We start from the raw sequence: 72,089 nt of genomic DNA on the forward strand, positions 1-72,089 counted from the left end.
AGAACACAGGCCCGTGTACAAGATAGACGTAGGCCAGGAAACGATTTTTACATACCACACGAAAACGATCGGAGAACGACACAAAAAATAGGTTCTTGATTAGTACCACCTCGCATATTAGTTGCTGGTCAAAATTTATATGGACTTTTGTGTAAAAATGCCGCGACGGTGAACCCGGAGACCCAATCCGTGCTTTATTATTAAAAAAATTAAATTAAACTAGCACAAATACCCGTGCGTTGCAACGGGAGATAAAAAACATCACTTCACTAACCCAATGGCTCAAGACTTCCTCCTCTCCCCATGGCCCATCACCAGACATGACATCATCAAGAAACTCCTTGAAATCCTCCACACTACTACACGAGAAACAAAATAAATATTAGGAGCGCTGTCCAAAGATCCCCCATCTTTGGCTAATATAACAGAGAAAAGAGCGGAGTTTGTGTCGCACACAGTTCCAAGTCCCGACTCCTTGTACTTTGGTGACAGGCGCTAGTGGGTCGAGCTGAAAAATAAGAGTGAATTTTTTTTTCGTAGAAAAATATAGCGTATGACCAAAAAATAATGAAAAGTTTCTATTGTGATTTAGACATAGTTATTTTTGCATGTGTTATTGCAATATTTTGCTCCTGAGTTAAACAATTCTGATACGTCAAATATTAGTATCACAGTATCATATTAGTATCATGTATGCCCCGTGGTGATTGCACATTTACATCACTTCACTTTTTTAACCGTACTTCATGTAGGGTTTTTGATTAATCCGAAAAGTCACTTTGGAGCACGGGCACATTGTAGTCATTTTTAGAAACATATTTTTATCCAAAAAGTATAAAAATGTAGTATATTTGTGTGAATTTTCGTCAAATTTCATGTTTGTATGTGAAAGATCAAAAGGAAGACAATTACATGCAAAAAAAACAAATTGTTTTTGCTGGATTTTTTCTTTTTAATTTATTAAAATTTGGTATGTACTTGGATTTTCATATTTGTCAGGTTTATTATCTTCTTCTACTTTTTTTTGTGGCGACGTTGCTCTAGTCGCGCACATACATTTGTCCCTACTTTTATGGATGTGCAGACACATTTTTCCTAGCAAATATTGGGCGTACAGAAGCACTTTTTTAACTTTAGTGTTTTTTTGAGACAATCCAATCAGCTTTAATTAACAGCCATCCATGAGGTGGCTGCGCAGCTCTTTTTTTTTGAGAACATGGTGGCTGCTCAGCTGGGCCAGGGAGGCTGGGCTTGGGCGCGAGCGCTGTGCTGGGCCTCGAAGGGTCACGCGGCCCACACGAGCGAGCAGCAGAGACTGTCGTGTCGTTCTCCTCGAACGAGGGCAGAGGCTGGATGTGGCCTGCGGTGGCGCTCGAGGAAAACTCCGACGGGGACGGCAAGGGGCCGTGCAGATCTAGCGTAGGAGTGGCGGGGATGGGTTGCCCGCGGCCGGATCTCGCCGGATCCGAGCACAGACGACTCGTGGCGGCGGCTGTGGAGCTCCTGGCGTCCTGGAGAGGAGAAAGAGATGAAGAAGAAGGAAGGGAGAGAGAGAGAGATGAAGAAGAAGGAAGGGAGAGAGAGATGCGCTGCTCATCCGCTGGTCCGGCCAGGGTCCGGTCGCCGGCGGCAAGGCGAGGTGGAGGAGGTCCGACCGGCACGGTCGGGCGGCGGGGTACTGGCGTAGCTCGGGCTCGGATGAATATCCCAAGGCCCGATATGGGTCTCAGCGGGCTGCAGATTCGCCCCGAAGGAGCAGTGCGAAACGTTTTTTTTATTAATTTACTGGACTGCGGGTTCAATTACTCAGAATTGTAAGTGCTTTTTTGCAAAAAAGGCGCGACGGTGAACCCGGAGACCCAATCCGTGCTTTATTATTAGGGAGAGATTAGGGAGAGATTTAACGATGAAGCAATGAATGAATCCAACCCCATCACAGTATGTTCTGTAAACAGGGTCGGCAATCCTATTGACCCCGCATGACCTGTGCGATATGATCAGGTCGTCCTGCGGGCACATTGAGCACGGACGTTTGGTTTGTTTTTCTTGGTTGTGATGGTCTCTTTCCCACGGATATGAACGTGAGTCTCCATACTTTTTTTGGTTTAAATCTTGCACGCCTCAACTTCTCACGTATGTATCTCTCCCAGTCTCTTGCATATCTTTTTTATGCCTCTATCTCTCATGTTTCACTCACTTCTCATGTACCCTTCTTTTTCATGTGTCTCTCTCAAACTCTCAGATCTCTCTCTCTCCTCTAAAAAGCCTGGATGACCAAATAAAAAATTATGAACATTTTCAAAAAAATCATTTGAGCCTTCCTTCTATTTTATTTAATTGCCTTTTCAAATTCCTTTTGAGCCTTTCAAAAACCCCATGCCTTTTTCTACTTCAAGGTAGACCTTCAAACTTTGCCGATATTTCTTCTATCTTTTCCCCAAGTTCCATCAAAAATCTCAATATTTTTGGACACTTATAAAACCTAGTCCTAGAGTTTGAATTTAAACTTTCAATCATGCCCATTTATATTTTATGGATCACGATCATTTTTGTGAGTCCAGGGAAAATAACCCCATGCCCAAACTCTTTTCCTAGAGCTCCTTTTCTTTCTCCAAATCTCTGGGTTCTTTTTCAGAAATAGAAAAAGTGAAAAACTGAAGGAAGAGAGGGAGAGAGAGCGCCAGCCGACCCTTTTGGCCCAAGGCCCAGCCGCACCTCGTCAACCCTAGCCACCAGGGGAGAGGCTCGCTCGATCCCGATCCCCACTCTTCCGAGCCCCCTCGTCCTCCTCTCGATCCCCAGCCACCAGAGACACGCACGAGAGAGAGGTTCGGCCGCCGCCGCCCCTCGCACGCTTGCCTCCCGCCGGAAACTTCGCCACCCGATGCCGTGGCTCCGGCAAGCTCCGCCTCTCCTCCTCCCATTTTCCCTCCTCGCACCGTCCTGCTCGAAGCAGCCATGCTCTGCCGTGGTCCGCGGCGAGCGCCGCTAACCCCGCGCCTTCCCTTCCGCTCCCCTACCCCATTGAGGACGAGGCTGGCGAGTCCTGCCGTCGTCCCAAGGTAATCCTCTGCCGTCCCTCTCCTCGTTCCCTTTCTCTTCTCTGCCATGGCCACCCGCAGGAGCTCGAGCTCGCCCCGCACCTCCTTCCTGTCGTCCTTCTCGTCGTCGCCTGGATCCACGCCTCCCCATACCCTGCAAGTCCCGCCACGCCACCCTCCTCTGCATCAAGACGCGTCGCCGCCTCAAGTGCCTGCCTCGCCTCCTAATGCGTGGATTCGGTCGCCCTCGAACCATTCCCGCCGGAATCCGGCGTGATCTGGCCGGAGAATGAACGCCGCCGTGGCCTGGAACCTCCCCTGCATGCATCTTCGTGGCTGCACGCCGGCGCAGCTGGAACCTCCCCTGCTTGCATCTTCGTCGCTGCACGCCCCATGTTGTTTTTAGTAAAATTGGAACATTTTTCTCAGATTAAAAGAGGACTGCGGGTTAGATAACTAAAACAGCAGGGACTTTTGTGTAAAAACGCCGCGACGGTGAACCCGGAGACCTAATCCGTGCTTTATTATTAAAATTAAAAAATAGGGAGAGATTAGGAAGAGACTAGCAAAAATGCTCGTGCGTTGCAACGGGAGAATGCAAGGTGCGAGAATCAAACTTAGTGACATAGATATTGTAGTGGTGGAATACTTATCATGTTACTTTTTTACCATTAAAACAATATACCATGAATCATATTTGTTCTCCTCCGTATCTCACAAATAATTGGTTCAAACAACTTTAGCAATTATTTAGTTCGAGAAATCAGCCAAAAAATTAATAGTACTTCTGAAATTATGTATAAACAAAACTTGCGCCTTGGTTAACATGTTTGCTACCACAAATTATTTTACAGTGTAAGATTATACAAACAATAATAGATGTCCAGCCATTTCTCAACTAAAACTTCATACACACGTGAATTGTTGCCTAAAACTGCTAGAACAAACATGTTCAACTGATTTGTTTTCGGCACGGGGTCAACTCATAGTCTAACTTATAGACTGACATGTATGATGCTTATAAACAGAAACATGTTTTAGAGCAGATAAAAAAGAATGTACAGGGACTGCAGTTGCATAAATATAATTGATGCTTATATATGAAACATCTAAAATTTTAAGAATCAAACGCGATCTAAGGAAGTGACACACATCTGCAAGTATCTAATACTAAAATCCATATGAAAGATAACCTCTATTGGTTCAAATATTGCAAGTTCCACCCATTTGTTTCAATAGAACGGCCACTCAGTGCAGCACATCCCCTTTGTTATAGATCAATAGAAAGCAAAAATGGATACACATTTATGTGGGCCTACTCCTATCATAGTTTACATAGTAAAAGATTAAGATTACATATGTCTACATAATGAGATTCATTTGCATCATTGTGTTCTTACTTTGAAAAATGGTAGCAACAAATAGAAATAATCCAATGTGTTAGTTTTGGCACAATGGAAATTCAGTTCATATACCTATACTCAACAACAACTATCATGGTCATCCTCATCTTGATTTAGTACCGATCAAGCAACACCAAGTTTAGTAAAACCATAATAGTAAGGAAAGCATCTGAGCAGATCTCAGTATTCCAAAATTAAAATTAATAGACCTACAACATGCATGTTCGTGTATAACCTATCTGCAAGAAATATCTTTTTTGAGGATTACATCAAGACTTAGGCCGACATCAAGGCCGCATCATGTTCCTTCCGGAGCAGATCATGTAGTTGGTTCCGGACACCATCCGCAACCACAAGGTCTCCATGAGCTTTGGCAACAATGGCTAGTTCATGAGCCAGCCCATTGTTTTCCTTATGACTGTCCTGATGTGATGTGCCTAAAAATTCTCAGCGCAGATGTAGTATCAACTATAATTGGGTAGGACAATGATATGCTTATAGAATCAGCCTGTAGCACCTGTCCCCACTGCACAGTCCATCTCCACCACCAGGAAGCCTCGGAATATGTTAAACAATTCCTTCAGTACAACCAGAATAGCGCTGGCTTCGGCCTCGACAGTTCTGCATGCACCCAGCTACCTATCCGCGGGCAATTTTGTATCATCTCTGGTACTCCATGCGGATAGTTGGCGTGATTATAGAATTGTAGGCAGAAAAGGCATCCGCATGTAATTTGAATCTTCACTTAACTTTTCAGGTTTGACCATCCAGGAGATTGTTCACACAAAATTTGACAGCTCAAACTTTTACCCTTACCGATCTACCATCAACCATGGCAAATCCACCACATACTTAGCTTCACATTGAGACAGTTCACCACCTTCATCTCACACAACTTCCGACACTACATATCCACGAACCAATCCAGTTAATGCTTGATGACTTAAAAAATTCAGAGTAAATCAACGGATGCATGAATAAATCGATCAGTGTGTTGTAACGGGAGAAAAAACATCACACACACACACACACACACACACACACACACACACACACAAACACACACAATGCACCAAGCTCTAGGGCCTTCGCCTCCGACATGGCAATAAAGCATACTCTGCAACCATGCACTCGGCCGCACGATGATCTTGTACCCTTCGGCACAACAAATATATAAATATGTTTAGCAATGACATGAAAATCAAATTGTTTCAAAGATAGTGAGGATCGACAGAGGGTCTTGAAGAATTCTGGCAAATAATAGGTTAGAACCTCCACCACACATGTAATTTTATGAAATTGGCAAGGGAAGGTATAGGAATTATAGCCTAATAAAGGTTCCATCTGAATCATGCTATGTATTCCTGTTTGAGATCTTTTATAGAATCAATAAAATATGATGACATTAGGGATCAAAGATCGATCAAGAAACTCAGGGATTAGGGAATCATGCTTAACTTGATAGGAATGAAACTGATGAAATTAGTGAAGGGATTCGTGGTGCGCAGACCAATGGATCTGTGCGTCCTTGATACACACACGTACGTACACGAAGGTTGCTGGGTTGAGACTTGAAAAGAGATTGATTCATCTGTCCGCCGGACATACACGAACACGATTTTGTTGTGTATCTTTAGTGAAGGAAATATGCCCTAGAGGCAATAATAAAGTTATTATTTATTTCCTTATTTCATGATAAATGTTTATTATTCATGCTAGAATTGTATTAACCGGAAACATAATACATGTGTGAATACATAGACAAACATAGTGTCACTAGTATGCCTCTACTTGATTAGGGAGAGATATAATGTCTCCATAGCTCTAGTGAGCTATCACTTTATTGAAGCAATTAGAAAAAAACACTTAAATGAAAAAAGTGATTTCGGGAGACGATGCCGAAGCATACCTATTTATTGGCAAAATTGACAGGAAAATGGTTCTGTTTCTAAATTTGATAGAAAAACATAACATGGTGATGTACAACTGCGGCTAGTGCAACCAATTTTTTATCTTAGGTCATTATGTGTGCCTTTTTTCCACTATATATTGCATTCTAATATGCTCATTATCAAATCTTTGTTTATTGTTTGGGCCGTTACACTTTTTGAATTTTTGAAATAAAGTGTTGCTTGGAGCTGAGGAGTAAAAAAAACATGACTCCTTACTTAGACCCTCACATATGTAACGAATTAAATGGCTATCCCCCATCATTTAAAAAATATGCAATTACACTTTTTTTCATAAAATGCAATGATACATAACAACGGACATGATATCGGCCAAAGGAAAAGTGTGCCTCCTAGGTCCTCACCAATGTTGATTCCTAAGCCCGCAAACTTGAATTGTAATTTTTCACACTTCTGAGATTGCAAAAATCTTGATGGGTATCAAAGCTAATTTATCGACAAATTGGTGCAAAAGGTGTCGGATAACTAGTCACAAACATAGAGCCGGCTCTAGACCAGTGCAATATTGATAATCAACCAGGGGACCTCATTAGTTATCCAGTTTGTATGTATTGAAGATATTCAGATACATAATATTAGAGCCAACAAATACAAAAAGTTATGTGTAACATTTTTTTTAACCTAAAAGCTTTTCGCGTAAATTTTGATTTGTTGGGTTCATGTTGAGCGAGTCAAGGTGTGTTGTGCAAGTCTCTATTATTTTAGGGGTTGGATTATAGACAGTGGATGGAACCAAGAAAAAAAGATGATGCACAAATTTTCACGCATACCTCTTACCAGTGCTAATGTTTGTCAAGTACAAATAAAACATTTTTATGCAAACGTATCAGAAAAACTAGATGCATCCCATGCGAGTTGAGCTAAATGATGCTAATCCAAGACCAAATGCATAGTATGCACATGTTGTCAGTTTATTGTAGAACCGAGGAGCATGAAAGACATATTTGATCATCGGAGAACTAGTAAACAAGCAACACAACAGTTCATAGACAAAACAGTAATATATATTTTCATATTCTAAAATTTTATATTTATTACGAAGATAATTACCCTTGTATTTACTTGCACATAATATAGATATGGATGCATTCTAGAAACCTCATTCACATTTATAGCTTTCTATAATAATATTTAACACATCTGTAATAGACAAAAGGAAACATATGTGTGCAATATCAAATTAATCTATGAAGACCTGCAATCTTATTTCTTTTCTCTAATCTAGAACAATCTAGTTAAATTAAAAAAAAGACATTGTCTCGAAAAAGAGAGCACATCAAGCACTCTATAAGATATACTTCATTTTTTGTGGATTGAAAATTTCATGACCAATGTTAAAAAGATTTAATAGAAATAGTATACCTTAATATAGCAATATAATTACACAGTTGCTAACCACAATGAAAACTATAGTGGCAAAATCATACGTGGAGAATATGTTTTGTAGTTACAAAGAAGTGCAAAAGTTTAGTCTAAATTAATGATACGTTTTCTAACTCAGCCATGTTCCATTAATTTATTTAACTAGCAATGTAAGCATCGTCGAAATCTTTATGGGGGATCGAGTATCAATTAAGGACAGTATAACCGCACCTAATTCCTGCCCTCACAGCGATTTGGGTTTTCGGCCGTTTCATTTCGTGTCTAAGTCAGTCTGTTCCGCAATATGTGTAAATTGGCCCAGCTGTCCTGTGGGCTGCTGCTCCACGGGCCGAAACGGGCGCCTCTGGTGCATTGGGCCTTGGTGAGCCGGCAGCCATTGAAGGAGGGAGGCCTACGAGCGACCGCGCGAGGGTCCATCCACCCTAATCCAATCCCGATCGAAACCGCATCGACTCCACTCCGGTCCCCAATCCCGGTCGAGCAGCCGGTGCTGCCAGGATGCGATCGAGTCCATCTGGTCTTTCCCAGCGACCGGAGGAGAGGAGCAGCCGGTGCGGCTGGTTCGAACCATTGAAGACGGGGTGAGGGATGGGATCGAGTCCCTAGCGAGCGGAGGAGCAGGATCTGGGTCGAGGCAACCAATCCAGCGCGTGACAGAATCACGAATTCACGATGCGTGTGAAGAAAGGTGGGGGCGAGGGAGATAATGGCAGACGCCTCGCCTTCTTGAAACTGCTCTTGAAATTGCTCTTCTCTCTTTGAAGCTCGCAATCATGGCGTATTATTCATTCATGGCTGGTAAAGTCGCAAACCTTTCCTGTGCCCATTGATACTATATAATGCTTCCCTCTCTGGCTGTGTATGCAGATCCTACTCAAGCATCTACATCTTCTTCAGCGACCGACGCCCCGTCTGATCGAAACAAGAGATGGACGGTCGCTCTGCTTGAAAAGAGAGAGACGGTCTCTGAGCGATGCAGCGGAGGGGTGGAGGTTCGTCTTTGCCGACCCTACGGCATGCCTGGTTGCTGGTGCAGGTCGCTCGCCTGATTTAGGAAAGGCGCCGCGGCTGTTCGGTGAAGCGGGCAGATGAAGCTGATGTGCTTTGTTCCTAAAAACAATGCATCATCAGTTCCTGGAAGCACTGATCTGTGCCACTTGCCGGCGCCCGGCGGTGATTAATGGAGTAAGTCACCGTTTCCCTAACATGCAGCTTTCTCAGTACATGCACCTGTATATGTTTCTCTGATGCTCTCGTGTCCCGTTCTTACTCCGGCAGCAGAATCTCAAGCAGCTATGGTTCTTGGCTAGGTGGCCCGTCTATCTTCATTTTATTTTCCATTACGATCCCTTCTTCGACCCAGCAATTCCGTTGTGCTAATTTCTTTCCAATCTCAAATTTGTACAGTTGGTTTTCATCCTGGTTCTTCAGGCAAATTTTGAAGTTTTGCTCTCTTTTTTTGTTTGAGGAAATTCTCACTTCAAAGCTACAAGATTGTGCATTGGTCTAGAAATACATATTTAACTCGGTAATGCGGAGTTCACTACTGTGGTACACTGTAAATGGCAAGCTTTTACATGAAGCACTTTTGGTGATCCTAAGGAATTGATACAGAAATGTATAATATGATATTGAGGTTCATTCTCTTCCTTTCTGCATTTCCTTGAATAATGTGCGTTCAAATAGCTCAACCGGATAGCAAGGTATGTGTTGTTTATCTGATCCCATTATTGAATTCATGCACCAGCCAACCCATCCAAAAGTCCGAACTGATGGAGGGAGACGGGCAATATATTTCAACACTCCCCCTCACGTCTAGGCTATTTTAATCCTTAGACGTGGGATCGATGTAGGCCGCAGAATCGTTTTTATTTAATACTGCGTTGGCAGGGTCTTGAACTCAAGACCTCTTGGCTCTGATACCATATATGGAACTGTTGGAAATAGGCCCTAGAGGCAATAATAAATTAGTTATTATTATATTTGTTTGTTCATGATAATCGTTTATTACCCATGCTATAATTGTATTGATAGGAAACTCAGATACATGTGTGTGTACATAGACAACACCATGTCCCTAGTAAGCCTCTAGTTGACTAGCTCGTTGATCAACAGATGGTTACGGTTTCCTGACCATGGACATTGGATATCATTGATAACGGGATCACATCATTAGAAGAATGATGTGATGGACAAGACCCAATCCTAAGCCTAGCACAAAGATCGTGTAGTTCATATGCTAAAGCTTTTCTAATGTCAAGTATCATTTCCTTAGACCATGAGATTGTGCAACTCCCGGATACCGTAGGAATGCTTTGGGTGTACCAAACGTCACAACGTAACTGGATGGCTATAAAGGTGCACTACAGGTATCTCCGAAAGTGTCTGTTGGGTTGGCACAAATCGAGACTGGGGTTTGTCACTCCGGTTAACGGAGAGGTATCTCTGGGCCCACTCGGTAGGACATCATCATAATGTGCACAATGTGATCAAAGAGTTGATCGCGGGATGATGTGTTACGGAACGAGTAAAGAGACTTGCCAGTAACGAGATTGAACAAGGTATCGGTATACCGACGATCGAATCTCGGGCAAGTACAATACCGCAAGACAAAGGGAATTGTATACGGGATCGATTGAGTCCCTGACATCGTGGTTCATCCGATGAGATCATCGTGGAACATGTGGGAGCCAACATGGGTATCCAGATCCCACTGTTGGTTATTGACCGGAGAACGTCTCAGTCATGTCTGCATGGTTCCCGAACCCGTAGGGTCTACACACTTAAGGTTCGATGACGCTAGGGTTATAAAGGAAGTTTTTATGTGGTTACCGAATGTTGTTCGGAGTCCCGGATGAGATCCCGGACGTCACGAGGAGTTCTGGAATGATCCGGAGGTAAATATTTATATATGGGAAGTCCTGTTTTGGTCACCGAAAAAGTTTCGGGTACTATCCGTAACATACCGGGACCACCGGGAAGGTTCCGGGGGTCCACCAGGTGGGGCCACCGGCCCCAGAGGGCTGCATGGGCCAAGTGTGGGAGGGGACCAGCCCCAGGTGGGCTGGTGCGCCCCCACCAAGGCCCAAGGCGCCTAGGGCTTGGGGAAAACCCTAAAGGGGGGCGCCCCCTTGCCTTGGGGGGAAGGCAACCCCCCTGGCCGCCGCCCCCTCCTCAGATTGGATCTGAGGGGGCCGACCCCCCTCTCCTTTGCCCCTATATATATGTGGGGGGTGGGAGGGCAGCCACACCACAAGTTTTGGTGCAGCCCCCCCCCCTCTCTCAAGTACTTCTCCTCTCCCGCGGTGCTTGGCGAAGCCCTGCAGGATTGCCACGCTCCTCCATCACCACCACGCCGATGTGCTGCTGCTGGACGGAGTCTTCCTCAACCTCTCCCTCTCTCCTTGCTGGATCAAGGCATGGGAGACGTCACCGGGTTGTACATGTGTTGAATGTGGAGGTGCTGTCCGTTCGACACTAGGATCTCCGGTGATTTGGATCACGACGAGTACGACTCCTTCAACCCCGTTCTCTTGAACGCTTCCGCTTAGCGATCTACAAGGGTATGTAGATGCACTCTCCTTCCCCTCGTTGCTGGTTTCTCCATAGATAGATCTTGGTGACACGTAGGAAAATTTTGAATTTCTGCTACGTTCCCCAACATGCGGGAGGAAACTCTTCTATGACAACACTGGAGCTATTGCCCTTGCCAAGGAGCCCAGGTTTCACAAGAAGACCAGGCACATCAAGCGTCGTTTCAACTCCATCCGTGAAAATGTTCAAGATGGAGACATAGATATTTGCAAAGTACATACGGATCTGAATGTCGCAGATCCGTTGACTAAACCTCTTTTGCGAGCAAAACATGATCAACACCAGAACTCTATGGGTGTTTGATTCATCACAATGTAACTAGATTATTGACTCTAGTGCAAGTGGGAGACTGTTGGAAATATGCCCTAGAGGCAATAATAAAAGGATTATTATTATATTTCCTTGTTCATGATAATTGTCTTTATTCATGCTATAATTGTATTATCCGGAAATCGTAATACACGTGTGAATACATAGACCATAATATGTCCCTAGTAAGCCTCTAGTTGACTAGCTCGTTGCTCAACAGATAGTCATGGTTTCCTGACTATGGACATTAGATGTCGTTGATAACGGGATCACATCATTAGGAGAATGATGTGATGGACAAGACCCAATCCTAAGCATATCACAAGATCGTGTAGTTCGTTTTGCTAGAGCTTTTCAAATGTCAAGTATCTTTTCCTTAGACCATGAGATCGTGTAACTCCCGGATACCGTAAGAGTGCTTTGGGTGTACCAAACGTCACAACGTAACTGGGTGACTATAAAGGTGCACTACAGGTATCTCCGAAAGTGTCTGTTGGGTTGACACGGATCGAGACTGGGATTTGTCACTCCGTATTACGGAGAGGTATCACTGGGCCCACTCGGTAGTGCATCATCATAATGAGCTCAAAGTGACCAAGTGTCTGGTCACGAGATCATGCATTATGGTACGAGTAAAGTGACTTGCCGGCAACGAGATTGAACGAGGTATTGGGATACCGACGATCGAATCTCGGGCAAGTAACATACCGTCTGACAAAGGGAATAGTATACGGGGTTACTTGAATCCTCGACATCGTGGTTCATCCGATGAGATCATCGAGGAGTATGTGGGAGCCAACATGGGTATCCAGATCCCACTGTTGGTTATTGACCGGAGAGCCGTCTCGGTCATGTCTGCATGTCTCCCGAACCCATAGGGTCTACACACTTAAGGTTCGGTGACACTAGTATTGTATGAATATGAGTATGCAGCAAACCGAATGTTGTTCGGAGACCCGGATGAGATCCCGGATGTCACGAGGAGTTTCGGAATGGTCCGAAGGTAAAGAATTACATATAGGAAGTGCTGTTTCGGCCATCAGGAAAGTTTCGGGGTCACCCGGTATTGTACCGGGACCACCGGAAGGGTCCCGGGGGTCCACCGGGTGGGGCCACCTATCCCGGAGGGCCCCGTGGGCTGAAGTGGGAGGGGAACCAGCCCCTAGTGGGCTGGTGCGCCCCCCACCCTTGGGCCCCCCCTGCGCCTAGGGTTGGAAACCCTAGGGTGGGGGGCACACCACTTGCCTTGGGGGGCACTCCACCCCCTGGTCGCCGCCCCCCTTGGGAGATTCAATCTCCAGGGCCGGCACCCCTCCTGGGGGCCTATATAAAGGAGGGGGGAGGGAGGGCAGCCGCACCCTGAGTCTTGGCGCCTCCCTCCCCCTGCTACACCTCTTCCTCCTCCCGCAGTTGCTTGGCGAAGCCCTGTCGAAGTCCTGCTGCATCCACCACCACACCGTCGTGCTGCTGGATCTTCATCAACCTCTCCTTTCCCCTTGCTGGATCAAGAAGGAGGAGACGTCATCCGCTCCGTACGTGTGTTGAACGCGGAGGTGCTGTCCATTCGGCACTTGGTCATCGGTGATTTGGATCACAGCGAGTACGACTCCATCATCCCCTTTCTCTTGAAAGGTTCCGCTCACGATCTACAAAGGTATGTAGATGCACTCCTATCACTCGTTGCTTAGATGAACTCATAGATGGATCTTGGTGAAACCGTAGGAAAAATTTCATTTTCTGCAACGTTCCCCAACAATGGCATCATGAGCTAGGTCTATGCGTAGTTCTCTATTGCACGAGTAGAACACAAATCTATTGTGGGCGTAGATCTTGTCAACTTGCTTGCCACTACTAGTCTTTTCTTGCTGCAGTGGTATTGTGGGATGAAGTGGCCCGGACCGACCTTACACGTACGCTTACGTGAGACAGGTTCCACCGACTGACATGCACTAGTTGCATAAGGTGGCTAGCGGGTGTCTGTCTCTCCTACTTTAGTTGGAGCGGATTCGATGAAAAGGGTCCTTATGAAGGGTAAATAGAAGTTGACAAAATCACGTTTTGGTTAATCGTAGGTAAGAAAACGTTCTTGCTAGAACCCAATTGCAGCCACGTAAAAGATGCAACAACAATTAGAGGATGTCTAACTTGTTTTTGCAGCAATTGTCATGTGATGTGATATGGCCAGAAGTTGTGATGAATGATGATTGATATATTGTGATGTATGAGATCATGTTCTTGTAATAGGAATCACGACTTGCATGTCGATGAGTATGACAACCGGCAGGAGCCATAGGAGTTGTCTTAATTATTGTATGACCTGCGTGTCAATGATTTAACGCCATGTAATTACTTTACTTTATTGCTAAACCGTTAGCTATAGTAGTAGAAGTAATAGTTGGCGAGCAACTTCATGGAGGCACGATGATGGAGATCATGGTGTCATGCCGGTGACGAAGATGATCATGGAGCCCCGAAGATGGAGATCGAAGGAGCTATATGATATTGGCCATATCATGTCACTACTTTATATAATTGCATGTGATGTTTATTATGATTTATGCATCTTGTTTACTTAGAACGGAGGTAGTATATAAGATGATCCCTTATAATAATTTCAAGAAAGTGTTCCCCCTAACTATGCACCGTTGCTAAAGTTCGTCGTTTCGAAGCACCACGTGATGATCGGGTGTGATAGATCCTTATGTTCACATACAACGGGTGTAAGACAGTTTTACACATGCAGAACACTTAGGGTTAACTTGACGAGCCTAGCATGTACAGACATGGACTCGGAACACAGAGACCGAAAGGTCGAACATGAGTCGTATGGAAGATATGATCAACATGGAGATGTTCACCGATGATGACTAGTCCGTCTCACATGATGATCGGACATGGCCTAGTCGACTCGGATCGTGTAACACTTAGATGACTAGAGGGATGTCTAATCTGAGTGGGAGTTCATTAAATAATTTGATTAGATGAACTTAATTATCATGAACTTAGTCTAATATCTTTGCAAATTATGTCTTGTAGATCAAATGGCCAACGCTCATGTCAACATGAACTTCAACGGGTTCCTAGAGAAAACCAAGCTGAAAGATGATGGCAGCAACTATTCGAACTCGGTCCGGAACCTGAGGATCATCCTCATAGCAGCCAAGAAAGCATATGTCCTAGAAGAACCGCTAGGTGAAGCACCCATCCCAGAGAACCAAGACGTTATGAACGCTTGGCAGTCACGTGCTGATGATTACTCCCTCGTTCAGTGCGGCATGCTTTACAGCTTAGAACCGGGGCTCCAAAAGCGTTTTGATAAACACGGAGCATATGAGATGTTCGAGGAGCTGAAAATGGTTTTTCAAGCTCATGGCCGGGTCGAGAGATATGAAGTCTCCGACAAGTTCTATAGTTGTAAGATGGAGGAAAACAGTTCTGTCAGTGAGCACATACTCAAAATGTCTGGGTTGCACAACCGCCTGTCCTAGCTGGAGATCAACCTCCCGGACGAGGTGGTCATTGACAGAATCCTTCAGTCGCTCCCACCGAGCTACAAGAGCTTTGTGTTGAACTACAATATGCAGGGGATGGTGAAGACCATTCCTGAAGTATTTTCAATGCTGAAGTCAACAGGGGTTGAAATCAAGAAAGAACATCAAGTGTTGATGGTCAATAAGACCACTAAGTTCAAGAAGGGCAAGGGTAAGAAGAACTTCAAGAAAGACGACAAAGATGTTGCCGCGCCCGGTAAGCCAGTTGCCGGGAAGAAGTCAAAGAATGGACCCAAGCCTGAGACTGAGTGCTTTTATTGCAAGGGGAAGGGTCACTGGAAGCGGAACCGCCCCAAATACTTAGCGGACAAGAAGGCTGGCAACACTAAAGGTATATGTGATATACATGTAATTGATGTGTACCTTACCAGTACTCGTAGTAACTCCTGGGTATTTGATACCGGTGCCGTTGCTCACATTTGTAACTCACAGCAGGAGCTGCGGAATAAGCGGAGACTGGCGAAGGACGAGGTGACGATGAGCGTCGGGAATGGTTCCAAGGTCGATGTGATCGCAGTCGGCACGCTACCTCTACATTTACCCACAGGATTAGTTACGAACCTCAATAATTGTTATTTAGTGCCAAGTTTGAGCATGAACATTGTATCTGGATCTCGTTTAATACGAGATAGCTACTCATTTAAATCTGAGAATAATGGTTGTTCTATTTATATGAGAGATATGTTTTATGGTCATGCCCCGATGGTCAATGGTTTATTCTTAATGAATCTCGAACGTAATATTACACATATTCATAGTGTGAATACCAAAAGATGTAAAGTTGATAACGATAGTCCCACATACTTGTGGCACTGCCGCCTTGGTCACATTGGTGTCAAGCGCATGAAGAAGCTCCATGTTGATGGATTTTTAGAGTCTCTAGATTATGAATCATTTGACACATGCGAACCATGCCTCATGGGCAAAATGACCAAGACTCCGTTCTCTGGAACAATGGAGCGAGCAACCAACTTATTGGAAATCATACATACCGATGTGTGTGGTCCAATGAGCGTTGAGGCTCGCGGAGGATATCGTTATGTTCTCACTCTCACTGATGACTTGAGCAGATATGGGTATATCTACTTGATGAAACACAAGTCTGAGACCTTTGAAAAGTTCAAGGAATTTCAGAATGAGGTAGAGAATCAACGTGACCGAAAGATAAAGTTCCTACGATCAGATCGTGGAGGAGAATATGTAAGTCGTGAATTTGGTACACACTTAAGGAAATGTGGAATCGTTTCACAACTCACGCCGCCTGGAACACCTCAGCGTAACGGTGTGTCCGAACGTCGTAATCGCACTCTATTGGATATGGTGCGATCTATGATGTCTCTTACCGATTTACCGCTATCATTTTGGGGATACGCTCTAGAGACAGCTACATTCACTTTAAATAGGGCACCGTCTAAATCCGTTGAGACGACACCGTATGAATTATGGTTTGGGAAGAAACCTAAGCTGTCATTTCTAAAAGTTTGGGGATGCGATGCTTATGTCAAGAAACTTCAACCTGAAAAGCTCGAACCCAAGTCGGAAAAATGCGTCTTCATAGGATACCCTAAGGAAACCATTAGGTATACCTTCTACTTAAGATCCGAGGGCAAGATCTTTGTTTCCAAGAACGGATCCTTTCTGGAAAAAGAGTTTCTCTCGAAAGAAGTAAGTGGGAGGAAAGTAGAACTCGATGAAGTACTACCTCTTGAACCGGAAAGTAGTGCAGCTCAGGAAAATGTTCCTGTGGTGCCTACACCAACTGGAGAGGAAATTAATGATGATGATCAAGGTACTTCAGATCAAGTTACTACTGAACCTCGTAGGTCCACAAGGACACGTTCCACACCAGAGTGGTATGGCAACCCTGTCCTGGAAATCATGTTGTTAGACAACGGTGAACCTTCGAACTATGAAGAAGCGATGGCGGGCCTAGATTCCAACAAATGGCTTGAAGCCATGCAATCCGAGATAGAATCCATGTATGAAAACAAAGTATGGACTTTGACAGACTTGCTCGATGATCGGCGAGCGATAGAAAACAAATGGATCTTTAAGAAGAAGACGGACGCGGATGGTAATATTACCATCTATAAAGCTCGACTTGTCACTAAGGGTTATCGACAAGTTCAAGGGGTTGACTATGATGAGACATTCTCTCCCGTAGCGAAGCTGAACTTCGTCCGAATCATGTTAGCAATTGCCGCATACTATGATTATGAGATATGGCAGATGGACGTCAAAACGACATTCCTTAATGGACATCTTAAGGAAGAACTGTATATGATGCAGCCGGAGGGTTTTGTCGATCCTAAGAACGCTAAGAAAGTATGCAAGCTCCAGCGATCCATTTATGGGCTGGTGCAAGCATCTCGAAGTTGGAACATTCGCTTTGATGAGATGATCAAAGCGTTTGGGTTTATGCAGACTTATGGAGAAGCCTGCTGTCGGTGTCAAAACCAGCGGATCTCGGGTAGGGGGTCCCGAACTGTGCGTCTAGGCGGATGGTAACAGGAGACGAGGGACACGATGTTTTACCCAGGTTCGGGCCCTCTTGATGGAGGTAAAACCCTACGTCCTGCTTGATTAATATTGATGATGTGTGTTACAAGAGTGGATCTACCACGAGATCAAGGAGGTTAAACCCTAGAAGCTAGCCTATGGTATGATTGTTGTAGTGGTTGTTCGTCCTACGGACTAAAGCCCTCCGGTTTATATAGGCACCGGAGAGGGCTAGGGTTACACAAAGTCGGTTACAATGGTAGGAGATCTACATATCCGTATCGCCAAGCTTGCCTTCCACGCCAAGGAAAATCCCATCCGGACACGGGACGAAGTCTTCAATCTTGTATCTTCATAGTCTTGGAGTCCGACTGACGATGATAGTCCGGCTGACGATGATAGTCCGGCTGTCCAGACACCCCCTAGTCCAGGACTCCCTCAGTAGCCCCTGAACCAGGCTTCAATGACGATGAGTCCGGCGCGCATATTGTTCGGCATTGCAAGGCGGGTTCCTCCTCCGAATAATCCATAGAAGATTGTGAACACCAGGATAGTGTCCGGCTCTGCAAAATAAATTCCGCATTCCACCGTAGAGAGAATAATATGTACACAAGTTCAATCTGCTGACGTATTTTGTGGCATGACGTCACACCACTACCAAGCCTTTACTTGAATCGTTTTTTATTATACCACCTCAGCGCGTTTAGCGAAGCGGTTTCCTTGGCACGTCTTGTCGAAGCAGAGATCATGTTCCCCTCATTCCGGGATCCTCATCAATACGGACGTGGGTAACCCAACCGCGCCCGTTGGCCCGCCCCCTCTATCAGAGGCGAGTCCCGAACGGTCACGGGGACGGCTCTTGGTATTCCCCTTCTTTATAATGGGACCAAGGCTCGTTTCTTTTCTTCAATCCTCAATCGAATCTACTCCTTGCCCCGAGTTCCAACACTCAGAGCCCCAGATTCGAGCGCTTTGGACCTTCAACAATGTCCGGCTCCGACCTACAGGGCCGGTGGATGCCTTCCTCCGTCACGGAAGAAGTCGTGCTAAAGCTGCGAGAGGCCAAGTACCTGTCTTACGAGATTTCACATAGGTTGCCCGTCAAAGGGCAAGTCATCCCCACCCCCGAGCCCAACGAGTATGTCGTGTTTGTATCCCACCTCCGTCGGGGTTTAGGCTTCCCGATGGATCCTTTTGTGAGAGGGCTCATGTTTTACTACGGGTTGGAATTCCACGACTTGGCTCCGGAGTCCATCCTCCATGTCTCTTCATTCATTATTTTTTGCGAAGCCTTCCTCCGCGTTACCCCTCACTTCGGCTTGTGGCTTAAGACCTTCGACGTGGAGCCGAAGATGATCGAGGGGTGTCAAGCAGAGTGTGGCAGGGCGGTTGTAAGCAGAAGGGCCGACGCTCCATGGCCCGAGGGCTCTTTTCAGGAGGAGCTTGGCTTGTGGCAGCAGGAGTGGTTCTACATAACCGTCCCAGGGGCAGCAGGCAGAAGCCGCCGCCCATCTTCCGCTCGGGCCCTCCGCAGCGGCTGGTGTCATGGGTCAGCCAAGGGCTCAACTGGGGGCCGTCAAAGGACGTGCCCCTATTGCAGGGCCGGATTCAAGACCTCCAGGCGAGGGAGATCGATCTGGTCGTGGTGATGCAGGTCATGCTGATTAGGCGTCTCCTACCCTGCAAACGTCGTCCTCTCTGGCTATGGGAGTTTAATCCGGAGGGACCACGAATTCTCCAACACTTCATGGGTGCGACACCCGTGGAGATGTATAAATTGTTCTTCGGATCACGAGTGGCGTGCCCGGAATTGACCGAGGACGCCGGCCTAAGCTGCAATCGCCCGGATACACAAGTAAGTAGCTCCGTGTCCGGACATACCGTTTCTTCTTTTGCCTTTCTATGATTCGCTTTCTGACCAATCACCCTCTACACAGGAGTGGATAGCGCAAGCAAAACTGATACGGTGTCCGGCTCCCCTCCCAGAGACCGCGCCAGATTCCGTGCTGGTCAGGATGCTGGAGGTCGCGCCTTTAGAGGAAGGCGAAGGGGAGAACAGAGGAACTACCGCCTCAACCAAGGAGGCTTTTGAGGAGGGGGTGATCGAGAATCCCTCCTTCCAAGGGGAGAAGAGGACCGCCTCCGAAAACCCGGAGGCCAAAGCCCCCAAGCGGGGGAAGAGATCTTCACCAGAGGGTCGTGCGTCCGGAGAGGCTCCGGCCGCATAGTCTCCCCTAAAGAATCAGCCCTCCAACGAGCCGTAAGTGGAAAAAGGGATTTTTGTAAATAAGGGACATCCTTATTTGTGCTTCTGAGGATAACTTAAGTTTTTACCTTGTAGTTCGGATCTCCGTCCTTCTCAGATGAGCTCGTCTTCGGGGGAACTCCGTCCGGAGATGATGGAGAGCGAGACGCCTCCATCTGCCGCCCCGTCGGATAGGGGGGACGAGCCTGAAGTGTCATCACGGAGGGTATCCCTGAGTCCGGCAGGGCCGAATAATTCGGCACCAACTGGTGCGCGGCCGGGGGAGCTGAAGGATCTGCTTGAGAGGGCGTCCATCTCAGAAGGTCACCGTACACTGATGAGTACGGTGATTGAAAGAATTTCGTCCGCCGAGGGCGGAATGCGTGATACCGTCAGGAGTTTGCTGGCGGGGTTTGAGGTACGTAAAAATGACATACCCTTTGACAGTTTTACACATAAAGTGCGCCCTGTATAGATAGTAGCCCCTGAGACTCGGTAGGGTGTCGAGAACGACAGCGTGCCGAGGATCAAAATCCCAGGTATTGATTTACACCTTTCCTAAGCAGGTGGCGGACAGTTCGGTGGCTAGCCGGACAAATATAGTTGCCGAACTAAAGCGGCAGCTCGACGTTGCGGATGCGGACATCGCGCTAGTCAATAAACGACTTAACGAGTCACAAGGTAGGTTTTTTCTCCGTGGTCACCTAGTAAGGGAGCCGAAGCCCACTCCTTACAACATGTGTGTTCAATGCAGATGGTGCCGCTGCTGTGGAGAGCCTTCGGGCGGAACTTGCTCAAGCCAAGGAGCAAGCCAGAAGGAGTGATGCGGCTGCCTCTAGGGCGGCCGAAGAGCTAAAAGCCGAAAGGGCTGCACACTGCCGAAGCAGGGAGGAAATGGCCGAAATGGCCATGAAGTTGAAAGATGCTACCGACCGCAATGACGTTCTTGAAAAGGAATGCCTAGCGGAGCAAGAAGACCTGGGGAAGGCCACCGCCGAGGCCAAGGATGCCCGTACTGCAATGCGGGCTATAAAGGAGGAGCTGCGCCAGGCCGGAGACATTGTGGCCGGCAAGCCCTTTCTGCTGCGCCGAAGTTTTACAGATCCAAAGTATGCTCAGCTTGGCCCGCTGTGGGGTCCGGAGGATCCTTATATGGACTTAGCGGCGAGTGCGGCAGATGCCGTTGTGCACTTCCGAAGTTAGAAGGATCACAAGACGGAAGAGCTGTTTTGGTCTCAATTGCATAGTCCGGAGCGTTCACTTCCGCTGACCGATCGGCTGGCCGAGTGGGCTGAACTGAATAGGTTGTCCGGACTTGCCATGACGGATATCGTGGCTCATGTCTGGTCGGATGGGCCCAAACCGAAGAGTTATTTTGGCTTATTGCAGCAATTCCTTGGGGCGGTGCCGCATATCAAGGCGATGAAGCGGTCGGCTTGCATAGAAGGTGCGCGGATGGCCCTTGCCCGTGTGAAGACACATTGGACAGAGATGGATGCCACCGCTGTTGCGACCCAGGGTTCGGACGAGAGCCGGTTACCCGCCGAGCACTATTTTGGGGAAGTTCTGCGTGGTGCTCGTGTAATAGAGTCGCAGTGCTCAAAAAATGTCATGTTCAAGTGAACGTTTTTGTTTGTAAAACGATGTTTACGATTTCAGCGCTTTTTGGTACTTGTGCGTTCAAGTATTGAAACATCTCCTGTGCGGCCGTTGATGTATACTTGTGTATAACCTGAAAGATGGCAGTCTTCGGCTTCAGCCCCCACGCACATGGTGCGGGGGTGTTTGCGAAATAGCGCGTTTTCACACTTAATCCAATGTCTTGGTCCTATTAAGGAGGTGATAGCGTAGCAAACGAGGCAACCGGACTATAATGCTTTATCACTTTAACTTAGCCATAGGAGTTCGAAGGTGGGGCTACAATATAGCCCCTAGGGGCACTGCGCTCTCCGAATTTGGGGCGCGTGTGTGGCTGACCGGGAAGCGGTCCTTCGCCAAAGAGATGGAATTCTAAACATTCCTGAGGTCGATCGAGTGGTTGACTAGTCTCTCGCTTCATCATGACAGTCAGTTTTCGGCTTTCTCTACTGAGGCGTTCACCCAGCCGAGCCGGGGCACAATCGCAGTAGTTCTCCTGGTGCCGTGTTAGCAGACGATGCGGAACGTAAGGCAGCAAAACACAGGAGCCGGGCAAACCCAACATTTGACCAAAGACATGATTCGGAGCTGATGCATATAAGGCCTAACTCGAGACGCCGAACACTCCCTGAGGTGTTCGGTCTTTATGATGACGGGCAGATCAATGCCCTAAGCCCCTAGTGTCCAGGTACGCGCAAGATCCTCTGATGCGGCCGATGCCAAAACGTCAGCCTCCTCACTGGTTATGATGAGAAACCAGGGGATGTATATGTAACGCCCCGGATACAACTTTCCATATTCGTAACTCCAACTCTTGCCTTTTCCGGAGATGCGATATGATATTTCCTCCGTGGTTGGGTTTTGTTCTTTTGTTTTTGCATTTTGTTCTTGTCATGCATTTCATCTCATGTCATCATTCGCATTGCATCCATATGTTTTCATAAAACTCGTAACCATTCGCAGTTGCCCTTTCTTTCTTTGCCTGCGTTGGCATTTTGTCAGGCCCTTTTCCTTCTTGACCTCCTCGGACCGCTTTGCCTTTGTTGACCTTCTAGCAGACCATTTGGACCCCTCTCTTCTCTCTTTCTCCGAGACCAACAAAACCCCCTTGACCCCGTGGCCTTTCGTCAGACCCCATTGTCTTTGTTTTCCCCCTCTCATCTAAATGCCTACCCTCTCTACACTTTGCTCAGTCCCCCTCGCGCGCTTCCGAAACTTCCCCGAACCCGAACCGAGCTGTCGTTACCGTTGGATCCGGATCATCTCCAAACATCCCGAAAAATCTCCGTTTTCTTAATTGGACTTCCCTAGTCTATTTTTCCGTCCGTCCGATTACTATCGGAGGGACGAGATAGCCCCTAGTCTAACCCACCCGCTATATATACTAGTCTAAACCGAGACCAAATCCCTAATTTCTAGGGATCCTCCTAGCCGCCGCCAGTTTGCCCCTCCGGGATTGCTTCCCTGCCCAACCAATGCCATCCACCTCCTTCCACCTCGGGATCCCCCCCCGATCCAAAAATCCACCCACTCTCCTTCGATTTCCCTACCGAGCCAACCACCTTCCCCTCTCGATCCATGGTTGCCTCCTCCCTGCCTTCTTCGCCAACAACCAGATCAAGCCCCGTGCTCCCCACCACCTCGTCCTCGCAAGCTGCTCCCGTGTGCGCCTCCACTCGACCCTGTCGCCCTCTGCCTTTGTCCTGCACTGCCAGCAGCAGCAGCGCCCCGCGCTCGTCGCCCTCTGCCAGGAGCGCCCACGCCTGTCTTCATCGCCACCAACAGGAGCAGGAGCTCCCATGGCCGCCGCCGCCGTCCTGCCTGTCCCGCAGGAGCTCCCCGCCGTCGGATCGGGTCGCCTCCGCCCGGTTCCTCTCACGACGTTGCTTCGCGACGCCCTGCCCTCGGCAAGCCCTGCAGCCGCCGCTCCTACATCGCCTGGGGCCGCCGCGCCAAGTACCTCTGACCAGCCTCTTGTCTGAATTTCTCCCCCCGCCATGGCCTTGCAGCTCCCGCTGCCGCTCTGCTCCGTTCGTGGCCGTCTCCGACAGATCCGACGCGGTCCCATGTCTTCGGCCTCATCCCCACCTCCAGGGCGCCGTCGGCAAGCCCTCCAGCGCCGCCGCGGCCTTCCTCCTGCTGCTCGATCCCCTGCCTCGCCCTGTTTCTGTTCTTTAGAAACAAAAGCAGCAGCAGCGAGCGAGGAGCTCGCCCGGTCCAGCCGTGCGTTGATCGTGCTAGTCAGCTGCGTGGGCTGCCAGCCGCGCCAAGGCCCAGCCGCGCCAAGGCCGGCCTGCCTGGCCTCCTCCCCACCGAGCCGGCCCAAGTGGCCTGGTGAGCAGCCCCGGCCTTTTTCCTCTATTGGGCATCCGTCCAGATTCGGACTGTGTACGTTTTTTTCCTTAACTGCGATTTAATCAATTTCCAGGGATTTACAGATTTGCAGAAAAACCCTCCATGTTCATGCATCAATAATTAATTAACCATGCATCGGATTAAAACAAATTATATATGTAAGATGCTTAGAATTTTATCTAGTTTAATATTTTGCCACTTTCATCTCTGTTAAAAATGTTTAAATTGCTTTTTGCATTAATTTCCTTAAATGCCATGCTAAAATGATTTATTTCATAACTAAATAACCGTAGCTCGGTTTTAAATAAACTTTATATGTAAATGGGGTGGAAAAATGCCTAGTTTAACATGGTGCACTTTACTTTCCTGTTTAACAACTCTAAAATATGTTTTAGGGCAGAACAGTACCAAATCTAAAATATGCACATGAGGATTTTCCGGAATTGTTGTTTGTTATTTCCGGCCTCATTTAAACTTGCCTAAATAGTTACTTTACTTATGCTTCAGCTCTTGCCATGTTTAACAACATTTAATATTGTTGAGTAGCTTATAACGAGATCAAACTAAATAATGGATGTGGTGTTTCGTCAATATGCAACTCGTTGCATATTAAGCTCCACTTAATTTGTAGTATTATTTGTTGCACTTTACCATGCCATGCCTTATTAAACCGGACATGCATCATATTTGATTGTGCATCATGCCATGTTTATGCTTGTGCATTTACCATGTTGTTTGTTTCTTTTCGGTGTTGCTTCTTAGTTCCGGTAATGTTGCGATTGTGAGGATTCGTTCGACTGCTCCCGTTCGTCTTCTTCATGGACTCGTTCTTCTTCCTTGCGGGATTTCAGGCAAGATGACCGCTACCCTGGATCTCACTACTATCATTGCTATGTTAGTTGCTTCGTTCTATCACTATGCTGCAATACCTATCTTTTGCTCATCAAGCCTCCCATATTGCCATGAACCTCTAACCTTTGACACCTTTCCTACGCAAACCGTTGCTTGGCTATGTAACCGCTTTGCTCAGCCCCTCTTATAGCATTGTTAGTTGCAGGTGAAGTTGAAGATTTCTCCATGGTGGACAGGATTTTGATTGGGATATCACAATATCTTTTATATTATTAATGCATCTATATACTTGGTAAAGGGTGGAAGACTCGGCCTTTTGCCTGGTGTTTTGTTCCACTCTTGCCGCCCTAGTTTCCGTCACACCGGTGTTATGTTCCCGGATTTTGCGTTCCTTACGCGGTCGGGTGATTTATGGACCCCCTTGATAGTTCGCTTTGAATAAAACTCCTCCAGCAAGGCCCAACCTTGGTTTTACCATTTGCCTCACCACCACCTATACCCTTCCCTTGGGTCGGCCAACCCAAGGGTCATCTTTATTTTAGCCCCCCCCGGGCCAGTGCTTGTCTAAGTGTTGGTCCGAACCGAGCAGCCTGCGGGGCCACCTCGGGGCAACTCGAGGGTTGGTTTTACTCGTAGCTTGACTTATCCGGTGTTGCCCTGAGAATGAGATATGTGCAGCTCCTATCGGGATTGTCGGCACATCGGGCGGCTTTGCTGGTCTTGTTTTACCATTGTCGAAATGTCTTGTAAACCGGGATTCCGAGTCTGATCGGGTCTTCCTGGGGGAAGGAATATCCTTCGTTGATCGTGAGAGCTTATCATGGGCTAAGTCGGGACACCCCTGCAGGGTATAATCTTTCAAAAGCCGTGCCTGCGGTTATAGGCAGATGGGAATTTGTTAATGTCCGGTTGTAGATAACTTGACACCAGATCCAAATTAAAACGCATCAACCGCGTGTGTAGCCATGATGGTCTCTTCTCGGTGGAGTCCGGGAAGTGAACACGGTTTTGGGTTATGTTTGACGTAAGTAGGAGTTCAGGATCACTTCTTGATCATTGCTAGCTTCACGACCGTTCTGAATGTTCTCTTCTCGCTCTTATTTGCGTATGTTAGCCACCATATGTGCTTAGTCGCTGCTGCAACCTCACCACTTTACCCCTTCCTTTCCCATTAAGCTTTGCTAGTCTTGATACCCATGGTAATGGGATTGCTGAGTCCTCGTGGCTCACAGATTACTACAACAACAGTTGTAGGTACAGGTTATTCGATGACCATGACGCGAGAACGATGCTTGCTTACGTTGAGTTCTTCTTCTGCTTCTTCTTCTATCAGGGGATAGGTTCTAGGTCGGCAGCCTGGGCTAGCAGGGTGGATGTCGTTTGAGCTTCTGTTTGTGTTTCATCCATAGTCGGATGTTGCTCTTATGTAAGATGATGTTGTATTCGTGTGGCATTGTATGCCTTTTGTATGTATCCCCATCTATTATGTAATGTTGATGTAATGATATCCACCTTGCAAAAGCGTTTCAATATGCGGGTCTATCCTTGGTGGGACCTTCGAGTTCCTTTTGAATAGGGTCGCATATTGGGCGTGACAAGTTGGTAATCAGAGCCTCGACCGACCATAGGAGCCCCCTTGATTGTTGGCCGTTGTTGAGTCTAGAAGAAAACTATTTTGAGTCTTAGGATTATATATATCGGAGAGTAGGATTCTTTTTACTTCTTAGCCCCCTTCGTCGCTCTGGTGAGGTCTCCTGACGTAGATGTTTTGTCTTTCCTCTCCTCAAATTTCAATAAAAAAAATTTAGGATCACGCGGGTATCTTGGGATCGTTCCGATATTCTAATGACGATAACATTGTTCTTGGTGCCTCCTGACATTTAGGGGTTGTGGCAGTGTCCCGGGGAGTTGAGCTCCAAGGTGTTGTCGTCATAATTTTATCGTTGCAGTTCTGGAATACCTGAGTTTTGCCGACATAAAAAATCTCTTTTATGCAGTTGTTGGTGAGATAACCTCGACGCCACCCAGTACTGGGGAGTTCGGGAGTATTGCCATAGCTCGTATAACGGATGCTTTTCGAAGGTTGAGGTACACGATTTCCGGAGTTTTCTTGGTTATGTGTTGACGGATGGATGCAGCTGGATGTAGGGATTGTTAGTTTGGGTGAGATATAATGCTTCCCCTGTATCCCCAACACCAGATTGCATAACCAGAAAGTTTCGGGAGTTTTATAGGTGGGAATTCAAGTAGCTCCTAGAATATCTTTCTGACATATGCATGATATGGGATTGGGTAAATCTCTATCATATGTATTTGTTCCGGCTTATTCTGCAAGCCAAATCCTTTGTTTTGTTTTATTTGTGGTATTCGAGTTGCTTCGAAGTCAAGTGTTGATTCCATACCTTTCAAGCGGTGTTCTCATATTTCTATGGGAGTGTTAATCCTTTTGATCATCGAGATTGTCATGTTAACTCTTTTCCAACCGGTGTGCTTCTCTTCAAATGGATCCGATCATTTCAATATTTGCGAGATCAATTCTAAGTTTTCTGAACGGTGTTTGTTCCATCTTCCCCAAGTTGCCTTTGTTTCCCCGCCCTCCCACCCTTTTCTTCAAGGACTCAGATTTCTTAATCATGTATCCTTTTATTTGAGATAAGTCTCTTCATTCTTTTCTTTCGATGTTCTTATCCGGTGATTTACCATGAAGATGCTCAACAGTTTCAAGTTCATCATCCTTCATTGTTGTTTCTTCTCCGGTGGATCCAATTCAAGCTTTCAGTGTTGATCACATTCCTTTCCTCGTGTCAAATGCTTTCTCATGCCGGTGCACCTCTCAATCACTCACCTCTTGCTATTCATTTGTTCCAGAGTGTTGAAGATATCTCAGAAGATTTGTATTTCCATTCTTAATCCGTTCAAGCTATTTGGAGATTATTATCTCATTCAAGCCATTTAATTCAACCGGTGCAACCTCTGTTTAAAATTGTTCAACGGTGTTTTCTTTTGAGTGGGCCCTAACCCACAGGTCTTTTCTCAGGATCTTACCTGACTCTTCTAATTTATCCGGAGCGATTTCCAAGGTATTTCGAAGTTTGACGTAAGAATGAATTTTCATCAGTCATATCCCTTCTCCAAGATCGTTTTCAAAATATTTTCATCGTTGCTTCATCATTTCTATTCTTCTTTGATCCGAAGTGCCTCAACAATTTTTGTGGTTCTCGTCATCATTCTCAACATGTGAAGACCGAAGAAGTGTTTCCTCTAAATCTTGGTCCATTCTCTTGAAGATTGTTGGTTCTAGCTAGATGCCATCCTGTCATAATTGTTTTCGATTGTGAGAATTCTTTTCACCCATCCGAAGCATTTCATGAGTTGTTTCCATTTCTTTCCTCTGAAGGCCATCATGTCATAATTCTTCATTCTCAGCGTGTAGCTACCGTTCTCCAAATCTTACCAGTGAATCATTCAAATATCCTCTAATCAGTTCATGTTCTCTTTGTTCTCATGTATCTAAATCCCTTCAAGTATCTTCATTCGTTTTCAAAAATTTTCCGGTGAATTGTGCCCTTGCTACTACCTTTTCCAATTTTTACGGTGGTTCGTTCAAGATTCCTTTTCCTTTGCTACCGTATCATTTCATTCGTTGTTTCCAATCCCACCGGTGGTTCCATCTATACCTTCTCAAGTTTGCGCTATATCTCTTTTAATCCTTTCTACGAGAATAAGTAGTGTGCCAAATCCATTGCTTGTCGTCAATTGAATTTGATGAAGGATAAGCATACAATAAATCTTATTCTTATTTCCTCTAGGCGATTCAATTCTTTTCTTCCGGAGATTGTTCATGATGAAGTAATTCTTGTTTCTAGTGTTTCATCTTTTCTTTTTTCCGGAGTTCCAAGTTTTCTCGGTTATATCATCGCGAAGCTCCACCTAAATTGTTGCAAGGCTTCACCTTGTGTTTTCAACTTCTCTTCCTGTCTATCACCCTTTTATTACCGGGGTTCTTCATGGAGGCTCTACATGGTGGTTTGTCAAGGATTCCTTTCATTCTTCAATTGTTCTTCAAGATTTCTCTCGAAGTTATGATCCGCCAAGCTATTCTCAAAATTAAACATGGTGCTCAACACATGTTTTGTTTTGAGGAGATCAAGTTTTCTTCTTCTTCTTGCATTTCGAAGTGCAATTCTTTCTACCTTATCTTTTGAGATGGTGTTATGTCATTCTTGACAATTTGAGTTTGTGTTTCATGATTCACATGTTGTCAAGAATGAGGTATTTTAAATCCATTAATCCCTCCATTGGAGTTATCTTGGTTTAGGTTACATCTAAAGCCTTCCCTAAGGAATGTTGCTAATTTTGGTGCCTATCGATAATCCAAGTTTCCTCCTATTCTCTCATTAAAAGGAGTTTTCATCTCCTTGCTGATCTCAATCCAATTAACAGTTTTCCATCAGTGGCTGGTTGTCACCTCATCTTTTTGAGATGTTTTCCATAAGCCCACAACAAGCTTGTGCTTCTCGTTGTTGATTTTCCAACAACTCCGTTCGATTCTTCTTTGCAAGGATGCTTTCCAAGTTCACTTGTGGCAAAAGTTGTAATTTTCTTCTCCGTCCCTTTATCCCAATGGTCCAACTTCTATTCTTTTGTTACGGAGGCATCGTGATATTGTGCTCTTCACCCATCACCTCGTTTTGTGAGGATCGTATTCTTTTCATGCTTATCCATTTAACCGGAGTGTTGTGTCATCTCTTCAAGTTCTTTTCATCTTATCAAGTTTTCCTTCTTCCTTCAGTCGGAGTGCTGTCCAAATTATATCATTCTTATTCATTCCTATCTCGTTTCAACAAGATTGGTTTCAATTCCTTCTTGTTCATTGTACTCGTCATTCACAGCTTTGCAACCTCCAACATTAACATGGTGTTCCTTGTTTCTCTTTTCCATTGGAATGCTCTCAATTTCGTTTAACTCTATTGTGTTATTCTTTCAAGTTTTCAACCTCGAGGTTCATTGGTTTCACTCGTTTGTCAAAGAAGCAATTTATTTTACCTCTTCTCTTCCTCTTCCGTTTCTCTCCGGTGCCATCCTAGATCTCGGGACGAGATCCTCTCGTAGTGGTGGAGTGTTGTAACGCCCCGGATACAACTTTCCATATTCGTAACTCCAACTCTTGCCTTTTCCGGAGATGCGATATGATATTTCCTCCGTGGTTGGGTTTTGTTCTTTTGTTTTTGCATTTTGTTCATGTCATGCATTTCATCTCATGTCATCATTCGCATTGCATCCATATGTTTTCATAAAACTCGTAACCATTCGCAGTTGCCCTTTCTTTCTTTGCCTGCGTTGGCGTTTTGTCAGGCCCTTGTCCTCGTTGACCTCCTCGGACCGCTTTGCCTTTGTTGACCTTCTCGCAGACCATTTGGACCCCTCTCTTCTCTCTTTCTCCGAGACCAACAAAACCCCCTTGACCCCGTGGCCTTTCGTCAGACCCCATTGTCTTTGTTTTCCCCCTCTCATCTAAATGCCTGCCCTCTCTACACTTTGCTCAGTCCCCCTCGCGTGCTTCTGAAACTTCCCCGAACCCGAACCGAGCTGTCGTTACCGTTGGATCCGGATCATCTCCAAACATCCCGAAAACATCTCCATTTTCTTAATTGGACTTCCCTAGTCTATTTTTCCATCCGTCCGATTACGATCGAAGGGACGAGATAGCCCCTAGTCTAACCCACCCGCTATATATACTAGTCTAAACCGAGACCAAATCCCTAATTTCTAGGGATCCTCCTAGCCGCCGCCAGTTTGCCCCTCCTGGATTGCTTCCCTGCCCAACCAATGCCATCCACCTCCTTCCACCTCGGGATCCCCTCCCGATCCAAAAATCCACCCACTCTCCTTCGATTTCTCTACCGAGCCAACCACCTTCCCCTCTCGATCCATGGTCTCCTCCTCCCTGCCTTCTTCGCCAACCACCAGATCAAGCCCCGTGCTCCCCACCACCTCGTCCTCGCGAGCTCCTCCCATGTGCGCCTCCACTCGACCCCGTCGCCCTCTGCCTTCGTCCTGCACTGCCAGCAGTAGCAGCACCCCACGCTCGTCGCCCTCTGCCAGGAGTGCCGACGCCTGTCTTCATCGCCACCAACAGGAGCAGGAGCTCCCATGGCCGCCGCCGCCGTCCTGCCTGTCCCGTAGGAGCTCCCCGCCCCCGGATAGGGTTGCCTCCGCCCGGTTCCTCTCGCGACGTCGCTTCGCGACGCCCTGCCCTCGGCAAGCCGTGCCGCCGCCGCGCCTACATGGCCTGGGGCCGCCGCGCCAAGTACCTCTGACCAGCCTCTTGTCTGAATTTCTCCCCCCGCCATGGCCTTGCAGCTCCCGCTGCCGCTCTGCTCCGTTCGTGGCCGTCACCGACAGATCCGACGCGGTCCCGTGTCTTCGGCCTCGTCCCCGCCTCCAGGGCGCCGCCCGCAAGCCCTCCAGCGCCGCCGCGGCCTTCCTCCTGCTGCTCGATCCCCTGCCTCGCCCTGTTTCTGTTCTTCAGAAACAACAGCAGCAGCAGCGAGCGAGGAGCTTGCCCGGTCCAGCCGTGCGTTGACCGTGCTGGTCAGCTGCGTGGGCTGCCAGCCGCGCCAAGGCCCAGCCGCGCCAGATCCGGCCTGCCTGGCCTCCTCCCCATCGAGCCGGCCCAAGTGGCCTGGTGAGCAGCCCCGGCCATTTTTCCTCTATTGGGCGTCCATCCAGATTCGGCCCGTGTACGTTTTTTTCCTTAATTGCGATTTAATCAATTTCCAGGGATTTACAGATTTGCAGAAAAACCCTCCATGTTCATGCATCAATAATTAATTAACCATGCATCGGATTAAAACAAATTATATATGTAAGATGCTTAGAATTTTATCTAGTTTAATATTTTGCCACTTTCATCCCTGTTAAAAATGTTTAAATTGCTGTTTGCATTAATTTGCTTAAATGCCATGCTAAATGATTTATTTCATAACTAAATAACCGTAACTCGGTTTTAAATAAACTTTATATGTAAATCGGGTGGAAAATGCCTAGTTTAACATGGTGCACTTTACTTTCCTGTTTAACAACTCTAAAATATGTTTAGGGCAGAACAGTACCAAATCTAAAATATGCACATGAGGATTTTCCGGAATTGTTGTTTGTTATTTCCGGCCTCATTTAAACTTGCCTAAATAGTTACTTTACTTATGCTTCAACTCTTGCCATGTTTAACAACATTTAATATTGTTGAGTAGCTTATAACGAGATCAAACTAAATAATGTATGTGGTGTTTCGTCAATATGCAACTTGTTGCATATTAAGCTCCACTTAATTTGTAGTATTATTTGTTGCACTTTGCCATGCCATGCCTTATTAAACCGGACATGCATCATATTTGATTGTGCATCATGCCATGTTTATGCTTGTGCATTTACCATGTTGTTTGTTTCTTTTCGGTGTTGTTTCTTAGTTCCGGTAATGTTGCGATTGTGAGGATTCGTTCGACTGCTCCCGTTCGTCTTCTTCATGGACTCATTCTTCTTCCTTGCGGGATTTCAGGCAAGATGACCGCTACCCTGGATCTCACTACTATCATTGCTATGCTAGTTGCTTCGTTCTATCGCTATGCTGCGTTACCTATCTTTTGCTCATCAAGCCTCCCATATTGCCATGAACCTCTAACCTTTGATACCTTTCCTATGCATTGCTTGGCTATGTAACCGCTTTGCTCAGCCCCTCTTATAGCGTTGTTAGTTGCACGTGAAGTTGAAGATTTCTCCATGGTGGACAGGATTTTGATTAGGATATCACAATATCTTTTATATTATTAATGCATCTATATACTTGGTAAAGGGTGGAAGACTCGGCCTTTTGCCTGGTGTTTTGTTCCACTCTTGCCGCCCTAGTTTCCGTCATACCGGTGTTATGTTCCTGGATTTTGCGTTCCTTACGCGGTCGGGTGATTTATGGGACCCCCTTGACAGTTCGCTTTGAATAAAAATCCTCCAGCAAGGCCCAACCTTGGTTTTACCATTTGCCTCACCACCACCTATACCCTTCCCTTGGGTCGGCCAACCCAAGGGTCATCTTTATTTTAGCCCCCCCGGGCCAGTGCTTGTCTAAGTGTTGGTCCGAACCGAGCAGCCTGCGGGGCCACCTCGGGGCAACTCGAGGGTTGGTTTTACTCGTAGCTTGACTTATCCGGTGTTGCCCTGAGAACGAGATATGTGCAGCTCCTATCGGGATTGTCGGCGCATCGGGCGGCTTTGCTGGTCTTGTTTTACCATTGTCGAAATGTCTTGTAAACCGGGATTCCGAGTCTGATCGGGTCTTCCTGGGGGAAGGAATATCCTTCGTTGATCGCGAGAGCTTATCATGGGCTAAGTTGGGACACCCCTGCAGGGTATAATCTTTCGAAAGCCGTGCCTGCAGTTATAGGCAGATGGGAATTTGTTAATGTCCGGTTGTAGATAACTTGGCACCAGATCCGAATTAAAACGCATCAACCGCGTGTGTAGCCGTGATGGTCTCTTCTCCGTGGAGTCCGGGAAGTGAACACGGTTTTGGGTTATGTTTGACATAAGTAGGAGTTCAGGATCACTTCTTGATCATTGCTAGCTTCACGACCGTTCCGCTTGTTCTCTTCTCGCTCTTATTTGCGTATGTTAGCCACCATATATGCTTAGTCGCTGCTGCAACCTCACCACTTTACCCCTTCCTTTCCCATTAAGCTTTGCTAGTCTTGATACCCATGGTAATGGGATTGCTGAGTCCTCGTGGCTCACAGATTACTACAACAACAGTTGCAGGTACAGGTTATTCGATGACCATGACGTGAGAGCGATGCTTGCTTGCGTTGAGTTCTTCTGCTGCTTCTTCTTCGATCAGGGGATAGGTTCCTGGTCGGCAGCCTAGGCTAGCAGGGTGGATGTCGTTTGAGCTTCTGTTTGTGTTTCATCCATAGTCGGATGTTGCTCTTATGTAAGATGATGTTGTATTCGTGTGGCATTGTATGCCTTTTGTATGTATCCCCATCTATTATGTAATGTTGATGTAATGATATCCACCTTGCAAAAGTGTTTCAATATGCGGGTCTATCCTTGGTGGGACCTTCGAGTTCCTCTTGGATAGGGTCGCATATTGGGCGTGACAGTATAGCAACAAGAGACAGTAAAAAAGGTTTACACAGGGCCTTAATCTGAAAAGAATCCTTGCAACGGGTCCCTACTGCACGTCTGCACCTGTGTCTCCGTTGTGCGGTATCCTGGACGGGTGTAACACGCTGTTCATCTGTAAAAGAGAGGAACTTGGTTTAAAAAAAGATCGTGTCGAAAATGTATTTAAAACAGAGCATGAATAAATGAATAAAATTGAGCCTTTATTGGCTCCTTGTTGCTCATATGCACAGCCCCTTGTAAAGGGGTGTCTGGCTAGGGAGCCCCTAGTTTATTTATGCCGGACTCGTTCTAGCCGTGTCCGGGGTCTTGAACGACCTTTTAATGAGATGATGCCGCGTGGACTGGGCATTTTAAGTGTAAGAGACGCGTAGTGTGGTATTGCATTAAAGCGGACAAAAGCTTCACGTCCCAATAGTGCTTGATGGCAACTTTTGAATGGGGCGACATGAAAAATTAGCTTTTCGCGTCGGAAGTTGTCGGGTGACCCGAACATAACTTCTAGTAGTAAGGAGCCCGTGCACTTGGCGGGAGGGCCTGGTGCCACTCCTTTAAAGGAAGTGTGGCTATGTCGAATTTTAGTACGGTCTACCCCCAACTAGCGGATTGTGTCCGGATATAGCAGGTTTAAGTCGCTGCCGCCATCCATTAGGACCTGTGTAAATTGCAGTCCGTCGATTATAGGATCCAATATCAGAGCAGTCCATCCTGCGTTTCGAATGCTCCTGGAATAGTCCAGGTGGTCGAAAGTAATTGGTTTTGACATCCAATCTCGGGGTTCCGCTGGGGTGGACCGTGCGACACCTACTTTGGCGGGTGCCGCATTGTTGTTTCGTGTTATCACATGAAGTGAGTTTACTGTTTTGACTTCTTGTGGGGAAGTCTTCTGTTTTCCGGTGCTCTGCTGGTGGGGTTTGTCATCATCCTTGCTTGGCGTGTCGAGCCCCTTGTGTTCGGCGTTGAGTTGGCCGGACTGTTTGAAGACCCAACAATCTCGGTGGGCGTGGTTTGCAGGCTTCCCGGGTGTACTGTGGATTTGACATATCCGATCCAAAATTTTGTTCAGGTTGGATAGCTCGTCACTGTTCTCCTTGAGGGGCAGTATTTTGTTGTTCGGCCGCGAGCTTTTGAATCTGGCATTAACCCTCATGCTCTTTGGGCTCTTTTCTTTATTTCGGCGCTGGTCCTTTCTGCGCCGTGATTTTCTGTTTCCATCTCTGATCTCGGATGTACTCGGGTCGCTGGTGCTGCGTCTTGCTAGCCAGCTATCTTTCCCCGCGCAAAAGCGGGTCATGAGGCTTGTTAGCGCGGCCATTGTCCTTGGCTTCTCTTGGCCGAGGTGTCTGGCGAGCCATTCGTCTCGGACATTATGTTTAAAAGCTGCTAAGGCTTCGGCGTCCGGACAGTCGACTATTTGGTTCTTTTTGGTGAGGAACCTATTCCAGAATTTGCGCGCTGATTCTCCGGGCTGTTGGGTTATGTGACTTAAATCGTCTGCATCCGGAGGGCGGACATAAGTCCCCTGAAAGTTTGCTCTAAACGCGTCCTCGAGCTCTTCCCAGCTTGCAATGGTATTCTCTGGGAGGCTTTTGAGCCAATGCCTGGCTGGCCCTTTGAGCTTAAGGGGTAGATATTTTATGGCGTGGAGATCATCTCCTCTAGCCATATGTATATGCAGGATGTAATCCTCAATCCAGACTCCGGGGTCTGTTGTTCCGTCATATGCCTCTATGTTTACGGGTTTGAACCCTACTGGAAATTCGTGATCCAGCACCTCATCGGTGAAACATAGTGGGTGTGCGGCGCCCCTGTATTTGGGTGTGCCGTTATCTTCGAACACTCGGCGTGTTATGTTACATCCTGGGGCCCTCTTCTTCAGTCCATAAATGGACCTGACTGGGCCATCCGTTTTGCGAAGATATTTATGTGTGTCATGTGCTGGCTTGTATGCGGTGCCACTTGCCGCTCCTGGCCTGCCTTCTGGTCGTCTATCCGGCCAGGCGGCCTCTTTGCTTTTTAATTGTGGGGGCTCTACGGCCTCCTCGTCGAATTCGGGCAGCAACTTGCGCTTCGGGTAGCTCTTTGTTTGTTGGCTATTGCCGTATTTGTCCGCGGTCTTGAGTACTTTGCTCCACCTCATTCTGAGTATGTCTTCCGCTGTTTTGAGCTTCCGCTTTTCGTTCTTCAACTTTCTTGCAGTGGCGACAAGCCTTTCTTGGAGGTTCTTATGCTCCGGTGGTGTGTCCGGTGTGAGATCGTCTGAACTGTTGTCTTCGCCGAGCGTGAGTTCATTATCCGTTTCATCCTATTCGGATGGCTGCTTGGTTGCATGTTCGTCGCCCACTGGTTTGCCCTGCGCTATGGCTGGGTCATTATGAGTGCTGTTGTTATCGAGGCGGGACTTGGGGCGGCGCTTGCGTTGCTGTTTTGGTTGTTTTTCGGGGGAATTATCCTTCGCCGCGTCCCGTTGTTCCTCGTTATCGCTCCCTTTTGGGGTGTCCACCATGTATATATCATGAATTGGGGTGGCTTTTCAGTGCCGTGTAGGCGCTGGTTCTTGGTCGTCTCCGGCATCGTCGTCCATACCGTCGATGCCTTCGGAGTCGTAGTCTAGTAAGTCGGTTAGGTCATCGACAGCGGCTACAAAGTGGGTGGTTGGAGGGCTTTGAATTTCTTCGTCGTCCGTATCCCAACCGTCCTGGCCGTGGTCCGGCCAGGGCTCTCCTGATAAAGAGAGATACTTTAGCGAATTCATGATGTCGCCAAAGGGTGAGTGTTAAAAGATGTCCGCAGCGGTGAATTCCATGATCGGCGCCCAATCGAATTCGATTGGTAGGGGCGCAGGAGGTTCGGAGTCCGGCAAGGCGTCCGGCGCCTCGGAGTCACGAGCTTTGCAAGGGACAAGGTCAGTGTTCGGCTCCGTCGTCGTAGAGATTGCAGCCCCCGAGGCAGTGTCCATCCACCTGTCCTCGATCTGCATGGTCGGCTCCGAACTATGGGTCGGAGCGGACTCGTGTGCGGCCTCCCGGGCACTATCCGGTAGCAGAGCTAAATCATGCCCACCGTGATAGTGCGGCGCGCTTGGTTGTGGCTCGAATCCGTCGAAGATCAAGTCTCCGCGGATGTCAGCCGTGAAGCTTAGGCTTCCAAACCTGACCTGACGGCCAGGGGCGTGGCTTTCGATCTGCTCTAGATGGCCAAGTGAATTGGCCCGCAGTGCAAAGCTGCCGAACATGAAGATCTGTCGGGGGAGAAAAGTCTCACCCTGGACGGCGTGGTTGTTGATTGAAGAAGCCATCAAGCCTATCAGTGATGACACAGAGGAACTCTCAATGAAAGCACCAATGTCGGTGTCAAAACCGGCGGATCTCGGGTAGGGGGTCCCGAACTGTGCATCTAGGCGGATGGTAACAGGAGACGAGGGACACGATGTTTTACCCAGGTTCGGGCCCTCTTGATGGAGGTAAAACCCTACGTCCTGCTTGATTAATATTGATGATGTGTGTTACAAGAGTGGATCTACCACGAGATCAAGGAGGCTAAACCCTAGAAGCTAGCCTATGGTATGATTGTTGTAATGGTTGTTCGTCCTACGGACTAAAGCCCTCCGGTTTATATAGGCACCGGAGAGGGCTAGGGTTACACAAAGTCGGTTACAATGGTAGGAGATCTACATATCCGTATCGCCAAGCTTGCCTTCCACGCCAAGGAAAATCCCATCTGGACACGGGTCGAAGTCTTCAATCTTGTATCTTCATAGTCTTGGAGTTCGGCTGACGATGATAGTCCGGCTGTCCGGACACCCCCTAGTCCAGGACTCCCTCACCTGCGTTTACAAGAAAGTGAGTGGGAGCTCTGTAGCATTTCTCATATTATATGTAGATGACATACTTTTGATGGGAAATGATATAGAACTTTTGGACAGCATTAAGGCCTACTTGAATAAGTGTTTTTCAATGAAGGACCTTGGAGAAGCTGCTTACATATTAGGCATCAAGATCTATAGGGATAGATCGAGACGCCTCATAGGTCTTTCACAAAGCACATACCTTGATAAGATTTTGAAGAAGTTCAAAATGGATCAGTCCAAGAAAGGGTTCTTGCCTGTATTGCAAGGTGTGAGATTGAGCTCGGCTCAATGCCCGACCACGGCAAAAGATAAAGAAGAGATGAGTGTCATCCCCTATGCTTCAGCCATAGGATCTATTATGTATGCCACGCCATGTACCAGACCTGATGTAAACCTTGCCGTAAGTTTGGTAGGAAGGCACCAAAGTAATCCCGGCAAGGAACACTGGACAACGGTCAAGAATATCCTGAAGTACTTGAAAAGGACAAAGGACATGTTTCTCGTTTATGGAGGTGACGAAGAGCTCGTTGTAAAGGGTTCGTCGACGCTAGCTTCGACACAGATCTGGATGACTCTAAGTCACAAACCGGATACGTGTATATGTTGAATGGTGGAGCAGTAAGCTGGTGCAGCTACAAGCAGAGCGTCGTGGCGGGATCTACATGTGAAGCGGAGTACATGGCAGCCTCAGAGGCAGCGCATGAAGCAATTTGGGTGAAGGAGTTCATCACCGACCTAGGAGTCATACCCAATGCGTCGGGGCCGATCAAACTCTTCTGTGACAACACTGGAGCTATTGCCCTTGCCAAGGAGCCCAGGTTTCACAAGAAGACCAGGCACATCAAGCGTCGTTTCAACTCCATCCATGAAAATGTTCAAGATGGAGACATAGATATTTGCAAAGTACATACGGATCTGAATGTCGCAGATCCGTTGACTAAACCTCTTTCGCGAGCAAAACATGATCAACACCAAAACTCTATGGGTGTTCGATTCATCACAATGTAACTAGATTATTGACTCTAGTGCAAGTGGGAGACTGTTGGAAATATGCCCTAGAGGCAATAATAAAAGGATTATTATTAGATTTCCTTGTTCATGATAATTGTCTTTATTCATGCTATAATTGTATTATTCGGAAATCGTAATTGAAGGAAATATGCCCTAGAGGCAATAATAAAGTTATTATTTATTTCCTTATTTCATGATAAATGTTTATTATTCATGCTATAGTTGTATTAACTGGAAACATAATACATGTGTGAATACATAGACAAACATATAGTCACTAGTATGCCTCTACTTGACTAGCTCGTTTATCAAAGATGATTATGTTTCCTAGCCATGGACAAAAGAGTTGTCATTTGATTAACGGGATCACATCGTTAGGAGAATGATGTGATTGACATGACCCATTCCGTTAGCTTAGCACTTGATCGTTTAGTATGTTGCTATTGCTTTCTTCATGACTTATACATGTTCATGTAACTATGAGATTATGCAACTCCCGTTTACCGGAGGAACACTTTGGGTGCTACCAAACATCACAACATAACTGGGTGATTATAAAGGAGTACTACAGGTGTCTACAAAGGTACATGTTGGGTTGGCGTATTTCGAGATTAGGTTTTGTCACTCCGATTGTCGGAGAGGTATCTCTGGGCCCTCTCGGTAATGCACATCACTATAAGCCTTGCAAGCAATGTGACTAATGAGTTAGTTGCGGAATGATGCATTATGTAACGAGTAAAGAGACTTGTCGGTAACGAGATTGAACTAGGTATTGGATACCTACAATCGAATCTCGGGCAAGTAACATACCAATGACAAAGGGAACAAAGTATGTTGTTATGCGGTTTGACCGATAAAGATCTTCGTAGAATATGTAGGAGCCAATATGGGCATCCAGGTTCCGCTATTGGTTATTGACCAAGAATAGTTCTAGGTCATGTCTACATAGTTCTCGAACCCATAGGGTCCGCACGCTTAAGGTTTCGATGACAGTTTTATTGTGAGTTTATGAATTTTGATGTACCGAAGGAGTTCGGAGTCCCGGATGATATCGGGGACATGACGAGGAGTCTCGAAATGGTCGAGACGTAAAGATCGATATATTGGACGACTATATTCGGAGTTCGGGAAGGTTCCGAGTGATTCGGGTATTTTTCGGAGTACCGGAGAGTTACGGGAATTCGCCGGGGAGTATATGGGCCTTATTGGGCCATACGGGAATAGAGGAGAGAGGCCAAAAGGAAGGAGGCCTGCGCCCCCCCTCTGGTCCGAATTGGACAAGGGGCGCAGCCCCCTTTTCCTTCTTCCTCTCCCCCTCTTTCCCCTTCTCCTACTCCAATAAGGAAGGAGGGAGTCCTACTCCACCGGGAGTAGGACTCCCCTTGGCGTGCCTCCTCCCAGGCCGGCCGCCCCCTCCCCCCTTGCTCCTTTATATACGGGGGCAGGGGGCAACCCATGACACACAAGTTGATCAACGGATCGTTCCTTAGCCGTGTGCGGTGCCCCCCTTCACCATATTCCACCTCGGTCATATCGTCGCGGAGTTTAGGCGAAGCCCTGCGCCGGTAGAACATCATCATCGTCACCACGCCGTCGTGCTGACGGAACTCATCCCCGAAGCTTTGCTGGATCGGAGCCCGGGGATCGTCATCGAGCTGAACGTGTGCTGAACTCGGAGGTGCCGTACGTTCGGTACTTGGATCGGTCGGATCGTGAAGACGTACGACTACATCAACCGCGTTGTCATAACGCTTCCGCTTATGGTCTACGAGGGTACGTGGACATATACTCTCCCCTCTCGTTGCTATACCATCACCATGATCTTGCGTGTGCGTAGGAAATTTTTTGAAATTACTACGTTCCCAATAGTGGTATCAGAGCCTAGGTTTTATGCGTTGATGTTATATGCACGAGTAGAACACAAGTGAGTTGTGGGCGATACAAGTCATACTGCTTACCAGCATGTCATACTTTGGTTCAGCGATATTGTTGGAAGAAGCGGCCCGGACCGACATTACGCGTACGCTTACGCGAGACTGGTTTTACCGCCGTGCATTGCACACAGGTGACTAGCGGGTGTCAGTTTCTCCAACTTTAGTTGAACCGAGTGTGGCTACGCCAGGTCCTTGCGAAGGTTAAAACAGCACCAACTTGACGAACTATCATTGTGGTTTTGATGCGTAGGTAAGAACGGTTCTTGCTCAACCCGTAGCAGCCACGTAAAACTTGCAACAACAAAATAGAGGACGTCTAACTTGTTTTTGCAGGGCATGTTGTGATGTGATATGGTCAAGATGTGATGAGATATAAGTTGTTGTATGAGATGATCATGTTTTTGTTGAAGTTATCGGCAACTGGCAGAAACCCTATGGTTGTCTCTTTGTTGCATAAGATGCAAGTGCCAAATAATTGCTTTACTTTATCGCTATGCGATAGCAATAGTTGCAAGAGCAATAGTTAGCGAGACGACCATGTGACGACACATTGATATAGATCAAGATGATGAAGATCATGGTGTCGTGCCGGTGACGATAGAGATCATGACAGTACTTTGGAGATGGAGATCAAAGGCGCAAGATGATCATGGCCATATCATGTCACATATTTTGATTGCATATAATGTTTATCTGTTATACATCTTATTCTGTTTTGTTTGACGGTAGCATTTTAAGATGATCTCTCACTAATTATCAAGAAGTGTTCTCCCTGAGTATGCACCGTTGCGAAAGTTCTTCGTGCTGAGACACCACGTGATGATCGGGTGTGATAGGCTCTACGTTCAAATACAATGGGTGCAAAACAATTGCACACGCGGAATACTCAGGTTAAACTTGACGAGCCTAGCATATACAGATATGGCCTCGGAACACGGAGACCGAAAGGTCGAGCGTGAATCATATAGTAGATATGATCAACATAGTGATGTTCACCACTGAAAACTACTCCATCTCACGTGATGATCGGACATGGTTTAGTTGATTTGGATCACGTGATCACTTAGATGACTAGAGAGATGTCTGTCTAAGTGGGAGTTCTTAAGTAATATGATAAATTGAACTTAAATTTATCATGAACTTAGTCCTGGTTGTATTTTGCAAATTATGTTGTAGATCAATAGCTCGCGTTGTTGCTTTCATATGTTTATTTTGATATGTTCCTAGAGAAAATTGTGTTGAAAAATGTTAGTAGCAATGATGCGGATTGGATCCGTGAGGTTTATCCTCATTGCTGCACAGAAGAATTATGTCTTTAATGCACCGCTAGGTGACAGACATATTGCAGGAGCAGATGCAGACGTTATGAGCGTCTAGCTAGCTCAATATGATAACTACTTGATAGTTTAGTGCACCATGCTTAACGGCTTAGAATCGGGACTTCAAAGACGTTTTGAACGTCATGGACCATATAAGATGTTCCAGGTATTGAAGTTAATATTTCAAGCAAATACCCGAGTTGAGAGATATGAAGTCTCCAACAAGTTCTATAGCTAAAAGATGGAGGAGAATCGCTCAACTAGTGAGCATGTGCTCAGATTGTCTGGGTACTTCAATCGCTTGAATCAAGTGGGAGTTAATCTTCCAGATAAGATAGTGATTGACAAAATTCTCTAGTCACCATCACTAAGTTACTAGAACTTTGTGATGAACTATAGTATGCAAGGGATGACGAAAACGATTCCCGAGCTCTTCGTGATGTTGAAATTGACGAAGGTAGAAATCAAGAAAGAGCATCAAGTGTTGATGATTGACAAGACCACTAGTTTCAAGAAAAGGGCAAAGGGAAAGAAAGGGAAACTTCAAGTATAATGGCAAACAAGTTTTCACTCCCGTGAAGAAGACCAAAGCTGGACCAAAGCCTGAAACTGAGTGCTTACACTGCAAAGGAAATAGTCACTGGAAGCGGAAATGCCCTAAATATTTGGTGGATAAGAAGGATGGCAAAGTGAACAAGGGTATATTTGATGTACAGGTTATTGATGTGTGCCTTACTAGTGTTTATAGTAACCCCTGAGTATTTGATACTTGTTCGGTTGCTAATATTAGTAACTCGAAACAGGAGTTACAGAATAAACAAAGACTAGTTGAGGGTGAAGTGACGATGAGTGTTGGAAGTAGTTCCAATATAGATATGATCATCATCGCACACTCCCTATACTTTCGGGATTAGTGTTAAACCTAAATAAATTTTATTTGGCATTTGCGTTGAGCATGAATATGATTTGATCATGTTTATTGCAATACGGTTATTCATTTAAAGTTAGAGAATAAATTATTATTCTGTTTACATGAATAAGACCTTCGATGGTCATACACCCAATAAAAATAGTTTGTTGGATCTCGATCATAGTAAATACACATATTCATAATATTGATACCAAAAGATGCAAAGTTAATAATGATAGTGCAACTTATTTGTGGCACTGCCGTTTGGGTCATATCAGTGTAAAGCGCATGAAGGAACTCCATAAAGATGGATTTTCGGAATCACTTGGTTATGAATCATTTGATGCTTGCGAACCGTGCCTCTTTGGGCAAGATGACTAAAACTCCGTTCTCCGGAACAATGGAACAAGCTACTGACTTATTGGAAATAATACATACCGATGTATGCGATCCAATGAGTGTTGACGCTCGTGGCAAGTACCGTTATTTTCTGACCTTCACAAGATGATTTGAGCAGATATGGGTATATCTACTTGATGAAACATAAGTCTGAAATAGTTGAAAGGTTCAAAGGATTTCAGAGTGAAGGAAAAATCATCGTAACAAGAAAATAAAGTTTCTGCAATCTGATTGCGGAGACAAATATTTGAGTTACGAGTTTGGTCTTCAATTAAAACAATGTGGAATAGTTTCACAGCTCATGCCACCTGGAACACCACAACGTTATGGTGTGTCCGAATGTCATAACCGCACTTTATTGGATATGGTGCGATCTATGATATCTCTTATCAGTTTACCACTATCATTTTGGGATTATGCATTAGAGACAGCTGCATTCACGTTTAATAGGGCACCATCTAAATCCGTTGAGACGACACCGTATGAACTATGGTTTAGCAGTAAACCTAAGCTGTCGTTTCTTAAAGTTTGGAGTTGCGATGCTTATATGAAAAAGGTTTTCAACTTGATAAGCTCAAACCCAAATCGGAGAAGTGTGTCTTCATAGAATACCCAAAGGAAACTATTGGGTACTCCTTATATCACAGATCCGAAGGCAAAACATTAGTTGCTAAGAATGGATCCTTTCTAGAGAAGGAGTTTCTCTCGAAAGAAGTGAGTGGGAGGAAAGTAAGAGCTTGATGAGGTAATTTGTACCTTCTCCCGAATTGGAAAGTAGTTAATCACAGAAATCAGTTCCAGTGATTCCTACACCAATTAGTGAGGAAGCTAATGATGATGATCATAAAACTTCAGATCAAGTTACTACAAAAACCTCGTAGGTCTACCAGAATAAGACCCGCACCAGAGTGGTACGGTAATCCTATTTTGGAAGTCATGTTACTTGACCATGATGAACCTACGAACTATGAGGAAGCGATGATGAGCCCAGATTCCGCGAAATGGCTTGAGGCCATAAAATCTGAGATATGATCCATGTATGAGAACAAAGTATGGACTTTGATTGACTTGCTCAATGATCAGCAAGCCATGTTAAATAAATGGATCTTCAAGAGGAAGACGGACACTGATAGTAGTGTTACTATCTACTAAGCTCAACTTGTTGCAAAAGGTTTTCAACAAGTTCAAAGTGTTGAATACGATGAGATTTTCTCACTCATATCGAAGCTTAAGTCTGTCTGAATCATGTTAGCAATTGCCACATTTTATGAAATCTGGCAAATGGATGTCAAAACTGCATTCCTTAATGGATTTATTAAAGAAGAGTTGTATATGATGCAACTAGAAAGTTTTTGTCAATCCTAAAGATGCTAACAAAGTGTGCAAGCTCCAGCGATCCATCTATAGACTGGTGCAAGCATCTCGGAGTTGGAATATACGCTTTGATGAGTTGATCAAAGCATATGGTTTTATACAGACTTTTTAAGAAGCCTGTATTTACAAGAAAGTGAGTGGGAGCTCTGTAGCATTTCTAATATTATATGTGGATGACATATTGTTGATTGGAAATGATATCGAAATTCTGGATAGCATGAAAGGATACTTGAATAAGAGTTTTTCAAAGCAAGACCTCGGTAAATCTGCTTACACATTGAGCATCAAGATCTATATAGATAGATCAAGACGCTTGATAAGATTTTTCAATGAGTACATACCTTGATAAATTTTTGAAATAGTTCAAAATGGAACAGTCAAAGAAGGAGTTCTTGCCTGTGTTACAAGGTGTGAAGTTGAGTAAGACTCAAGACCCGACCATTGCAGAAAATAGAAAGAGAATGAAAAGTCATTCCCTATGCCTCAGTCATAGGTTCTATAAAGTATGCTATGCTGTGAACCAGACCTATTGTATACCTTGCTCTGTGTTTGGTAAAGGAATACAATTTTGATCTAATAAGTAGATCACTGGACATGGGTCAAGAATATCCTTAGTGAGGACTGAGGAGATGTTTCTCGATTATGGAGGTGATAAAAGAGCCCGTCGTAAAAGTTACAACGATGCAAGCTTTTACACCAATCCAGATGACTCTAAGTCTCAATCTGGATACATATTGAAAGTGGGAGCAATTATCTAGAGTAGCTCCGTGCAGAGCATTGTGGACATAGAATATTTGCGAAATACATATGGCTCTGAATATGACAGACCCGTTGACTAAGCTTCTCTCACGAGCAAAACATGATCATACCTTAGTACTCTTTTAGGTGTTAATCACATAGCGATGTGAACTATAATATTGACTGTAGTAAACCCTTTGGGTGTTGATCACATGAAGATGTGAACTATGGGTGTTAATCATATACAGATATGAATATTGGTGTTAAATCACATGACGATGTGAACTAGATTATTGACTCTAGTGCAAGTGGGAGACTGAAAGAAATATGCCCTAGAGGCAATAATAAAGTTATTATTTATTTCCTTATTTCATGATAAATGTTTATTATTCATGCTATAATTGTATTAACTGGAAACATAATACATGTGTGAATACATAGACAAACATATAGTCACTAGTATGCCTCTACTTGACTAGCTCGTTTATCAAATATGGTTATGTTTCCTAGCCATGGACAAAAGAGTTGTCATTTGATTAACGGGATCACATCATTAGGAGAATGATGTGATTGACATGTCCCATTCCGTTAGCTTAGCACTTGATTGTTTAGTATGTTGCTATTGCTTTCTTCATGACTTATACATGTTCCTGTAACTATGAGATTCTGCAACTCCCGTTTACCGGAGGAACACTTTGGGTGCTACTAAACATCACAACGTAACTTGGTGATTATAAAGGAGTACTACAGGTGTCTCCAAAGGTACATGTTGGGTTGGCATATTTCGAGATTAGGTTTTGTCACTCCGATTGTCGGAGAGGTATCTCTGGGCCCTCTCGGTAATGCACATCACTATAAGCCTTGCAAGCAATGTGACTAATGAGTTAGTTGCGGAATGATGCATTATGTAACGAGTAAAGAGACTTGCCGGTAACGAGATTGAACTAGGTATTGGATACCTACGATCGAATCTCGGGCAAGTAACATACCAATGACAAAGGGAACAAAGTATGTTGTTATGCGGTTTGACCGATAAAGATCTTCGTAGAATATGTAGGAGCCAATATGGGCATCTAGGTTCCGCTATTGGTTATTGACCAAGAATAGTTCTAGGTCATGTCTACATAGTTCTCGAACCCGTAGGGTCCGCACGCTTAAGGTTTCGATGACAGTTTTATTATGAGTTTATGAGTTTTGATGTACCGAAGGAGTTCGGAGTCCCGGATGATATCGGGGACATGACGAGGAGTCTCGAAATGGTCGAGACGTAAAGATCGATATATTGGACGACTATATTCGGAGTTCAGAAAGGTTCCGAGTGATTCGGGTATTTTTCGGAGTACCGGAGAGTTACGGGAATTCGCCGGGGAGTATATGGGCCTTATTGGGCCATACGGGAATAGAGGAGAGAGGCCAAAAGGAAGGAGGCCTGCGCCCCCCCTCTGGTCCGAATTGGACAAGGGGCGCAGCCCCCTTTTCCTTCTTCCTCTCCCCCTCTTTCCCCTTCTCCTACTCCAACAAGGAAGGAGGGAGTCCTACTTCCGGTGGGAGTAGGACTCCCCTTGGCGCGCCTCCTCCTAGGCCGGCCGCCCCCTCCCCCCTTGCTCCTTTATATACGGGGGCAGGGGGGCACCCCATGACACACAAGTTGATCTACGGATCGTTCCTTAGCCGTGTGCGGTGCCCCCCTCCACCATATTCCACCTCGGTCATATCATCGCGGAGTTTAGGCGAAGCCCTGCGCCGGTAGAACATTATCATCGTCACCACGCCGTCGTGCTGACGGAACTCATCCCCGAAGCTTTGCTAGATCGGAGCCCGGGGATCGTCATCGAGCTGAACGTGTGCTGAACTCGGAGGTGCCGTACGTTCGGTACTTGGATCGGTCGGATCGTGAAGACGTACGACTACATCAACCGCGTTGTCATAACGCTTCCGCTTACGGTCTACGAGGGTACGTGGACATATACTCTCCCCTCTCGTTGCTATACCATCACCATGATCTTGCGTGTGCGTAGGAAATTTTTGAAATTACTACGTTCCCCAACAGTAATACATGTGTGAATACATAGACCATAATATGTCCCTAGTAAGCCTCTAGTTGACTAGCTCGTTGATCAACAGATAGTCATGTTTTCCTGACTATGGACATTAGATGTCGTTGATAACGGGATCACATCATTAGGAAAATGATGTGATGGACAAGACCCAATCCTAAGCATAGCACAAGATCGTGTAGTTCGTTTTGCTAGAGCTTTTCAAATGTCAAGTATCTTTTCCTTAGACCATGAGATCGTGTAACTCCCGGATACCGTAAGAGTGCTTTGGGTGTACCAAACGTCACAACGTAACTGGGTGACTATAAAGGTGCACTACAGGTATCTCCGAAAGTGTATGTTGGGTTGACACGGATCGAGACTGGGATTTGTCACTCCGTATTACGGAGAGGTATCACTGGGCCCACTCGGTAGTGCATCATCATAATGAGCTCAAAGTGACCAAGTGTCTGGTCACGGGATCATGCATTACTGTACGAGTAAAGTGACTTGCCGGCAACGAGATTGAACGAGGTATTGGGATACCGACGATCGAATCTCGGGCAAGTAACATACCGTCTGACAAAGGGAATAGTATACGGGGTTACTTGAATCCTCGACATCGTGGTTCATCCGATGAGATCATCGAGGAGTATGTGGGAGACAACATGGGTATCCAGATCCCACTGTTGGTTATTGACCGGAGAGCCGTCTCGGTCATGTCTGCATGTCTCCCGAACCCGTAGGGTCTACACACTTAAGGTTCGATGACGCTAGGATTGTATGAATATGAGTATGCAGCAAACCGAATGTTGTTCGGAGTCCCGGATGAGATCCTGGACAACACGAGGAGTTCTGGAATGGTCCGGAGGTAAAGAATTATATATAGGAAGTGCTATTTCGGCCATCGGGAAAGTTTCGGGGTCACCCGGTATTGTACTGGGACCACCGGAAGGGTCCCGGGGGTCCACCGGGTGGGGCCACCTATCCCGGAGGGCCCCGTGGGCTGAAGTGGGAGGGGAACCAGCCCCTAGTGGGCTGGTGCGCCCCCCCCTTGGGCCCCTCCTGCGCCTAGGGTTGGAAACCCTAGGGTGGGGGGCACACCACTTGCCTTGGGGGGCACTCCACCCCCTGGATCTATTATGTGTGCAACAGTGGCATCATGAGCCAGGTCTATTGCGTAGATTCTTTGCACGAGTAGAACACAAAGTAGTTGTGGGCGTTGATTTTGTTCAATATGCTTACCGTTACTAGTCCAATCTTGTTTCGCGGTATTGTGGGATGAAGCGGCCCGGACCGACCTTACACGTACACTTATGTGAGACAAGTTCCACCGACTGAGATGCACTTGGTGCATAAGGTGGCTAGCGGGTGCCAGTCTCTCCCACTTTAGTCGGAACGGATTCGATGAAAAGGGTCCTTATGAAGGGTAAATAGCAATTGGCATATCACGTTGTGGTTTTGCGTAGGTAAGAAACGTTCTTGCTAGAAACCCATAGCAGCCATGTAAAACATGCAAACAACAATTAGAGGACGTCTAACTTGTTTTTGCAGGGTATGCTATGTGATGTGATATGGCCAAGAAGAATGTGATGAATGATATGTGATGTATGAGATTGATCATGTTCTTGTAATAGGAATCACGACTTGCATGTTGATGAGTATGACAACCGGCAGGAGCCATAGGAGTTGTTTTAATTTATTGTATGACCTGCGTGTCATTAAACAACGCCATGTAATTACTTTACTTTATTGCTAACCGGTGGCCATAGTAGTAGAAGTAATAGTTGGCGAGACAACTTCATGAAGACACGATGATGGAGATCATGATGATGGAGATCATGGTGTCATGCCGGTGACGATGATGATCATGGAGCCCCGAAGATGGAGATCAAAAGGAGCAAAATGATATTGGCCATATCATGTCACTATTTGATTGCATGTGATGTTTATCTTGTTTATGCATCTTATTTGCTTAGAACGACGGTAGTAAATAAGATGATCCCTCATTAAAATTTCAAGAAAGTGTTCCCCCTAATTGTGCACCGTTGCGAAAGTTCGTCGTTTCGAAGGACCACGTGATGATCGGGTGTGATAGATTCTTACGTTCACATACAACAGGTGTAAGCCAGATTTACACACGCGAAACACTTAGGTTGACTTGACGAGCCTAGCATGTACAGACATGGCCTCGGAGCACAAGAGACCGAAAGGTCGAGCATGAGTCGTATAGTAGATACGATCAACATGAAGATGTTCACCGATGATGACTAGTCCGTCTCACGTGATGATCGGACACGGCCTAGTTGACTCGGATCATGTAATCACTTAGATGACTAGAGGGATGTCTATCTGAGTGGGAGTTCATAAGATGAACTTAATTATCCTGAACATAGTCAAAAGGTTTTTGCAAATTATGTCGTAAGCTCACGCTTTAGTTCTACTGTTTTAGATATGTTCCTAGAGAAAATATAGTTGAAAGTTGACAGTAGCGATTATGCGGACAGTAGAAAGCTTATGTCCTTAATGCACTGCTCAGTGAGCTGAACCCCAAACGTCATCTGTGGATGTTGCGAACATCAGACATACACGTTTTGATAACTACGTGATAGTTCAGTTGAACGGTTTAGAGTTGAGGCACCAAAGACGTTTTCGAAACATCACGGAAAATATGAGATGTTTTGAGGGCTGAAATTGGGATTTCAGGCTCGTGCCCACTTCAAGAGGTATAAGACCTCCGACGATTCTCTTAGCCTGCAAACTAAGGGAGAAAAGCTCAATCGTTGAGATTGTGCTCAGATTGTCTGAGTGCAACAATCACTTGAATCGAGTGGGAGTTGATCTTCCAGATGAGATAGTGATGTTTCTCCAAAGTCATTGCCACCAAGCTACTAGAGCTTCGTGATGAACTATAACATATCAAGGATAGATATGATGATCCTTGAGGTATCTGCGATGTATGACACCGCGAAAGTAGAAATCAAGAAGGAGCATCAATTGTTGATGGTTGGTGAAACCACTAGTTTCGAGAAGGGCAAGGGCAAGAAGGGATACTTCATGAAACGGCAAATCAGCTGCTGCTCTAGTGAAGAAACCCAAGGTAGAACCCAAACCTGAGACTAAGTGCTTCTGAAATAAGGGGAACAGTCACTAGAGCGGAATTACCCTAGATACTTGGTAGATGAGAAGGCTGGCAAGGTCGATGGAAGTATATTGGATATACATTATGTTAATGTGTACTTTACTAGTACTCCTAGTAGCACCAGGGTATTAAGATACCGGTTCGGTTGCTAAGTGTTAGTAACTCGAAATAAAAGAGCTACGGAATAAACGGAGACTAGCTGAAGGTGAGCTGACGATATGTGTTGGAAATGTTTCCAAGTTTGATGTGATCAAACACTCCCACGCTCCCTCTACCATCAAGATTAGTATTAAACCTGAATAATTGTCATTTGGTGTTTGCGTTGAGCATAGACATGATTGGATTATGTCTATCGCGATACGGTTATTCATTTAAGGAGAATAATGGTTACTCTGGTTATTTGAATAATACCTTCAATGGTCTTGCACCTAAAGGAATGGTTTATTGAATCTCGATCATAGTGATACACATTTTCATGCCAACAGATATAAGATAGTAATGATAGTACCACTCTCTCTTGTGGCCATGCCATGTAAGTCATATTGGTATAAAACGCATGAAGAAGCTCCATGTTGATGGATCTTTGGACTCACTCGTTTTTGAAAAGTTTGAGACATGCGAACCATGTCTATTGGTGTATATGCATGAAGAAACTCCATGTAAATGGACCGTTTGGACTCACTTGATTTTTAATCACTTGAGACATGCAAATCATACCTCATGGGCAAGATGACTGAAAGCCTCGTTTTCAGTAAAATGGAACAAGAAAGCAACTTGTTGGAAGTAATACATTTTGATGTGTGCAGTCCAATGAGTGTTGAGGCACGCAGTGGATATTGTTATGTTCTTACTTCACAGATGATTTGAGTAGATACTGAGTATATTTACTTGATGAATCACAAGTCTGAATTATTGAATGGTTCAAGTAATTTTAGAGTGAAGTTGAAGATCATCGTGACAAGAGGATAAAATGTCTATGATATGATCATAGAGATGAGTATCTGAGTTACGAGCTCTGGCACGCAATTAAGACATTGTGGAAATTGTTTCACAATTAATACCGCCTGGAACACCATAGTGTGATGGCGTGTCCGAACATCATAGTTGCACCCTATTGGATATGGTGCGTACCATGATGTCTCTTATCGAATTACCACTATCATTCATGGGTTAGGCATTAGAGACAACCGCACTCACTTTAATAGGGCACCACGTAATTCCGTTGAGACGACACCGTTTGAATATGGTTTGGAGAAACCTAAGTTGTCGTTTCTTAAAAGTTTGGGGCTGCGACGCTTATGTGAAAAAGTTTCATCGTGATAAGCTCGAACCCAAAACGGATAAATGCATCTTCATAGGATACCCAAAATGGTTGGGTATACCTCCTAATTCAGATTCAAAAGCAATAGGGATTGTTTCTTGAATCGGGTCCTTTCTCGAGGAAAGGTTTGTCTCGAGAATTGAGTGGGAGGATGGTGGAGACTTGATGAGGTTATTGAACCATCACTTCAACTAGTGTGTAGCAGGGCACAGGAAGTTGTTCCTGTGGCGCCTACACCAATTGAAGTAGAAGCTTATGATAGTGATCATGAAGTTTTGGATCAAGTCACTGCCGTACCTCGTAGGGTGACAAGGATGCATACTACTTCAGAGTGGTACAGTAATCCTGTCTTGAAGGTCATGTTGCTAGACAACAATGAACCTACGAGCTATGGAGAAGCAATGGTGGGCCCATATTCCAACAAATGGTTAGAAGCCATGAAATCCGAGATAGGATCCATGTATCAAAACAAAGCATGGACTTTGGTGGACTTGCCCGATGATCGGCAAGCCATTAAGATAAATGGATCTTTAAGAAGAAGACGGACGTGGACGGTAATGTCACCGTCTATGAAGCTCGACTTGTGGCGAAGAGTTTTTCACAAGTTCAAGGAGTTGACTACAATGAGATTTTCTCATCTGTAGCGATGCTTGAGTCCGTCGGAATCATGTTAGCATTAGCTGCATTTATGAAATCTGGCAGATGGATGTCAAGACGAGTTTCCTTACCAGTTTTCGTAAGGAAAGGTTGTATGCGATACAATCAGGAGGTTTTTGTCGATCCTAAGGATGCTAAAAGGTATACTAGCTCTAGCTATCCTTCTAAGGACTGGAGTAACCATCTCGGAGTTGGAATGTACGCTTTGATGAGATGATCAAAGATTTTGGGTTTATACAAAGTTTATGAGAAACTTGTATTTCCAAAGAAGTGAGTGGGAGCACTATAGAATTTCTGATGTGTATATGTTGTTGACATATTGATGATCAGAAATGACGTAGAATTTTCTGTAAAGCATATAGGGTTATTTGAAAAGTGTTTTTCAAGTGAAAACATGGATTAAGCTACTTGAACATTGAGCATCAAGATCTATGAGGATAGATCAAAAACCGCTTAATGGTACTTTCAAATGAGCATATACCTTGACATGATCTTGAAGGTGTTCAAGATGGATTAGTCAAAGAAGGAGTTCTTGCCTGAGTTGTAAGGTATGAAGTTAAGACTTAAAGCTCGACCACGGCAGAAGAGAGAGAAAGGACGAATGTCGTCCCCTATGCTTCAGACGTAGGCTCTACAGTATGCTATGCTGAGTACCGCACCTGATGTGTGCCTTGCCACATGTCTGGCAAGAGGGTACAAAGGTGATCAAGGAGTGGATCACCAGATATCGGTCAAAATTATCCTTAGAGGAATAAGGATATGTTTCTCGATTATGGAGGTGATAAAGAGTTCGACGTAAAGGGTTACGTCGATGCAAGCTTTAACACCTATCCGAATGACTCTGATTAGCAAACCGGATACGTATAGTGGAGCAACCATTTGGAATAGCTCCAAGTGGAGCGTGGAAGCAGCATTTACAATATGACCTAGAAATTTGCAAAGTACATACGGATCTGAATGTTGCAGACCCGTTGACTAAAACCTCTCTCACAAGCAAAACATGATCAAACCCCAGAACTCATTGAGTCTTAATCACATGATGATGTGAACTAGTTTAGACACTAGTAAACTCTTTGGATGTTGGTCACATGGCGATGTGACCTGTCAGTGTTAATCACATGGCGATGTGAACTAGATTATTGACTCTAGTGCAAGTGGGAGACTGTTGGAAACATGCCCTAGAGGCAATAATAAATTAGTTATTATTATATTTCCTTCTTCATGATAATCGTTTATTACCCATGCTATAATTGTATTGATAGGAAACTCAGATACATGTGTGGATACATAGACAACACCATGTCCCTAGTAAGCCTCTAGTTGACTAGCTCGTTGATCAATAGATGGTTACGGTTTCCTGACCATGGACATTGGATGTCGTTGATAACGGGATCACATCATTAGTAGAATGATTAGATGGACAAGACCCAATCCTAAGCCTAGCACAAAGATCGTGTAGTTCGTATGCTAAAGCTTTTCTAATATCAAGTATCATTTCCTTAGACCATGAGATTGTGCAACTCCCGGATACCGTAGGAACGCTTTGAGTGTACCAAACGTCACAACGTAACTGGGTGGCTATAAAGGTGCACTACAGGTATCTCCGAAAGTGTCTGTTGGGTTGGCACAAATCGAGACTGGGATTTGTCACTCCGGTAAACGGAGAGGTATCTCTGGGCCCACTCGGTAGGACATCATCATAATGTGCACAATGTGACCAAGGGGTTGATCACGGGATGATGTGTTACAGAACGAGTAAAGAGACTTGCCGGTAACGAGATTGAACAAGGTATCGACATACCGACGATCGAATCACGGGCAAGTACAATACCGTTAGACAAAGGGAATTGTATACAGGATCGATTGAGTCCTTGACATCGTGGTTCATCCGATGAGATAATCGTGGAACATGTGGGAGCCAACATGGGTATCCAGATCCCTCTGTTGGTTATTGACCGGAGAACGTCTCAGTCATGTCTGCATGGTTCCCGAACCCGTAAGGTCTACACACTTAAGGTTCGATGACGCTAGGGTTATAAAGGAAGTTTGTATGTGGTTACCGAATGTTGTTCGAAGTCCCGGATGAGATCTCGGACATCACGAGGAGTTCTGGAATGGTCCGGAGGTAAAGATTTATATATGGGAAGTCTTGTTTTGGTCACCGGAAAAGTTCCGGGTGCTATCGGTAATGTACCGGGACCACCGGGAGGGTCCCGGGGGTCCACCAAGTGGGGCCACCGGCCCCAGAGGGCTGTATGGGCGAAGTGTGGGAGGGGACCAGCCCCAGGTGGGCTGGTGCGCCCCCCCCCCCCCACCAAGGCCCAAGGCGCCTAGGGCTTGGGGGAAACCCTAAAGGGGGGCGCCCCCTTGCCTTGGGGGGCAAGGCAACCCCCCTGGCCGCCGCTCCCTCCTCAGATTGGATCTGAGGGGGCCGGCACCCTCTCCCTTGCCCCTATATATATATGGGGGTGGGAGGGCAGCCGCACCCAAGTTCTGGCACAGCCCTCCCCCTCTCCCAGTCCTCCTCCTCTCCTGCGGTGCTTGGTGAAGCCCTGCAGGATTGCCACGCTCCTCCACCACCACCACGCCGTTGTGCTGCTGCTAGATGGAGTCTTCCTCAACCTCTACCTCTCTCCTTGCTGGATCAAGGCATGGGAGACGTCATCGAGCTGTACGTGTGTTGAACGCGGAGGTGCCGTCCGTTCGGCACTAGGATCTCCGGTGATTTGGATCACGACGAGTACGACTCCTTCAACCCCGTTCTCTTGAACACTTCCGCTTAGCGATCTACAAGGGTATGTAGATGCACTCTCCTTCCCTCGTTGCTGGTTTCTCCTTAGATAGATCTTGGCGACACGTAGGAAAATATTGAATTTCTGCTACGTTCCCCAACAGTGGTATCAGAGCTAGGTCTATTGCGTAGATTCTTTGCACGAGTAGAACACAAAGTAGTTGTGGGCGTTGATTTTGTTCAATATGCTCACGGTTACTAGTCCAATCTTGTTTCGACGGTATTGTGGGATGAAGCGGCCCAGACCGACCTTACACGTACACTTACGTGAGACAGGTTCCACCGACTGACATGCACTTGTTGCATAAGGTGGCTAGCGGGTGCCAGTCTCTCCCACTTTAGTCGGATCGGATTCGATGAAAAGGGTCCTTATGAAGGGTAAATAGCAATTGACATATCACGTTGTGGTTTTTGCGTAGGTAAGAAACGTTCTTGCTAGAAACCCATAGCAGCCACGTAAAACATGCAAACAACAATTAGAGGACGTCTAACTTGTTTTTGCAGGGTATGCTATGTGATGTGATATGGCCAAGAAGAATGTGATGAATTATATGTGATGTATGAGATTGATCATGTTCTTGTAATAGGAATCACAACTTGCATGTCGATGAGTATGACAACCGGCAGGAGCCATTGGAGTTGTCTTTATTTATTGTATGACCTGCATGTCATTGAACAACGCCATGTAATTATTTTACTTTATTGCTAACCGGTAGCCATAGTAGTAGAAGTAATAAGTTGGCGAGACAACTTCATGGAGACACGATGATGGAGATCATGATGATGGTGATCATGGTGTCATGCCGGTGACGATGATGATCATGGAGCCTCGAAGATGGAGATCAAAAGGAGAAAAATGATATTGGCCATATCATATCACTTTTTTTGATTGCATGTGATGTTTATCATGTTTATGCATCTTATTTGCTTAGAACGACGGTAGTAAATAAGATGATCCTGTTGGGGAACGTTGTAGAAAATTAAAAATTTTCCTACGGTTTCACCAAGATCCATCCATGAGTTCAGCTAAGCAACGAGTCATGGGAGAGAGATTGCATCTACATACCACTTGTAGATCGCGAGTGGAAGCGTTCACTAGAACGTGGATGATGGAGTCGTACTCGCCGTGATCCAAATCACCGATGACCAAGTGCTGAACGAACAGCACCTCCGCGTTCAACACACGTACGGAGCGGATGACGTCTCCTCCTTCTTGATCCAGCAAGGGGAAGGAGAGGTTGAGGAAGATGGCTCCAGCAGCAGCACGACGGCATGGTGTTGGTGGAGAAGCAGCACTCCGACAGGGCTTTGCCAAGCTCATGACGGAGGAGGAGAGGTGTTGGGGAGGGGAGGGGCTGCGCCTTGGTTGTGTACAGCAGCCCTCCCCTCACCCCTTTATTTATAGGGGAAGGGGCAAGGGGGGCCGGCCCCTCTAGATGAGATCTAGAGGGGGGGCGGCGGCCAGGGAGGGGGGCTTGCCCCCCATGCAAAGGGGGGGCGCCCCCACTAGGGTTCGCCCCCCAACCCTAGGCGCATGGGCCCAAGGGGGGGCGCCCAGCCCTCCAGGGGCTGGTTCCCTGCCCCTTGCGGCCCATGAGGCCCTCCGAGAGGGGTGGCCCCTCCCGGTGGACCCCCGGAACCCCTCCGGTGGCCCCGGTACAATACCGATATGACCCCGAATCCTTCCTGTGTCCGTATGACAACTTCCCATATATAAATCTTCACCTCCTGACCATTCCGGAACTCCTCGTGATGTCCGGAATCTCATCCGGGACTCCGAACAACTTTCGGTAATCACATACAAGTCTTCCTAATAACCCTAGCGTCACCGAACCTTAAGTGTGTAGACCCTACGGGTTCGGGAGACACGCAGACATGACCGAGACGGCTCTCCGGTCAATAACCAACAGCGGGATCTGGATACCCATGTTGGCTCCCACATGCTCCTCGATGATGTCATCGGATGAACCACGATGTCGAGGATTCAATCAACCCTGTATGCAATTCCCTTTGTCAATCGGTACGTTACATGCCCGAGACTCGATCGTCGGTATCCCAATACCTCGTTCAGTCTCGTTACCGGCAAGTCACTTTACTCGTACCGTAATGCATGATCCCGTGACCAAACACTTGGTCACTTTGAGCTCATTATGATGATGCATTACCGAGTGGGCCCAGAGATACCTCTCCGTCATACGGAGTGACAAATCCCAGTCTCGATCCGTGTCAACCCAACAGACACTTTCGGAGATACCTGTAGTGCACCTTTATAGTCACTCAGTTACGTTGTGACGTTTGGTACACCCAAAGCACTCTTACGATATCCGGGAGTTACACGATCTCATGGTCTACGGAAGAGATACTTGAAATTGAAAAAGCTCTAGCAAAACGAACTATACGATCTTGTGCTATGCTTAGGATTGGGTCTTGCCCATCACATCATTCTCCTAATGATGTGATCCCGTTGTCAATGACATCTAATGTCCATAGTCAGGAAACCATGACTATGTGTTGACCAACGAGCTAGTCAACTAGAGGCTCACTAGGGAGATGTTATGGTCTATGTATTCACACGTGTATTACGATTTCCGGATAATACAGTTATAGCATGAATAAAAGACAATTATCATGAACAAGGAAATATAATAATAATCCTTTTATTATTGCCTCTAGGGCATATTTCCAACAGTCTCCCACTTGCACTAGAGTCAATAATCTAGTTACATTGTGATGAATCGAACACCCATAGAGTTCTGGTGTTGCTCATGTTTTGCTCGCGAGAGAGGTTTCGTCAACGGATCTGCGACATCCAGATCCGTATGTACTTTGCAAATATCTATGTCTCCATCTTTGAACATTTTCACGGATGGAGTTGAAACGACGCTGGATGTGCCTGGTCTTCTTGTGAAACCTGGGCTCCTTGGCAAGGGCAATAGCTCCAGTGTTGTCACAGAAGAGTTTGATCAGCCCCGACGCATTGGGTATGACTCCTAGGTCGGTGATGAACTCCTTCACCCAAATAGCTTCATGCGCTGCCTCCGAGGCTGCCATGTACTCCGCTTCACATGTAGATCCCGCCACGACGCTCTGCTTGTAGCTGCACCAGCTTACTGCTCCACCATTCAACATATACACGTATCCGGTTTGTGACTTAGAGTCATCCAGATCTGTGTCGAAGCTAGCGTCAACGTAACTCTTTACAGCGAGCTCTTCGTCACCTCCATAAACGAGAAACATGTCCTTTGTCCTTTTCAGGTACTTCAGGATATTCTTGACCGCTGTCCAGTGTTCCTTGCCGGGATTACTTTGGTACCTTCCTACCAAACTTACGGCAAGGTTTACATCAGGTCTGGTACACAGCATGGCATACATAACAGATCCTATGGCTGAAGCATAGGGGATGACACTCATCTCTTCTTTATCTTTTGCCGTGGTCGGGCATTGAGCCGAGCTCAATCTCACACCTTGCAATACAGGCAAGAACCCCTTCTTGGACTGATCCATTTTGAACTTCTTCAAAATCTTATCAAGGTATGTGCTTTGTGAAAGACCTATGAGGCGTCTCGATCTATCTCTATAGATCTTAATGCCTAATATATAAGCAGCTTCTCCAAGGTCCTTCATTGAAAAACACTTATTCAAGTAGGCCTTAATGCTGTCCAAAAGTTCTATAACATTTCCCATCAAGAGTATGTCATCTACATATAATATGAGAAATGCTACAGAGCTCCCACTCACTTTCTTGTAAACGCAGGCTTCTCCATAAGTCTGCATAAACCCAAACGCTTTGATCATCTCATCAAAGCGAATGTTCCAACTCCGAGATGCTTGCACCAGCCCATAAATGGATCGCTGGAGCTTGCATACTTTGTTAGCATTCTTAGGGTCGACAAAACCTTCCGGCTGCATCATATACAGCTCTTCCTTAAGATGTCCATTAAGGAATGCCGTTTTGACGTCCATCTGCCATATCTCATAATCATAGTATGCGGCAATTGCTAACATGATTCGGACGGACTTCAGCTTCGCTACGGGAGAGAATGTCTCATCGTAGTCAATCCCTTGAACTTGTCGATGACCCTTAGCGACAAGTCGAGCTTTATAGACGGTAATATTACCATCCGCGTCCGTCTTCTTCTTAAAGATCCATTTGTTTTCTATCGCTCGCCGTTCGTCGGGCAAGTCTGTCAAAGTCCATACTTTGTTTTCATACATGGATTCTATCTCGGATTTCATGGCTTCAAGCCATTTGTTGGAATCTGGGCCCGCCATCGCTTCTTCATAGTTTGAAGGTTCACCGTTGTCTAACAACATGATTTCCAGGACAGGGTTGCCGTACCACTCTGGTGCGGAATGTGTCCTTGTGGACCTACGAAGTTCAGTAGCAACTTGATCCGAAGTACCTTGATCATCATCATTATTTTCCTCTTCAGTTGGTGTAGGCATCACAGGAACATTTTCCTGAGCTGCACCACTATCCCGTTCAAGAGGTCGTACTTCATCGAGTTCTACTTTCCTCCCACTTACTTCTTTCGAGAGAAACTCTTTTTCTAGAAAGGATCCGTTCTTGGCAACAAAGATCTTGCCCTTGGATCTTAAGTAGAAGGTATACCCAATGGTTTCTTTAGGGTATCCTATGAAGACGCATTTTTCCGACTTGGGTTCGAGCTTTTCAGGTTGAAGTTTCTTGACGTAAGCATCGCATCCCCAAACTTTTAGAAACGACAGCTTAGGTTTCTTCCCAAACCATAATTCATATAGTGTCGTCTCAATGGATTTAGATGGTGCCCTATTTAAAGTGAATGTAGCTGTCTCTAGAGCGTATCCCCAAAATGATAGCGGTAAATCGGTAAGAGACATCATAGACCGCACCATATCCAATAGAGTGCGATTACGACGTTCGGACACACCGTTACGCTGAGGTGTTCCAGGCGGCGTGAGTTGTGAAACGATTCCACATTTCCTTAAGTGTGTACCAAATTCGTGACTTAAGTATTCTCCTCCACGATCTGATCGTAGGAATTTTGTCTTTCGGTCACGTTGATTCTCTACCTCATTCTGAAATTCCTTGAACTTTTCAAAGGTCTCAGACTTGTGTTTCATTAAGTAGACATACCCATATCTACTCAAGTCATCAGTGAGAGTGAGAACATAACGATATCCTCCGCGAGCCTCAACGCTCATTGGACCGCACACATCGGTATGTATGATTTCCAACAAGTTGGTTGCTCGCTCCATTGTTCCGGAGAACGGAGTCTTGGTCATCTTGCCCATGAGGCATGGTTCGCATGTGTCAAATGATTCATAATCGAGAGACTCCAAAAGTCCATCAGCATGGAGCTTCTTCATGCGCTTGACACCAATGTGACGAAGGCGGCAGTGCCACAAGTATGTGGGAGTATCGTTATCAACTTTACATCTTTTGGTATTCACGCTATGAATATGTGGAACATTACGCTCGAGATTCATTAAGAATAAACCATTGACCATCGGAGCATGACCATAAAAGATATCTCTCATATAAATAGAACAACCATTATTCTCAGATTTAAATGAGTAGCCATCTCGTATCAAACGAGATCCAGATACAATGTTCATGCTCAAACTTGGCACCAAATAACAATTATTAAGGTTTAAAACTAATCCCGTAGGTAAATGTAGAGGTAGCGTGCCGACGGCGATCACATCGACCTTGGAACCATTCCCGACGCGCATCGTCACCTCGTCCTTCGCCAGTCTCCGTTTATTCCGCAACTCCTGCTGTGAGTTACAAATGTGAGCAACAGCACCGGTATCAAATACCCAGGAGTTACTACGAGTACTGGTAAGGTACACATCAATTACATGTATATCAAATATACCTTTAGTGTTGCCGGCCTTCTTATCCGCTAAGTATTTGGGGCAGTTCCGCTTCCAGTGACCCTTCCCCTTGCAATAAAAGCACTCAGTCTCAGGCTTGGATACATTCTTTGACTTCTTCCCGGTAACTGGCTTACCGGGCGCGGCAACATCTTTGTCGTCCTTCTTGAAGTTCTTCTTACCCTTGCCCTTCTTGAACTTAGTGGTCTTATTGACCATCAACACTTGATGTTCTTTCTCGATTTCAACCTCTACTGACTTCAGCATGGAAAATACTTCAGGAATGGTCTTCACCATCCCCTGCATATTGTAGTTAATCACAAAGCTCTTGTAGCTTGGTGGGAGCGACTGAAGGATTCTGTCAATGACTGCCTCGTCCGGGAGGTTAATGTCCAGCTGGGACAGGCGGTTGTGTAACCCAGACATTTTGAGTATGTGCTCACTGACAGAACTATTTTCCTCCATCTTACAACTATAGAACTTGTCGGAGACGTCATATCTCTCGACCCGGGCATGAGCTTAGAAAACTAGTTTCAGCTCCTCGAACATCTCATATGCTCCGTGTTGCTCAAAACGCTTTTGGAGCCCCGGTTCTAAGCTGTAAAGCATGCCACACTAAACGAGGGAGTAATCATCAGCACGAGACTGCCAAGCATTCATAATGTCTTGGTTCTCTGGGACGGGTGCATCACCTAGCCGTCCTTCTAGGACATATTGTTTCCTGGCAGCTATGAGGATGATCCTCAAGTTCCGGACCCAGTCCGTATAGTTGCTGCCATCATCTTTTAGCTTGGTTTTCTCTAGGAACGCGTTGAAGTTCATGTTGACATGAGCGTTGGCCACTTGATCTACAAGACATATTTGCAAAGGTTTTAGACTAAGTTCATGATAATTAAGTTCATCTAATCAAATTATTTTAATGAACTTCCACTCAGATTAGACATCCCTCTAGTCATCTAAGTGTTACACGATCCGAGTCGACTAGGCCGTGTCCGTCATCACGTGAGACGGACTAGTCATCGTCGGTGAACATCCTCATGTTGATCGTATCTTCCATACGACTCGTGTTCGACCTTTCGGTCTCCGTGTTCCGAGGCCATGTCTGTACATGCTAGGCTCGTCAAGTTAACCCTAAGTGTTTTGCATGTGTAAAACTGTCTTACACCCATTGTATGTGAACGTAAGGATCTATCACACCCGATCATCACGTGGTGCTTCGAAACGACGAACTTTAGCAACGGTGCACAGTTAGGGGAGAACACTTCTTGAAATTGTTGTAAGGTATCATCTTATTTACTACCGTCATTCTAAGTAAACAAGATGCATAAACATAATAAACATCACATGCAATTATATAGTAGTGACATGATATGGCCAATATCATAAAGCTCCATTGATCTCCATCTTCGGGGCTCCATGATCATCTTGTCACCGGCATGACACCATGATCTCCATCATCATGATCTCCATCATCGTGTCTTCATGAAGTTGTCACGCCAACGACTACTTCTACTTCTATGGCTAACGCGTTTAGCAATAAAGTAAAGTAATTTACATGGCGTTCTTCAACGACACGCAGGTCATACAAAAAAATAAAGACAACTCCTATGGCTCCTGCCGGTTGTCATACTCATCGACATGCAAGTCGTGATTCCTATTACAAGAACATGATCTCATACATCACAATATGTCATTCATCATTTATCACAACTTCTGGCCATATCACATCACATGACAATTGCTGCAAAAACAAGTTAGACGTCCTCTAATTGTTGTTGCATCTTTTACGTGGCTGCAATTGGGTTCTAGCAAGAACGTTTTCTTACCTACGAATAACCACAACGTGATTTTGTCAACTTCTATTTACCCTTCATAAGGACCCTTTTCATCGAATCCGCTCCAACTAAAGTGGGAGAGACAGACACCCGCCAGCCACCTTATGCAACTAGTGCATGTCAGTCGGTGGAACCGGTCTCACGTAAGCGTACGTGTAAGGTTGGTCCGGGCCGCTTCATCCCACAATACCGCTGAAGCAAGATAAGACTAGTAGCGGCAAGCAAGTTGACAAGATCTACGCCCACAACAAAATTGTGTTCTACTCGTGCAATAGAGAACTACGCATAGACCTAGCTCATGATGCCACTGTTGGGGAACGTTGCAGAAAATTAAAAATTTTCCTACGGTTTCACGAAGATACATCCATGAGTTCATCTAAGCAACGAGTCATGGGAGAGAGATTGCATCTACATACCACTTGTAGATCGCGAGCGGAAGCGTTCACTAGAACGTGGATGATGGAGTCGTACTCATCGTGATCCAAATCACCGATGACCAAGTGCTGAACGGACAGCACCTCCGCGTTCAACACACGTACAGAGCGGATGACGTCTCCTCCTTCTTGATCCAGCAAGGGAAAGGAGAGGTTGAGGAAGATGGCTCCAGCAGCAGCACGACGGCGTGGTGTTGGTGGAGAAGCAGCACTCCGACAGGGCTTTGCCAAGCTCGTGACGGAGGAGGAGAGGTGTTGGGGAGGGGAGGGGCTGCGCCTTGGTTGTGTACGACAGCCCTCCCCTCACCCCTCTATTTATAGGGGAAGGGGCAAGGGGGGCCGGCCCCTCTAGATGAGATCTAGAGGGGGGCGGCGGCCAGGGAGGGGGGCTTGCCCCCCAAGCAAAGGGGGGCGCCCCCACTAGGGTTCCCCCCCCCCCAACCCTAGGCGCATGGGCCCAAGCGGGGGGGGGGGGCGCCCAGCCCTCCAGGGGCTGGTTCCCTGCCCCTTGCGGCCCATGAGGCCCTCCGAGAGGGGTGGCCCCTCCCGGTGGACCCCCAGAACCCCTCCGGTGGCCCCGGTACAATACCGATATGACCCCGAATCCTTCCTGTGTCCGTATGACAACTTCCCATATATAAATCTTCACCTCCTGACCATTTCGGAACTCCTCGTGATGTCCGGAATCTCATCCGGGACTCCGAACAACTTTCTGTAATCACATACAAGTCTTCCTAATAACCCTAGCGTCATCGAACCTTAAGTGTGTAGACCCTACGGGTTCGGGAGACACGCAGACATGACCGAGACGGCTCTCCGGTCAATAACCAACAGCGGGATCTGGATACCCATGTTGGCTCCCACATGCTCCTCGATGATGTCATCGGATGAACCATGATGTCGAGGATTCAATCAACCCTGTATGCAATTCCCTTTGTCAATCGGTACGTTACATGCCCGAGACTTGATCGTCGGTATCCCAATACCTCGTTCAGTCTCGTTACCGGCAAGTCACTTTACTCGTACCGTAATGCATGATCCCGTGACCAAACACTTGGTCACTTTGAGCTCATTATGATGATGCATTACCGAGTGGGCCCAGAGATACCTCTCCGTCATACAGAGTGACAAATCCCAGTCTCGATCCGTGTCAACCCAACAGACACTTTCGGAGATACCTGTAGTGCACCTTTATAGTCACCCAGTTACGTTGTGACGTTTGGTACACCCAAAGCACTCTTACGGTATCCGGGAGTTACACGATCTCATGGTCTAAGGAAGAGATACTTGACATTGAAAAAGCTCTAGCAAAACGAACTACGAACTATACGATCTTGTCCTATGCTTAGGATTGGGTCTTGTCCATCACATCATTCTCCTAATGATGTGATCCCGTTGTCAATGACATCTAATGTCCATAGTCCGGAAACCATGACTATCTGTTGACCAACGAGCTAGTCAACTAGAGGCTCACTAGGGACATGTTATGGTCTATGTATTCACACGTGTATTACGATTTCCGGATAATACAGTTATAGCATGAATAAAAGACAATTATCATGAACAAGGAAATATAATAATAACCCTTTTATTATTGCCTCTAGGGCATATTTCCAACAGATCCCTCATTAAAATTTCAAGAAAGTGTTCCCCCTAACTGTGCACCGTTGCGAAAGTTTGTCGTTCCGAAGCACCACGTGATGATCGGGTGTGATAGATTCTTACGTTCACATAAAACGGGTGTAAGCCAGATTTACACACGCGAAACACTTAGGTTGACTTGACGAGCCTAGCATGTACAGACATGGCCTCGGAACACAAGAGACCAAAAGGTCGAGCATGAGTCGTATAGTAGATACGATCAACATGAAGATGTTCACCGATGATGACTAGTCCGTCTCACGTGATGATCGGACACGGCCTAGTTGACTCGGATCATGTAATCACTTAGATGACTAGAGGGATGTCTATCTGAGTGGGATTTCATAAGAAGAACTTGACTATCCTGAACATAGTCAAAAGATCTTTGCAAATTATGTCGTAAGCTCGCACTTTAGTTCCACTGTTTATATATGTTCCTAGAGAAAATATAGTTGAAAGTTGACAGTAGCGATTATGCGATCAGTAGAAAGCTTATGTCCTTAATGCACCGCTCAATGTGCAGAACCCCAAATGTCGTCTGCGGATGTTCCAAACATCGGACATACACGTTTTGATAACTACGTGATAGTTCAGTTAAACGGTTTAGAATTGAGGCACCAAAGATGTTTTCGAAACGTCGCGGAACATATGAGATGTTTCGAGGGTTGAAATTGGGATTTCAGGCTCGTGCCCACGTCAAGAGGTATGAGACCTCTGACGATTTTCTTAGCCTGCAAACTAAGGGAGAAAAGCTCAATCGTTGAGCTTGTGCTCAGATTGTCTGAGTGCAACAATCACTTGAATCAAGTGGGAGTTGATCTTCCAGATGAGATAGTGATGTTTCTCCAAAGTCATTGCCACCAAGCTGCTAATAGATTGAGATATTGGAGAAGTAATAGTTGTATTGATCGGGGCCTCAAGGGTTGTTTATATAGATTACAAAGCTTGGGCTCCAAGACTAGACTAATAGAGATAGATTACAATACGAATAGACTTATACTCTAAGATTCCCCCGCAGTCTCAACGTCAGGTGAAACAATGTTGATATTGGAGCGTATGTCACTGAATGATGCAGTCGGGAGTCCTTTGGTAAAAATGTCAGCAAATTGGGCACTTGTAGGAACATGAAGAACGTGAACCTCGCCAAGAGCCACCTTTTCATGAACAAAGTGAATGTCAATCTCAATGTGCTTTGTGCGACGATGTTGAACTGGATTGGAAGCCATGTAGACTGCAGAGATGTTATCACAGTAAACAATGGTAGCACGTGGGAGCGGACGATGAAGTTCAATGAGAAGCTGCCGTAGCCACACCGCCTCGGCCACAGCGTGAGCAACCGCCTATACTCAGCCTCAGCAGAAGACCTGGAAACTGTTACCTGCCTTTTAGAACACCAAGAAACAAGATTATCACCCAAATAAATGCAAAATCCAGATGTAGATCGTCGAGTATCTGGACAACCTGCCCAGTCTGCATCAGAATAAACTGTCAAGCTTGTAGGTGAAGAAGAATTAATAAGGAGACCGTGATCAAGAGTGCCTTTTAAATAGCGGAGAATGCGTCTGACATGAGCCAGATGAGGAGCACGAGGATCATGCATAAAGAGACAAGCTTGCTGAACAGAATAGGAGATTTCAGGACGAGTAAGAGTGGCATATTGAAGAGCGCCAGTGATGCTACGATATAAAGTAGGATCAGAAAGAGGATCACCATCAGCCGACAGTTTAGCACCAACGTCGGCTGGAGTACGAGAGGGTTGACAATCAGACATACCAGAACGAGAAAGCAAGTCCAAAATGTATGATCGTTGAGAAAGAAAGAGGGAAGATGTTGTGCGAGAAACATGAATACCTAGAAAATGATGAAGAGGACCAAGATCTATCATGGAAAACTCCCGATTGAGGGAAGAGATGGTATGTTGAAGAAAAGAATCAGAACTAGCCGTGAGAATGATATCATCAACATAAAGCAAGAGGTAGGCAGTGTGAGTAGGAGACTGATAAACAAAGAGAGAAGAATCGGATTTGGAGGGAATAAAGCCTATGGTTTGAATAAAAGTAGCAAAGCATTGAAACCATGCACGAGGAGCTTGTTTAAGGCCATAAAGAGATTTGTGGAGGAGACAAACAAAATTTGGAGAGGAGGGATTCTCAAAACCAGAGGGTTGCTAACAATAAACAGTTTCATTGAGAGTGCCATGAAGAAAAGCATTTTTAACATCAAGTTGATGAATAGGCCAAGAAGAGGAAACAGCAAGACTAAGAACAACACGAATAGTGCTTGGTTTAACAACAGGAGAAAAAGTCTCATCAAAGTCAATACCATGCTGCTGGGAGAAACCACGACACACCCAACGAGCTTTGTAACGAGCGAGGGTGCCATCGGAATGAAATTTACGACGAAAAACCCATTTGCCAGAAACAATGTTAACACCAGAAGGTTTGGGAACAAGAGTCCATGTATTATTTTGCTGAAGAGCTTCAAATTCATCGCGCATAGCGGAAAGCCAGAGAGGGTCAAGAAGAGCTCGCTTATAACTGGTTGGAATAGAAGAGATGGTTGGGGTGGCGGTAAGATTGAGACGTTTGGTGGGAAGAAGAAATCCTTGTTTTCCACGGGTGCACATGACATGATCATTGGTGAGCGGTGGTATAAGAACGACATTGGGTGGCAGTGGGTTTTTGGTTGAAGAAGACGGTGAGGAAGAAGAATCAGAGGTGGTGGGTGTCGAGGTGGGGGCCGTGGTAGGATGTGGTGAGGGAAAGACGGCTGGGGTAGAGGATGCAGTTGCGGGAGAGGTGGGGGACGGGGTAGGAGGGTGGCTGACGGTGGGCGATTCCGGCTGAGAGACGAAACAAGATTCCATGGCAGCGGAGATGACCGAAGGACGAACTAGGGAAGGGGTTTTGGTGGTGGCGGATTGTGGTGGAATTGGTTTTGTGGTTGTAGTGACAGAAAAAGGAAAAGTATTTTCATCAAATGTGACATGACAAGAGAGAATGATACGACCAGAAGATGGATCGAAATAACGATATCCTTTGTGATCATCAGAAAGACCAAGGTGAATGCAAGGTAGTGAGCGTGGTTCTACTTTGTTGGAGGCGGTAGAGGCAATGTTGGGAAAGCATAGACAGCCAAAAACACGCAGAAAAGAATAGTCAGGGTGGGAGAGAAAAAGAGATTGGAAAGGCGAATAAAGAGGGCATGTTTTAGTTGGTCGAATATTAAGAAGTAGTGTGGCGGTGCGAAGGGCTTCAACCCAAAAGCGGGAAGGAAGAGAAGCTTGTAAAAAGCAATGTGCGAAGAACATCATTAATAGAGCGAAGACAGCGTTCAGCTTTACCATTTTGAGAAGATGTATAAGGGCATGAAAAACGAAGAAGAATGCCTTGAGAGAGAAAGAAGGTGCGGTTTTGGGTGTTATCAAATTCACGACCGTTATCACATTGAATAAATCGAATTGGCAAGCCAAAGTGTGTGATTACATATTGTCGAAAGTTGAGAAAGATTGCAGGTACTTCAGGTTTAGCGCGAAGAGGAAAGGTCCAAGTATAGTGAGAATAATCATCCAAGATCACAAGATAATATTTATAACCAGAAACACTAGGGACTGGAGAGGTCCATAAATCACAGTGAAGTAACTCAAAAGGAAAAGTACTAATGGTAGTAGAGGTTCCAAAAGGTAATCTAACATGTTTGCCACATTGACATGCATTACAGAGAGAGGGATTATGAGGACTGCTAGAACTAGGGATACAAAATTCTTGGAGTAAAGACGTCAAAGTGTTTTTGCTGGGGTGACCGAGACGACGATGCCATAGATCAATGGAGGCGAGCATGGCACGAGAGGTGGATGTGGGCGCGCCATGAAGAGGATAAAGATCGCCCGTGCTATTGTACCGAGCGAGGACCGCCTCCGTTGTCAGATCCTTCACAGACAAACCAAAAGGGTCAAAGGCCAGGATAACTTTGTTGTCAATGCAAAATTGTCTAACAGAAATAAGATTTTTGATGATGGAAGGAACCACAAGAATATTGCGTAGAAGAAAATTGGCATGAGAGGAAGGGATGTAAGAGTGACCGGTGCATGAAACAGGGATGGTGGAGCCATCGCCAATGGTGATAGTGGAAAAAGCAGAAGGAAAACAAGCTCACAATAAATTCATATTTGAAGACATATGCATTGATGCACCAGAATTGAAAATCCAATCCGTACCTGCGTCGTTGAGGACAAAATTGTTCATGGCGTTGATGAAGGCGGCTTGGTCCCAAGCCGGCTGTTGGGGAGGAGCAGAGGGGCCAGGAGCTTGCATGTTGACGTAGGGGATAGCGGATGGGTAGTATGCGATTGGGGCCTGCATGTTGCCGTAGAAGGCCGGCATGGTGTTGTAGGGCGACGGCGGTCCTGGCGTGCTGGTAGGCGGAGTAGGAGTGGCGGTGTAGACGTGCGCCGGCGGCCTGGGTCCAAGGAGTCCCGGAGAGCCTGTGGCTGGAAGAAGACCGGGGCTCCACGTGCCCGTGTACGCAGGAGGGGCACCATACGGCGAGGGGGCCGACCATGGCATCGACCAAGCTTGGACGAGGCCAGTCCAAGGATCATGCTGAGGAGGCCATGGCGACGGAGCTGGTGGCGCGGGGGCGGTGGATGACGAGGCTGGTGCAGGTCCGGCAGGGCGAGATGCAGGAGGCCGGTAGACGGGATTCTTGCCCTTTTAGTTGGGGCTCGGGCGCCAGCCTGGTGGTGGTGTTGAGGCCGCGGCAGCCACAGCAGGAATTGGAGGGGCGGTCGGTTGCCGCGGCAGCCTAGGCGTGGGAGCTGCAGAAGAGGGCGCGGCAGCATGAAACACCTGCGATGCCCGTTGCGCCTTGCGAGCCTGGTTCTTCTCTTCTTGCTGGAGGATCGAGCGGACCTCCTTGAAGGTGGGGTACGGCTTGAGCATGGGGATGAAGGAATGCTGCTTCTCGAATTGATCGCCGAGACCTTGGAGGAGGGCGTTGATGAGAGTGCGATCCTCGACGTGATCACCAAGTTCACGGAGTTCATCGCCAATACCCTTGATTCGCTAGCAGAAGATGGAGACTGGGACATCTCCCTGCATGGTTGTGCGTAGCTCGGTGTTGAGCGCGTTGATTCGCGCGTCGGAGTTGTCCTGAAACAGCTGTTGAAGGGAAGCCCAGAGATCGGCGGCGGTGGCGTCATCGTCGGACACCAGATTGAAAAGCTCCGTGGAGATGCGTGTGTAAATCCACTGGATGATGGCGAGATCATCTTTCACCCAGCGAGGATCAGCGGGCTGTGGCGGGTAGGAGGGATCAATGTGGTGGCGTAGGCCGCAGCGCCCGAGATGGATGATGAAGAGGTGGCGCCAATGGTAGTAGTTGTGGATGCCGAGGTCTAATGAGATTGGTATGAAGGGAGAGACGTCGGCAATGGTGTCGACTAGGGAGAACATAGGGTTTGGAGGGGGAGGTGTTTGGGTAGTTGTAGAGGAGGAGGTAGGGGGTGGGACACCGGCGGCGCGGAACTCGGCCATGGAGAAGAGGGGCCGAATCGGCCGGGGCGGCGGCGCGGGTGGCGGAGCCATACCAGGTGCGGAAAACCTAGGCGTCTGATACCATATTGAATTCATGCACCAGTCAACCCATCCAAAAGTTCGAACTGATGGAGGAAGACGGGCAATATATTTCAACACCCATCATATTGGGTTACCAGCTATCATCTTAATTTTATCTGTACACTATGGTGCCTAGGACGTATCAGACACGAGTGTTGAGGCTCTGACAAAAAATGTGATTAGTTACTTCTCCATTCTATATTTTTGACTCTCCATGGTTGTGTCCCTAATTGCATGACCTGTTTGTGGCCATGCCCGGTTAACACACCTCTGCTTATTAAACCAATATAAACATATTGTACTGTCTAAATCTCTGTATTTTAATGATTTCCTGTTAGCTACAATAGTGCACCCCTTAAAATAAGAGCTTTAACGAAAAGCCGCACTTGATGGTGCTATTAGGGACGGATTGCTATGAGTTCCCTCATCAGCAGTTTGAAGCAACTGCTATCCTTTCACTCCATCTATGATACCAGGGATGGCCATGGATCTGACTTGTGGAGCGTATGACCTCTGCAATAGCCACAATAGGGTGAGATGATTCATCAAGGGACTTCATCCGATTCTTAGGGCAGCTGTAACATTCCAGCCTTTCTGATCTTACAGATAATTTGACAAGGTTGTGAGGTGATTCTGGCTTTGGTTAGTTCTATCTTATGTGTAGTACTTCTTTTGACAACCAGCTCTTCCAAAACATGAGAAATATGATTCTGGCTTTGTTTATTTCTATCTTACAAATATTTCTACTGTGAGATTTTGTGTGTGTGTGTGTGTGTGTGTCCTATTTTCCAAATATATACTTTGTTGTTATTCCATATCCATGTTCGGATTTGGAGGCTCTTCAATACTACGCTGATACCTCTTTCTATAAACAATTACTTTATACATTTCCCATCAACAACTAACAATTGTGATGAAACCTATCAACAATTACTCTTGTTTCATCATGCAAAGTTAATGTGTACTTGTATGTTAACTAATACAACCCATGTCACAAATTAGTTCAATCAGATTTGTCTACATACAGCATATTTATATTTATAGCAATCTTCCAACTGTTCTACCGTTAAAATGGACGGCCGCGGCAACGTGCCCCATCATGATCTAGTTTACGACAATAAAACTGAACCAATTTTGAGTCTTCTCACATCAAGTGTGTTTCCTGCCGTTGATTTTCGTTCTTGGCTGCTAAATCTGGCGTCCACTCCC

This window comes from Triticum dicoccoides, chromosome 3B (assembly GCF_002162155.2).
Source record: "Triticum dicoccoides isolate Atlit2015 ecotype Zavitan chromosome 3B, WEW_v2.0, whole genome shotgun sequence".
NCBI lineage: Eukaryota > Viridiplantae > Streptophyta > Magnoliopsida > Poales > Poaceae > Triticum > Triticum dicoccoides.